The 71,585-nt window shown below is 41.2% G+C and overlaps 8 protein-coding genes across 13 annotated transcripts in view; 4 read left to right on the forward strand and 4 right to left on the reverse strand.

The window, feature by feature from the left end:
• Positions 1–8,534, reverse strand: part of RB195_026314 (uncharacterized protein) — a gene marked incomplete at both ends in the record, with an annotated part of 21,255 nt that extends 12,721 nt beyond the window's left edge. Inside the window, 4 exons of one of the 2 annotated variants that reach the window (XM_064214813.1) lie at positions 182–250; positions 900–1,071; positions 1,230–1,321; positions 8,447–8,534. In XM_064214813.1, the coding sequence (XP_064070694.1) occupies positions 182–250; positions 900–1,071; positions 1,230–1,321; positions 8,447–8,534 (421 nt within the window). The remainder of the gene's footprint in view (positions 1–181; positions 251–899; positions 1,072–1,229; positions 1,322–8,446) is intronic. The other variant, XM_064214812.1, reaches the window with a different exon arrangement.
• A 12,303-nt stretch (positions 8,535–20,837) lies between these two features.
• Positions 20,838–21,904, forward strand: RB195_026316 (uncharacterized protein; the record flags this gene model as incomplete). Its single annotated transcript, XM_064214815.1, has 3 exons — positions 20,838–20,927; positions 21,424–21,512; positions 21,868–21,904. 3 exons carry the CDS (start codon positions 20,838–20,840, stop codon positions 21,902–21,904), a joined length of 216 nt encoding a protein of 71 aa, XP_064070696.1.
• A 4,981-nt stretch (positions 21,905–26,885) lies between these two features.
• Positions 26,886–37,046, forward strand: RB195_026317 (uncharacterized protein; the record flags this gene model as incomplete). The annotated part of the gene is made up of 15 exons (XM_064214816.1): positions 26,886–26,934; positions 27,016–27,272; positions 29,329–29,407; positions 29,474–29,582; positions 29,641–29,775; positions 32,787–32,914; positions 32,971–33,134; positions 33,191–33,283; positions 34,606–34,800; positions 34,877–34,981; positions 35,940–36,097; positions 36,158–36,315; positions 36,373–36,418; positions 36,486–36,552; positions 36,984–37,046. 15 exons carry the CDS (start codon positions 26,886–26,888, stop codon positions 37,044–37,046), a joined length of 1,806 nt encoding a protein of 601 aa, XP_064070697.1.
• A 1,552-nt stretch (positions 37,047–38,598) lies between these two features.
• RB195_026318 (uncharacterized protein) lies at positions 38,599–39,430 on the reverse strand (the record flags this gene model as incomplete). The annotated part of the gene is made up of 2 exons (XM_064214817.1): positions 38,599–38,694; positions 39,317–39,430. The coding sequence occupies 2 exons, from the start codon at positions 39,428–39,430 to the stop codon at positions 38,599–38,601; spliced, it is 210 nt and encodes a 69-aa protein (XP_064070698.1).
• Positions 39,431–39,652: 222 nt separating this feature from the next.
• Positions 39,653–54,325, reverse strand: RB195_026319 (uncharacterized protein; the record flags this gene model as incomplete). Of its 3 annotated transcripts, XM_064214818.1 has the most annotated exons (15): positions 39,653–39,729; positions 42,834–42,892; positions 42,976–43,034; positions 43,136–43,214; positions 43,353–43,417; positions 43,596–43,676; positions 46,506–46,574; positions 46,764–46,841; positions 50,454–50,525; positions 50,759–50,791; positions 50,907–51,024; positions 51,084–51,161; positions 53,707–53,777; positions 54,058–54,102; positions 54,278–54,325. In XM_064214818.1, 15 exons carry the CDS (start codon positions 54,323–54,325, stop codon positions 39,653–39,655), a joined length of 1,032 nt encoding a protein of 343 aa, XP_064070699.1. The 3 variants fall into 3 exon arrangements, with proteins under 3 accessions (XP_064070699.1, XP_064070701.1, XP_064070700.1); XM_064214819.1 differs by lacking the exon at positions 50,759–50,791 and having other exon boundaries at positions 50,454–50,521; positions 50,903–51,024; positions 54,278–54,316; XM_064214820.1 differs by lacking the exons at positions 46,506–46,574; positions 46,764–46,841; positions 50,759–50,791 and having other exon boundaries at positions 50,454–50,521; positions 50,903–51,024; positions 54,278–54,316.
• Positions 54,326–58,305: 3,980 nt separating this feature from the next.
• RB195_026320 (uncharacterized protein) lies at positions 58,306–70,857 on the forward strand (the record flags this gene model as incomplete). Of its 3 annotated transcripts, none has more annotated exons than XM_064214823.1 (3): positions 58,306–58,435; positions 64,917–65,032; positions 67,813–70,857. In XM_064214823.1, 3 exons carry the CDS (start codon positions 58,306–58,308, stop codon positions 70,855–70,857), a joined length of 3,291 nt encoding a protein of 1,096 aa, XP_064070702.1. The 3 variants fall into 3 exon arrangements, with proteins under 3 accessions (XP_064070702.1, XP_064070703.1, XP_064070705.1); XM_064214821.1 differs by lacking the exon at positions 67,813–70,857 and adding an exon at positions 65,090–65,152; XM_064214822.1 differs by lacking the exons at positions 58,306–58,435; positions 64,917–65,032 and having other exon boundaries at positions 67,885–70,857.
• RB195_026321 (uncharacterized protein) lies at positions 60,419–61,656 on the reverse strand (the record flags this gene model as incomplete). Its single annotated transcript, XM_064214824.1, has 2 exons — positions 60,419–60,584; positions 61,547–61,656. 2 exons carry the CDS (start codon positions 61,654–61,656, stop codon positions 60,419–60,421), a joined length of 276 nt encoding a protein of 91 aa, XP_064070704.1.
• Positions 70,858–71,434: 577 nt separating the features above from the next.
• RB195_026322 (uncharacterized protein) overlaps positions 71,435–71,585 on the forward strand; it is a gene marked incomplete at both ends in the record, with an annotated part of 7,715 nt that continues 7,564 nt past the window's right edge. The window contains one exon of the mRNA XM_064214825.1: positions 71,435–71,461. Within this exon, the coding sequence (XP_064070706.1) occupies positions 71,435–71,461 (27 nt within the window). The remainder of the gene's footprint in view (positions 71,462–71,585) is intronic.

Below are 71,585 nucleotides of genomic sequence, written 5' to 3' on the forward strand. Positions count from 1 at the left end.
ATGTAAGATAATTATTCGATAGTATAAATAGAAAATAATTTCAAAAGCTCACTCGGAACTCATTTCCGAGAACTTCAGCATCTGCCTGTTGTTTAAGAATACTTCCATTGAGCCTCATTTACTAGAACTCAAGAAAAAATGTCCACTTGTAATTGGCGCACAAGAGAACGTGAAAACTGACTCGTGCAGTTCTGTGGGGCCGATCGAACGAGCGCTTTTGTTGGGCGACGTTGGGTGACACCAACAGCAGCTTATCGCGTGGGAATTATAAATGTTCTTCGAGGCATACGGTACACAAGACATGGTGTACGGTCGAAATGTGCGCGACAATCGATTCTTGCTTTTCCTTCTGATGTGCGCCCGCGAAAACATTTCTTTGGATTTCCTCTCTTCTACTAAGCTTAACTCTTAGGTATTTGTAAAACTGTTAACCGTGTGCGTTCAAATTATCACATCACATCAAAACATGAGTTTAAAGGACTGCAAGGTTAAGTTTCTGGAGATCATCAAAGGTCAAAAGCTCCATTGATTGTTTCATATAACATTGAGCGACAAATGGCAAATAAACACAATGCACAATTTACCAGTGCACAACATCGATTAGGGTCCTGCTTTGAACGTTCGATGCGACTCACGCTCCCATTCTCATCACAATGCTTGAGCATGGTAGAAATATACTTTTTTGTACGATGAAATGCTTTCTCTATCTTCCATTACATCACCTTCAGAAGGTTTCTAAAACTTCAGGACATTGGATATGCCTTCTTCATTTTTGTAGACGAGAGAACGATACAGGAGGGATATTGTTTTGGTTAAATTAACTTTGTAGTATCCAATGAATTGCAACTTCTTCCCAATGATCAGATCGTAAAATTATGAAGTTAGCAAGTTGAACCCACATTGCTGCGCAGTTTGCATTCTCATAATAGCATCTCGCGCTCGTTCATACAAAGTTGACATTCCGAGAACCGTCGCATCTGTTGACGCTGACGGAACTGATCGTGAAGCTCGAGGTGAAGTCGGTGGCGAGGCCGACGAACACACACCAGAGTCCGAGTCGCACATTAAAACCTAAACGAAAGCATTCAGATTCCTGCAACCTCAGCAGCATCTGATGAATGTCTTTTTAACGTCCTAAAAGCCCACTTTTACACTTCAAGCAAGATTTGTCAACGAGTTGTACGGATCAACTAAGTGTGCTTTCGACAACTCACTATACTGAAGCCTACCCTTTTTTCAATGAAATCCGCTGTGACTTCTCGTCGTTGTCTATCGCAGAACAGGCACTGTTCGTCAAGAACGAAATCAGATAGTCCCAAATCTGTAAGCAGAGATTTGCTATCTGGGTTGCTGATTGATTGGAAGCTTACTTTACATGAGATCAAAACAATATTTCTCATAAACTTTTGCTTTGCTCATACCTCACCGAGTTACCTCTAGAAGTCTCAATAAGGTTATGCTCGTGTAACATACTGCTGATATCCGCAGGATGTCATGAAATGCCATTTCAATCATAGCCTCGCAGCGGCATTGTCACATCTATGTGTACACTTTTACAATTTCGTTGTAGTTTATTATTACAGGGTTCAGCTAGCTTAGGTTTCAAAATTTAATTGGTAGAACACTCGAAACTACTAATGATTCATTAAAACGTTTACCTGTAGTACCACAATTTTCAACAATGTTCATTATATGAATAGTGGCCACACATACGGCCACTATTCATATAATGAACATTGTTGAAAAGATCTCATTTTAAAGTTTGTACATTGCAAATCGTTGTTCTGCACTATTTTAAACGGATGTTGCTTGTTTCTTTCATTTGCCGTTTTTCTAATGAAAAGAATAACTGAGGCTTGAACAATGTGTGCTCTTGGGAAAACACATATGTAGCTGTGTTTGTTGGTCATCGTCAACATTGTTCAGTCCTAGAAAAATGATTGTCCTCTATCCACTGCAAAAAGCAATGTAAAGATAGTAGAAAACTTGGTACCACCATATGTTATTTCGAAGTTTTAACTACTAAAGTAATTCTTTTAATCAACTTCTTTCGCTTACATAATTTTATGAATTTGAGAAAAAAAAAACCGCAGAATTAAAGAGCTACAAATGAATCTGAGTTGTGAGAAAATAACACACTTTCGTAATTCCGTCAAACTTTCCATATATTTTGGTGCCTTTTTTATGGGAGATTTGGCTTTATTAAGTTTCATTAACTGACTGCAATTTCATCTGCTTTAATTCAACCAACCTCTTATTTATTGACTGTAATCGACCTTTCATTTTAGTGTGAAAAGTTTTCCAAGTCTTTGATTGCGCTTACCGCTCCATTTTCTATCAAAATCAAAATGAAAATCAGTAAATTGAACTCGTTTGCGCATCAGAGGATAGTAGTCATTTCACTAATACCATTAGGGAAAAGTTTTATGAGATACGCAAAAGATAATAAGATTCATTGTGTTTTTGATTCTCACCTCCACATAATCGAAAGCCAACGGAGGTGCGCCCCATTTCAATAGTAGTGGTCGATGCACGCGTATGCGCCTCATACTTACAATGACTTGCGGAGGCAAACATCTGAACCACGTCAGAATTCTTCCCAGACCAATCTCGTACCAACTTCACGATCCTGGATAGATGAGAGGTACGGTTGGCTTTCGGCGTTGTCGAACTATTGACTGCTTATACGCAGTGGAATGCTTTATTACTCTATCACTGGTAGTTAAAATTAATGTTGAAAATAAACACAAAGTAGATGAATTTGCAGCAGCAAGCTTTTTTAAGCGGGTTGAAGATAACGCAAAGGAGAATCAGTTTTTTTCTTCTCGAGAATTTTTTCAACAGTTCCGATCGAGTGGAATCGAATTGAGAAGTTGAAGACGTCAGTAGAAGCAAGAGTATTTCCAATCTGTAATAAGCCCTTTTTCACAAACTGTGGAGCAACGCATAACTTACAAAAGTTTGCGATAACACCATCTTATTTTATGAGGGAATCTAACCGAAATATATGCGTAATCATCTTCATATGTTCTCCGCTGTCCACTTACATGTTCGTTACGTTTAGGATTTCTTAGTGCATCGCTCTACAAACGGTTTGGAGTACGTAGTAGTATAAACTAAAACGCGCAGGAAAACTCCTTCACCGCATGGTTTTATGAGAGAACGGAAAATAACGCATAGATGTTTTTAAATAATTTCGTATCGCCCATTCACATGCTTTATAAAAAAGGAGCTGACTTTTTATAGACTGAGCTCTTAATATACAGGTTTTCAAGGAGAGTTTATAGAAGATATTGGCGTTGGCATAAATGGAGGCATTTGCCGAACCCTCATCAGTTCTCAAACCTCAGTGTTTCCAATCTGAGGTATTCATTAAACGGAACTCAAACGCAACGCCCGCCTGTTGCATTGGTCGAGCCATCAAACACGTCCGATCCATATATGAGAATGACTCAACTAATTTGTTCGTGATTATAGTACTTTCGGCGTATCCAGATGTGATAATTAATTATATAACTAGAATTGTAAAAAAAGTGCGAAAAACTAGTCCTTTATGGATTAGTCCAATAATGATTGTTATGATATGAATAACAATGATTATTCGACGGATGACTGTTATTATTCGTACGTACGTCTCGTCGAAAAGGAGGTTCATCTCAGCCCTCTGCAGTTTACCTGATTTGTTAAGGCACAGTGACGATTCCGGACAAATCGATTCCCAAACTTCTTCGCCAATGAAGTAACTGACGATGTTTTCGATGCCTACAAAACCAAATTCGGCATCATTTTCATACACTATATGTCACAATATGCGTTATATTTCAAGAATATCATTCACTTAAGCTTTCTTTACTACGTTATTAGAAAACATGAACAACACTGCAGCTAAACGTATGATACAGAAGGAGGTATCCACCTCCTTTCCTTTTGTATTGATGCCACCATGAATCGCGGTGTCTCTGCATAATAATCATTAATTTTAATTGAGGCCCCTCGAAATCGTCGCGCTATCTTCCTGGGCCTCCATTTAATTAGCAGAAGCTAAGATAATTGCCCGAAATTGCCCACAAATACACACTTTTCGGGCGTCAAGAGCCATCTAGGAGATATACGTAATGAAGTATTAACATAGGTGGGAAAAATACAGGAAAGTGATCCAGCAATACTTTTTTAATCCACGCTACTATCGTTGAAAAATTTCATAACGATGCTAGAAATGCGGCCGTCCTCATTACAATTTCCACTGAGTTAAAAGCGGTAAATCTAAAACAGATTTCAATATTAGTTATGATAAACGAAGTTGACAGCATCAAAACGTTGCGCACTACAAAGGGTTTAGAATTATTTTGTAAGACTATTACCGCTTTTTATATTATGTTCAAAGTGCTACAATATGAGGAGCTGAGATGAAGCTCGTGGTGATTACACGCTTTACATATATGTAGGTAAAATAATGATCCATCTCGAAGGTATCCCAAGTCTGTTAATATTCAGATATCCATCTAAGATTCGGATGCTAATTTGAAGAGAGGCGCATAGTGGTGAATAATGGATGAAGGACAGCCTTCCTGCCGTGTTCTCCTTAATAAGGCTTCATCAAAATAGAGAATGTGATAGACTACATGTGAAGTTTAGACAATTATGAGAGTTCGAGATGTAGATACGGATCCCTATACCGTATTGACAATGTTCAATTCATGCCTGAGGGGCAAAGTAACACACCAACGTATGGGAGTAGAAATAAATGTCCCGAGGTTATATAGATGAAAGAAACGGGTTAAATTGTAATCCTTCAATTAGACCGAGCACCTGAAAATCCTCGGAGGGGATCAATCCCTCGAAGGAACACGAAAATGAGGGAGGCGTTGAGGGTAATTGGCTTAGGAAATTTCGTTTTCCTTCGCAAAGAGTACACTAAAAATGAGGAAGTAAGAAAGATTTTTGGGGAAAGGTTATGAGAAAAAAGAGAAGACAAGAGAAAAAAGAAAAGGGAAGAGAAAAAGGACACCCATCTTAACGGTAATCTGATGCAGAATCAGATTAAAAAGCTAGACCCAAACAAGAATAAGATACATTGAAGGGTCCATTTTGACAAGTATGTAATCTGTGGAATCTATATAAATGTTTTTGAAACTGTGGTATCCGACATTAAAATTCAGAAATGATGATACATTGATATTAGAAATAAAAGGAGTAGAGAATCCAAATGAAGAAGAAATTGAGCGTGAAATCATAATGTTGGGCAAGTTCAATCATTGGAGCAGAAGCAGAAAAACACCATCTTCATTCTAACCGCCAGGGCTGACCGTGTTCATGCGAATTATGGACGCCGTAGGCTCTAATTGTTCAAAAATCACTCAAAATTTGATAAAACATTAAACTGCTAGATTCGTTTAAATCCCTGAATACAGAAACGATTGTAAGTTTACCTAGATGATCTGAAAGCTTATCATAATTCTAAACATTTAATTGGTTACTTGACTTTTACTTACAAAAATAAGAAAGCCTATGCAAATCTGTTAACGAGTATGAATTTTGGATTGAATTTTGCGAAATGTCTACTAATGAATATTTTGAAATATTATGGAAGTGGAAGACCAAAAGAATAGTAACAGTAACAAACATAATATGTAAAGAGGATAAATAAAGAAGCAAAAATTAGTTGGATGGAGTTTAATTTTTGAAGGAGTGCAGTAATTGTGTAGGATGGTGCCGGTGAATAAATAGGCTAAATGCTTTTTTGTGAGCCGCTCTTTGCGCATTCACCTATGCTACTTCCGACCACTTCAAGACAGCGAATTCTCATAAGTTCCCGAAATAGTTACTATAAGGATTAGGTAGCAATCGATTCAACACTCTAAGTGGTTTCTACATGGTTGTTGGCACCGCGTACTCAATGGTTCGCTTCGACCATCTAAACGGAAGAAACAAGTTCACCTTCCACATATTTCTAATCTGCGCTGTTCTGCACACAATATTTTATATGTGGTGCTAAGTGTTCACAGAACTTTGCTAAATCATCCATGTAGTGCTGAGGAGGTCCTATTAATTTTACATGAGACATAAAAATGACTTTTAACAGTTGTCGTCATTAAATGACATGCGATAAGAATGTCGGTCCCCTCGTTCCGCCTTTTCATGCCACCCAATCAGCGCCGAATTCACTCTAACGTCCGAATCGTCGTTTCTGACCGGCCCGTATACCGTAGACCCATCGGTCTCCCCTGGCAACCGCCCGCACATACACACACTCGCCATGCTGCCACCATCGCTCGAAAACACAGTCCCTAACTCTTCGCACTCCACATTCCGACTCCTTAGTATGTCATGTGTGCCTATGCTATATATATATATATATATATATATAATGTATATAGCATTATATATAATGTAGATAACCAACGCACTTTGTACTAATCAGCAGAGATAGTAATCCAAATAAAGAATTACTTACATATTTAGTCCCGTACAGTCAGCGTTAAAGCAAACGTTGAGCAATCCGATTACGTCCTGCCTGTCAGCTGAGATGCGCAGTTGGCATGAGATCGTCTCAAAAACGTAAAGGGCAACGATACGCGGGAAAGGGCAGAGTGTGGTAGGGGAAGTAAACTGGCATTTCTTCGGATCAAAGCAACATTTTCGTTGTGAAAGGAGGACAAAAAAGTCGTTGTAAACTTTTTTGTCCAAAAAAGATGAAAGGGTGTAAATTCCCAGGCAAAGTTGTATCGGTTCGAGAGACCTCAACCGTTACTAAAATGAAAAGGCTGAAACGAGAAAATAAGAGCAACTGACAACAGTATCTGATCGACACCAGTTGTAGATACCAAACGTGGGAATAAACATCAACATTGGACCAAAGTGTTGTTGAATCTGTTTTTGAGTATGTAGATGCGAGGGTGTGCCATTATTTCGCAGGGTTATGGTAGTCGCACCCAATCATAACAGTGGAGGTGGACCCATTTGGTAAGTTTGCCCACCTATACAACATCGAACGTTGTGAATGAAAGAAATCACTTCATGGTCAAAGAGCTAGCATACATCATACTACTGAATTCTGAATATCTTATATTTGGTCAGGCGAACTCCGTTGGCTTGATTCTCTGTGAAAATGACAAGAACTGTCAGACGTTTTTTGCCATCAACGATTTAGATTAAAAGAAATGACATATTAACGTGAGGAAGTCTAACCTCGTTATATAGATTATGAAACCTCGTTAACTCTAGAAACTCCAAGGGATCAACCCATAATATGGAGATATACAAAGAAATAATGTGAAGTTTGAGCGGAAATATAACCAAGTTTATTACTTCTCTTCCTCATCCCCCGCCCTTTCAACTAGAGTGTATCGTAGTATCATAGGGAGAGCTGGAAGGAGGAGGAGAGCACCTGGCTGGACAAATTGGTCGCAACGCGCTCATTAGCGACAGATTACTGATATGGAATCGCGCAGGAAACCTTTCATTACAGGGCTGTGCAAATTAACTCTCGTTCACACACACCGAGTACTAGAGGGCACTTGGAAAGATGAGCATCAGCAAGGTGGACCTCAAATCAGGTGCAACGTTTACAATCATCCGTTCGCACGATTAGCACGGAACACTATTCAATAATAATCCTAATATAATGTGAGTGGTTGAAGATGAAACTACGCAATTTTGAAACGCTTGCATGTTAGAAAACCTAAATAAGTTTATTGGGGACATGCGTAAATGTACAAGGGGTAACAGGTTGAGTGCTTCGGCAGGAGCAATATGAGAATGACACATCTTCTTTTGCCTAATTGCGTGGATCTATCTCTTAGAACAATCGCTCGTGCTCCACACACGCACACATACACACTTATGCAGATCCACAAACATTGCAGCACCTAACACATTCCACACAAACGAAAGATATTTCCTACAGTCCTTCAGCAACTTTCAGAGGATTCGTTCAATTTTAAGTTCATAGTTTCCATAGAAGAAGCGCAAGCTTATTGGACGATAGTAAAGAATCTTTCACTCTTTCTTGTCGTGTACAATTCATTTGCATTAATAGAGGGAACTCGACGAATTTTCTTACAATCTTCCTGAGAGAATGTCAAATTTGAGGGCGATTGGGTGACGCTTTGGCAAAGAAGATTATTATCTAATTTCGATGAAAGGGAAAGATTTAGTATAACATTAGCGGATCTTGTAACTAGACTGACCAAATAAATATTAAAGCAGAAAGTTTCCTATAGGAAACAGCTATGTAGCGTTTAGTTAGAAATTTGGAATCCTCAATACATGTGACTGCTGCACGCCAATAACTATTCCCGTATGAAACACCTTTCGCCTAATAGTACTGAGCAACATTAAAATATTGCGAAATCACATGAGCTTAGCAAAATTAGCAGGAACAAGTGTTACTAGCTAGATATGTACTCATAGTTAAAAACTGCAATAAAGCGAATAAAACTCTCACCTGTGGCTAGCAAAGTTGATCGAGACCAACGTGCTAGATCTTTTCGTACGTTTCGTCGTTCGTAAAGGCACGCTAAGCCGCAACGCATCACAACGTAGACATTGCTGAACTGAGAGGAATAGCAAAAAGTAAACGAGCGGATAAATTGGTCTGAGGAGAAAACTACAGAGCGAAAAGAAAGGGCGGAGTCAATGAGTTGGAATTCTGAATAGAATTGGTTGTTGTGGCATCGCTTTCTGTGGTCTTAGAATGAGTCGCCTCTTAACACAACCACTACCTTGCCGTCTATAGGGTAATAACTGTTTTGCGTTAATAATTTTCGGTGATTGGGGTGCTTGATGAGGGTGAGTGTGAGTGTGAGCTGAGCGAGCGAGGTAGCGAGGGGACGGCCGTACGCTGAGGCTGCCTCCGCGGAGCGACCAAATCCTTCCGAATCACAGCCAGCCACCTAGCAAGCTAATAGCCAGCTTGCCAATTGGAATGCTCACACAGTATTGATACGCGATGTCCTGATAACAGGTAAGCTGCTGTAATACTCGGGATATCTTTGTTCATTTGACAAAAGGGAGAGCTAGAGCGGAAGGATTTGTGCGCATACAGGTGTCGAAGGTGACGTATACATGTGGGTCTGAGTCTTTCCAAGTCTGATCGCCGCATCGCAAGCGTGAAAGCTTTTGAATATTAAACATTTCTACGACAAAATGTAGATAATTGAGATAAACTCCATTGATCTCCACGCCACTATGCGCTGTGATTAGTACGAATATATATATATCGTTGTTGTTTCTCGTTTCAAAACCTTGCCTGACTGTAACCCATGTGAGTGATTTACTTTCCGGAAAAGAACAATCAAACAACGTACTACTCAGAATACTTTTGGGAAATTTCATTTGTTGCTCGTTATAAACAATGGCGCGCGCTGTTCCTACAATGCTCCAACAAGCCGAGAACTCCATAAAAACACTCGATACTGTTTTATATAATATTACAGAAAAACTGTACAGTGTTCAAGACATTTAAAGACATAAAGCAAGCTATATCTTATTCGCAATTTTTTGCACTGTGTTTGCACTTTAATGAGACAGCGAAGATGAGAAAAAAGGATTTTCGGGTCAGCGAAAAAGTAAGAAAGTCTCCTTTGCGATAGGAGGTCACTGAGGGCACACGTTTCGATGTAAAATCAGATGCTCAAAATGAGGTATACAAAGCTTATGAGTCTTGAGAAACTCGTTTAAAATTATAGTTATGAATGATAGTGAAACCCAAACCTCCCTCGATATCTCAAAATTGATCACCAAAGAATTATGGATTTTAACTAGGTTTAAAAATGGTATTATAGAAAGAACAATTTTTTTGACAACGAAGGGGAAGAAACTAGCGCATTCAAGTCGCAAGAGCCCGAGGCAAACCCTTTAACTTTGTATGAAACACTTATTTGTTTCCGAAAACCAACCATTCAATCGTTTTTCTATTTGCGTTGGAGAAATATAAAGAATAAAGTGAACAATTTTTACCTTCAGGGTTTCAACGAATTTGTTTGTTCTCATAGAAAGTGTACGAATGCAAGCGAATAGAGATGCAAACTTTTCAAAAACTTTCCAAGTGTTGTTTATTTCAGCGTTCAAGGTAAGCCTAACACATACTCCGACGGTGTTGCAAAAAACACCTAGAACTTTCCCGAACGTAAAACACATGAAATATCTCACACATAAGATCAATCACCAAGCGGTCGACTAGTATCAGTCTAGTTTATCTTATTCTTTCATATTAATGTACTCTTATTGCATTGACTATCCAGTGAACCCATAGCATTCTTGCATTGACAAACAGCGATAGTTCCGTTTCATCGAGAGGAACCTAATTTCCGAACTGGGTATTTGAATATCAAAACTCATCTTTACTTCTTTATAAAAAATCTTGGTACACATTCTGACAGTGACATAAACGTTTTCTGTGAAAGTGTGTTACTATTATACATCTCGCCGTTTCTAGCGATACGGTGCTATATGATAAATAGAAGGAGCAATGAGGTCGCCAAAAAGCCGAGCCGATAGCCGAGCGTAAAATGTTACAGATGATGTACGATGATAAGCACTAGACAATGCTCCGTTCCCAAAATATTAGCGAAGCAGCAGCAGAGCGGGAAAGAAGTGTAGTGAAAATGGATCGAGTCCATAGAACTGTACTAGAGACAGCCGCTTCGAAACTAAAATAAAACCAGAACTGATTATTCAAATCTAAGTGGTGAAGACTCTTCAACTCAAAGGAAATTTTTGACGTGTTTGTTGGTACACCTGTCCATGTTCTGAAGCTCTCACCATGTCATGAAACCGATTACCGAAGCATCCGACTATAAAGACATATGGAGGCATATTCTCACAAAGGAATTGAATTTGTAGCTGTAAATTTGTCGACAGTTGTGAAATACTACTTTAACCAGTCAATGGCCTGGCTGGCATATCATGTAGTTTTAGTTTGCTATGCTTGCTGATAGACGAAAAAAATCCTTTTTGCATAATGGCGGTAAAAAGGAAGGGTCTAGCTTTGTTTGCTGCCGAAACAACACTTTAAGACGGAGTCTCTCCTAACTTCAAAATTCTGAACAATAAGCAAGGAATAGTAACCATTTTCCTTGTTAAGAAACGTGAAAAACAGCACTAACAAATATTCTTGACTTAGTATGAAATCGATATGAGAAACAACATAAATTCAATGTTAACATATTCATGTCGAGTAGTCTAATTTTAAAAGTAGTTAAATAAAAAAACAAGAGCATTGCTGAGATGTATGGGAATGTTTTGAGATTAACAACGAAGTTTTTTTTTGCATTCGTTTTAGATTGTTCGTTCAAAACCTCACCAACATTAAAAACATGGAAAAGAGGATAAAATTGTGAACTAACAGCAAAGTAATGCAGTCGAAAGATCGCTTGGAAAGAATGCATAGCCTAATCATGAAAGCAGAGAGCTGTGGCAGCTTTCATAATGCCCAAGTTATTGGAAGCTGGTCCGCCCATAGAATACGGTGGATAATGGGCGGCCATCGGGACGGAGTCAGGAGGTACCCACAGAGACACATTCAAACTACAAAAGTGTCTCTGCTTTAAAGCTTTCCAAATCGTCTTCTAGAATGAAGGAGACACTATGCAAAGTAAAGTCGAATTCGAATTCTTCCAACGTGTTTTGAGAAGTATGAAGTCTTACGAAAATTGATTAGCAAGAACACCTCTGTTGTTTTGAGAATTTTCAGACCCGTTTTGAGAAAGATAACTTCAAAGTGAGTATTTCTATTGCAAAAGATATCTGAGACTGGCAGAAGCCAGCCACACTAACAAAGCCATAGTGGATTCAATCGGACTTTTAAAAAGAGTTAAAATAGATTTTAGAAATCCCTTGAAGGTGATACCTCTTGCAGTTGGAGAGAATGGAATCTCGAAGTCGAAGAGTTTAAGTACCGAGACTAACAGGTACAAATAAAGCTCCTTAGCGCTTCTTGTTTTGGAGCATTTGTCGTCGTATTATTGACTAGTAAATGAGAGACACACTCTATGAGGAAAGAAAAGCCCCAGTGAAGTCGTTCAGTTGGAAAGTCCAGAATCACATCTTTCTATGCTACTTCCCCAGAGCTCCTTACTTTGGAACACTTTTAACGTATATTTTTGCTCTCAGAGTTTGGATATCTATATGGAAAATCAACCCTATTATTCAATTTATTTTGTCTAAATATTTTCAGTTGGAAATAGATAATATTTCTTTTGAAATTCACCGAAGTATTTATAAAATAGCTTGGTCTCTTGCTAATTTATAACGAATAAAATTGAGGATTATGCAGTCTTTTATTTTATTTGATCAATGGGCGCTAATTCACCAAATGAGAAGTGCAAAACTACATCTACGTATTTTCGAAATATATAAAGGCAAAACTAAAGAAAGGTTGCACAACGACGGGGATAATATCTAAATCAAAAGGTAGAAAGACACCTCCTTTGCGATGTGCGCACAAGCAGAAATTCTTTCGAGTTCCAGTATTCTGCTTCATGGTCCAAGATTATGGAGAGAAGGCTGATTCCGTCCGTTTCTTCCTAATTGCTGTAAAAAAACGGCCCGGAAGATGAGGCGCATGCACAAAGCTGGCACGCTCCAATCGAACTCCTTGTAGAAAATAGCGCGCCAAAACGCTCCAAGTCGTATCTTCCAGGCCGTTTTTTACGACAATTTGGAAGAAATGGACCGAATCACCCTCCTCTCCATAATCTATCCGTATAGGCATAACCCACCTGAAACCCGCACCACCCCAGATTCGTGGGGTGATGCCTTTAACAGCTATGAAGTGTGCACTACATCCACAGTTACCAGAAACGTTTCCAAAGTTACCTTTCACTAGTTAGCCTGCTACTCTTCTTTTCTTTAACATGTGATGTTTCGTCAAACTGAAATTTATTAGTTTACAACTTGTGGAGATAAAAAAAAACGAAAACGCTGAAAACATTGAAGTGCTCTAGCAAACGCAGTTATAGTTAATGTCTCATTTTTAAGAATATTCTTACAGAAATTCTTCATTTCAAACTAGTTTACTGGCTCTACCAAGCATCACTTAACTTTTGTACTTGATGGAATGACATATTATCTGTTTGTACTTATTTCGCTATTAAAGAAGAATACAGAAGATACAGTCCAACTTCATTGTTTTCAATATGTTTTCGATGAAAGAATAAAAAAAAGAATTATTCACCTCAATTCTGGACACGTAGCTGTTGGAGACAACACAAATGAAATCCATCGGAATGCTGCTAATTTCACCATGCCAATTTTTCCCTAGCAATTCTCATCGATCCCAAAACCAAAAACAATGAAAATTTTTCCACGAGACAAATTCTACTAATATTCCACAGTGCTGCTTCTTCTTTAGAGAGAAGATCTCGGAAATATGTTGTTTGTTGCTGTTGTTTTATTACAAATCATCCCATCAAGTTTTAAGAAGCAATTCTTTTCCGAAAACAGAAGAATGTAAAAGAAATTCAGCTCGTAATGGTAAGACCTCAATAACATCTTCTTATCTACAATTTGAAGGATAAACTGGTTGTCGTTGATCAATTCCTCCAGGATGCGCCATCATGTTCGACTTCAATTTAGAATCCTTCGGTTTATGAGTACGTTGAATCTGCAAATTACCTTCTAAAAGGTGCGAACAAAATTTGCTATCTAAAACAAAAGAGCTGCACAGCATTATTCCCATTGCTTTGAAGATCATTATGCATTTATAAAAAGGTGCATATGTATACTAAAGAATAAGGAACTTTTAGGGATAGCAGTTATGATAGCTACATCATACTGGTAAAGATCTTTTCAAGATAGTTGGAGAAATTCTACACCTACATCCATCTGTAATAATAATTTGGGAAGATTTGATAACAAGAGTTTAAGACACTCGAGTAAATAAAAAAAGTCAGGAAAAAAGATTTTGTGCATAGAGGGATAAAAGTAGCAACAAACACACCAAGCGTTCAAGAGATCTGCGATGAATGGAGAAAGTTACTACTGTTTAGAAGCAATTGCTAACAACATCTTACGGGGAAGTCCAGAAGTTAGTGCGGAGACATAACTAATACGATTTCTCCGAGCCTTCTATCTCCTACACTTCGCAAGGTTAAAAGAATGTGTGAAACGTGTTGAACCCGGCAAGCACTGGGGTGAGGTCAAAATCATATTAATCATTTTTTCAGTCATAAAAAGGCCATATTGGTAACAAGACTGCCAGTTTTGTTTATTTACATATCGCTGTTACTTGCCCGAGCAGGCAAACTTACAGCAGAAATAGAGCTGTATCGTCTGCTGCAACTTATGGGAAATGCTGTTAGTTGTTACTGCTCACCTCTTTCCGCTGTACTCTGATTTTTTTCTTGCGTCCTTACTCTCAAAACCTAGGACCTCAGTTAGCGTGAAATTCACACTGTACGCTGCATTCCAACGACGTAGACAGTGTGGTTCCGCGCCTTCCAGAACTTCTCCTGTGTCTTTCCCTGCATCTGTAATCACATTAACTCGAGACGTTTTTCTCATCAATCATTGTAATCCTTCTAAAACATCTAGGATATTCATATCTACACGTTGCATACAAAACGAGTGGTCTTAACAAATTTTGGGATCTCACACTGGTTCGTGTACTTCGTAGCCCAAACACCAATTACTGAATGGTCGAAATTGTGTTTTGTGAAGGTACGTTCCAACAAAGAAGGGTAAAATCGTCAGTAAAAAAATTGGAGAACATGCCAGATGGAGTGAACTTAGTGAAACAGAAATTTTGACCCAGCCGTTTTCATACTTTGTCGCAAGACGGCGTATGATAAAATATGGGAAACTATATCAAACTCTCTGATGTGGTGACAATCAGGTGATACTTCTTCCGCTTTAATAACAGTCTCTGAAACCATGTTCCATTTTTGTCGTGGTTATTTATAATAGAACTTGTATTATTTTTTATCATCAGGAATATTAGAAGGCATTTATGATTCATACGAGTGTAAACCTTCAAAGCTATTACTTAGCTTGTGAAAAGATAGAAATGTGCGCCACCCATACGCCTCCATGTGTGTTTCGCACATTTCTATCTTTTCACAAGCTTCGGAACGAAAACGTCGCATACTTATTTGTACCCAGAATACACAGAGATTTTGATTTGTTAACGTGCTGTATGCAACGATCGTCGGCGAAAAAGATTAGCTGATCTTTTATTGCTAGTCCCTTTAATTCCTATTGAAATTCTTTAATTTTGACAAACTGCATGGAAACTGCAGCATCAGTGCTCACGTGTGGATAATGAACCGTTTATTCCACTTTGTAATATCTTATGTTGATTTGCTGCTTCGATTGCAGTTGAATGTGTACAGTGTTTGGATGTTGTACTCTTGCGTAATTGATCATATAACGTTATTTCACGCTGTTTAGCCTGACTTGTTGTTATCATAAAATCCACAACCACATTGGGGCATTTTGAACCATCCACCTTCTTCTTTTTAAGCTTACTAATTATTCCTAGTGTTGCTCAACCCGACACATTTGTATTGCATACATGGTATAACTACTACTCATTTCTGAAGGCTCTTTGTTCTTTTTTTTTGTTGCACGTTGTTTGTCTTGTTTTATAGGGATGCAGGAGGTACATTTTAAAATCTTGTTGGCACTAAAATCATAACTGCAATCTGGTAGTAGCATAAGTCTTTTATAAGTTTCGCGGGGCACTCAGAGGAAATTAGTGGTTTTTTTCTGTGAAGTTTCCCAGTCTTCTGAGGAGAAAGTTTCACTACTTTGTGAAGTCTAAAACCAACAACCAGCAGACCTGTAACCTTACCTTGGTTTTGTTTATTTCACTGAAATCTACATGTTTTAAGACAGACTGTTCCTCGGTCGCAACATGTGTATTGTGGTCAATACGTTTGTACCAACCCTGTGATGTAATGTCGCTCTAACCCATCTCTTGTTCCACTTTTTGATAAGGTATAGAGAAGCTGTGCCAAGTGCGAGATCAGTGCGAGAAACGGTTGAGGGAAATAAGGTTGCTGCTGTGTCATTTTGCGAGCGATGAGTGAAGGTAGCCACCATCAGTGGTCCGGCCGCATACATACCAAACGCATCAATTTTGATAACGCGCCTGTTGGGACGGAAAAAACATTAGGAATTGCTTTAACATAGCGGAAATAAAGACTCTTAGACCCTACTCATATAACCTAATTCTGTGTTGAGCTCAATGTTCTTTCCGTCCGAACTTCTTCGACGACAGAGAAAGCAGCGTTCGCGATACTTTTCAAAGGTGGATTCTCTCTAATTTTAGATAGAGATTACGAGTTCAGTGTTTTATAAGGAATTTTCGATCACTATGTACATCCGCTAGTAGCGGAAGTTCATCGCGTAATTTTCAGTTATCACAGCGAAAACGTGAAATATTTTCTATGTGGGCGGCAAATAGGTGAGGATCAGCCAATAAACCAAACCATCCAACAATGCAACTTTTATCTTCACTGCTATGACGACCTCAAATTGCATAAATTGGATTAGAGGAGAAATCACGCGATTTGCTTCTCATGAGGGCTGAAGTCTACTGCTGGGGTTCCATTTCGTTAGCCTCACGTTGTAAAGAGTTGTTTCGTCGGATTATTAAGTATGATATGACTGTTCTTTGCGTTTTCTGGATCCATATTTCTGAAGGTGCTTTGCTTTCATGTCGTAAACCTTACAGACTCCGCAACAATTATCAATTTTTGGTGAGGAGAATCCAACATCAAAAATTTCCACTTTCAGGGTTATACTATAAGTTTTTTTCTTTCTCGATACGACCACCAACACTGGAGCAAGTTTTGTAACGTAGTCGCTTTTACAAGCTGACCTACACACGCTTTTGAGGCAAGAGTTGACATTAGCCACTTAAAAGTCCTTTAATTAAAAGTAATTCATCTTCCCAACCAACAAGTATGTACCGTTGTTCCCACGCTGAAATAGTAGGCTGAACCGTTCACTGTAGTTAACAGTCGTAGCATATACATTCCGATAAAAATCACATCGATTGTGGAGAATTTTACTAAGCGGTTTCGCTTGTGGAGGCCCTTTCCCATATTCAGTCCCACTACAGGATTGAGCGATGGTCCCATCATCCCATTTCTAGCGTGAAGTTTTACGCTACAGCCCTACAAGTCAGGTCACCTAAGACTAATTATACGTTAACAATGAGGAAATATATACTTTTTGGGTTAAACAGACAGAACTTGTAATGTTATTGGCGCGTTTTGTGCTTAGAATTGTCTTAATTCATTTGTCTTTTCAGCTTGTTTTCGCTCCTGTAACTCTTTCATTCAAGTCTAGGAAATACTAGGAAATTTATCCTTTTATCTACAGAACTTTCTCTTCGCATTCCTCAGTTGTTTTACTAATTAAATTTCTCAATAATGTTCAGAAGGTGGAATTTTATTTATTTACCAGTCTGAACGTCCGGCTAAAGCCGGACTTCAGACTTTTTGTAGTGTTCAACGTCCGGCTAAAGCCGGACTTCAGGCTTTTTGTAGTGCTCGCTTCACTCGCCTTCACCGATCAGTACGAAATAACAGTAGTGACTTCTTTGTGGAATTATAATTGTTTTTTTTCTTCTATCAACACTTTTTTTCATTTTTTTACACAGAAATTTAGGCATAGATGAGAGATTTCATGATTTTGTTCCCAAACACGGCAGTACTATATTTGGAGAGCAGTCAAAGTGAATTTTACATCTATGTTTCTCTGATACCTCCACAATGAGGAAACATTATTCGAAGTATGAGTTGCCTCCGATGTCACCATCGTAGTGATGAAGATAAAACTCTGCGTGAGACCGCGTGAACGTGTGTTAACAAATGTTGTATGTCCTTTTTTATGTGTGTTTCCACTTTTTGAAGAAAGGATGTTAGCAACATCAGGGAAATATGCTTGGAAATAGATATGCGAACGAGTTGTAGAAACCCATTCTATTGTTAGGGCTCCCGCACACTGATCCGGCGCCATGGTGTATGATCAGGTGCAGGATGATGGTTCGACACCCCACCGACGCAGAGTTTCGCATCATTATGGAGTATTTTCGTGACACACACACACACCACACCACTCCATACCACACCACCCCACACCATACCACACTACACCACACCATCCCGCACCATACCACACCATACCACACCACACCACCCCACACCATACCACACCACACCACCCCACACCATACCACACCACACCACCCCACACTATACCACACCACACCACACCACCCCACACCATACCACACCACACCACCCCACACCATACCACACCACACCACACCACACACACAAACACACACAAATACGGCTCGATTATTACTGCTGAGACACTGCAACCGAGAAATAGCAGTTGAGGTGGGAATCGATGATGAACCACGCAATTACTGGGGCAGTGATCCGCTCTGTTGTCACGACGACAGCTTTTCAGTGACAGTTAATAAGGTTTGTAAAGCAAACACTAGTCTTAAAAATGGGAAGTAACGGACACCAAGGTGAAGAAGTTCTATTCCCGACAATTTTAAATGGTGATTTCAATGCTTACGTTCAATTTTGCTGAAGGTTTGTGCGTTTGTCTTCTCTGCATGGGCCGTCCAGCACTGGCAAAAGAAATTAGTGAACATGTTATAGCTTCCTCAAATGTAAGGTAGTATTACTCCTTTTAGAGAGCAGTTTATAAGTGTGAAGACATGTTTGACATAATCATTAATCTCAAAAAAATCTCTAAATCTAAAAATTGAAGAAGGACCCATACAGTCCCTGTCAGTGTGTGTCAACAACTGCACATAGCTAATCTATTCACTTATTGCTTCTCATAAAACTTGGAAATATTAAACGAGACGTGGCACCTAGTGTAGCGCAGACGATAAAATATGAAGCCGAAGGCGCAGACGCATCCCCATACAGATTCATCAACGCCATGCCCTTTATCCTTTATGTGACACTACATTATTTTCTAGCGCTCCTCATATCCTACGTACGTATCATCTAACATGAATAGTTTTATTAACAGTGGTGTCTTTAAAACTCTTCCAACCTTAGGAATCTTTCGTTTTCTCAGTCTGTTATTTGTACAATTTAAGCCAGATTCCTTCATTCACAATGCAGTCAGAATTAATGTGTTACTAATCCCTGCGATCTACTGAGAGCATACGTGACCGCAGTTTGTGACTTTTTCTTAAACATTATGAGCGGCACAACATATGAACTTTTCTAAAATTATGTTTTCTTACTCGTCTACCTTCCTTCAATTCTCGCCTTGTTGTCAAAACTTGAAGCAAGACGTCTACGCTCAAAACTATCCAGATTTTTGTGTCCACGATTAAGACGTTATGGTATTGTTTAGCTCATATCATGATAATTTTCGAGCGTCTACGAATGTAAGTTCATCACCGTTTATCTAAAGAAAAAGAAGATACTCAGGTGTTGAGAGATGTTTTATATCACAACGAAGGGGAACGATTTTTCAATAATAAGCTTTCTATACCTCTACAGAATAATAAACAGCATTTATTTTTGTTACTCCAGCCATTTTCATCATTAAACTTTTCGCAAAACTGGCACATTGTGAGAGGGAACGCATACATTTTTCGTCTTTCTTCTTTTTTCACTAACATGCTCGGCTTTGAATTTCTCAGAAATATGCTTCTGTGTTGCAAACAGAAATCCCTCTGTTCGATAATCTTTGCAGACATTAAAGAATATACATCGCACTTGTAGAAATTAAAACAAAAACTCCTCAACGAAAAAAGGTAAAGCAAAACTGAAAGCGTTCGGTAAAACGTGATTCTTTGTTGGAAATATCTCCTCCGCGAATGCCTTTTCAAAACTCACTTCAAAGATGAATGGTAAAGTGCATGGGGATAATCGATTACTCTGGGATTCGCAGTTCAAAATAGTTTAAGGTTTAAAGAAGGTGTATGCGGATTACAATGAATTGCGGGGGCCAGCAGATGGGCGAAGTCATTGCTTTCATCCTTTTGGATAAGTCTGATACCAACCTATCAGCTTCAGAGGAATGAAAGACTTTGTTGCACAGCAAAACTGTCCACCTCACAGGCACCTATAACAACTTCGTTACATTCTTCGCTAGAACTCATTTATATCATCATTATTCAAGAATCCATTTCGAACTTCGGGGATAAGTTATTAAAAAGAAAAATTCGTAGTGGAAATTATTGCGAACACTGCTTCTCCTCCTGGAAGTTCCTCGTTGTTTCCACTACCAACTAGGTCTTATCGCATCGCCTCATTTTTCAAAACTGAGGTTACTATAAAAGAAGGCAGTGGAAATGCATAGACACTATCTCGTTGTTCAAATGTACACAAGTTCAGCTCCAAAGCAAAGCATATTCAAAGCATATTCGTCCGTCAACCTTAGATACAGGAAAGTAGTCGCTTGCCTCTCATCTTGTTTGTAACTTCATTTGCTTGACTTATTTCCACAACACCGTGTCGGCCACTACTGCAGGTCTCTGCACGGTGGACCACTTGTTCTACCAACAATAGTGATCCGTCTGATCTAACTATGTACATCTTTAGTCTTTCCTTTGGTATGTCTGATTACGGAAATGGGAGACGTACACCTGTTATATCACCGTTGTTGTTGTTTTTTTTTGCTTCAAAGTAATACACCATAAGAACCAAGTCGTGTGGGAGTGACGGAGCTCTCTTCACCTTCGTTCCAGACTAAACTACGCAATGATGCTGATTCTATCTATCGACCTTGCGCACGCTACACAGATGGAATCAACGTCGATCTAACGCTGGATTCTAATCTTCATGCTATTTCGCGAACGCGCATCGATCGATCGCCAAACATGTGCAGTATATCTCAGAATGACTCCCACGTTATGTTTTCATCAGCGATCGTGTTCATGCTGTAACGTTTCCATTCACACCGATTTCGTTGCAGTCATATTTGACGAGGTGAGCGAATTTAATGGAAACTCTCGCATGGGAATTTCCAGACAATCTGACTCCCGTACAAATAGCATTGATCACACAGTGCCCAGCGCAGCAAACGCTCATACGCACATGGTGAACTGTTTCATTTTGCTTCACGTAGAAATATACGTCAAACAAATGTAAAACAGAACTTTTGAATCTACCGGGAGGAGGGAATGCTTAATTTAGCTTTTTGTTGTTATGGAATGAGTAATTACGTAATGAAGATGGGTAGGTTATCATTGATTTTACTGAACTTTGTCGTTTACCACCAAGGATTTGGTCCAGGTTTCTGATGTTTTTGGTGATTGATTAGTTTGTACTGAAAAGCCAGACTAGTCTAACACTGTGTAGATAGAAACTGTTCTAATGAAATTGACTCTCCCACCGTAAGAAAATCCTCACCTATGCGTCTTAGTTAATCCTAACTTTGTGAAAAAAAAAACAGAAAATATGCGGGACGACACCGACTATTTAGCTCTACACGACGCGTTACATCGTCGATAGCTTCATCAACAGAACCGAGGCCTACGTGGATGTAGCGAGCAACGCAACCACATGTCTCTCGTTCAGTTTAATTCCTTGTTCAAACTTCGTGTTATTAGAATTAAAAGGTTGCATCTCAAAGAATTTGTATCTGTTTTTTCTCGTTCAACATCACTTTGAAGAGTATCGTTGAACCTTTGTCACCTTACACATCTCTTCAGAAACATTTAAAAATGAAATGATGTTGATATTTTCTTCACTTCGTACATTTTCCCTTCCGTGAAGAGCTTCCATCTTCAACACCTTCTTAAAAATTTGTTGTTCAGAACGATGCCCATTCCTGATCCATGCTTCTTCTAACTAAACCTTTTTTCTTGTCTTTTTTTAGTCTAAGTAATATTTCAAAGGATCTTCCTGTACATCAATACTTTTGCAGAGCCACCTTCTCTGAACCAACTCACGGCGGCGTTTAAGGATAAAAGTTAGTGAAAGAACTGCGTGAGTCGTAGTATCACCGCTAATCGCTTCGTGATCCCTGGACTTTGTAAACTGCTCTTGTGTATACAAATGATAAAGTTTGCATAAGTGTGCCGTCCTGACAATTTCTAGGGTAAGTTCTACAATGCTCAACAAACACCATTCGTGATCCTTGCGTCTGATCTGTCCTTGGCTTGTTGAGCGTTAATGTGACTGAAACGAGGTCAAAAAGACTAACCTTTGCTCGCAAACACACAAGTCTCGTAAGAAACTGCTTATTGGGTGACTAGTAAACGTGCATAGCGGTTGTCTGGAATGGGAATCCAATCTATGCACATAGAATAATTAATAAACATAGGCGGCACATCCACACCAAAAACCCGAGAAAGGAATTTCTTCCCCATTCTCTTCATAGTATCGAAATCGTAGTTTACGCTTGTCCATGTCTCGTATGCGTTTCGCTTACACCGTTCAATACGCTGTTTTGCTCACAAATTATTCATGGTCCTGTCAGTGATTATCTGCTATTCTACTCCTCATATTTTTGCATCAGAATGTTCGTTCGTGAGTAAATGTTCTTGAGCAAAATATTTCTGATGAACTTCAGAATATTGTTAAATTGATCCGACTCTCTGCTGTAATTTTTAAATATCTGGAGGAATTCGTCTAATAGTTTGAATGGTTAGGGTTAAAGGCATCACCCCACGAATCTGGAGTGGTACGGATTTTCGGTGGAGTATTCGTATACGGAGTCGTAGATTATGGGGAGGAGGGTGATTCCGTCCATTTCTTCCTAATTGCCGTAAAAAACGGCCCGGAAGATACGGTTTCATTCGTTTTGGCGCACCATTTTGTACAAGAGGTTAGGTTGGAGCGCGCCAGTCTTGTGCGGCGCCACATCTTCCGGGCCGTTTTTTACGGCAATTAGCAAGAAATGGACGGAATCACCTCCCTCTCCGTAGTCTCCCATCCCGTATACGAATACTCCACCTGAAATCTGCACCACCTCAGATTCGTGAGGTGATGCCTTTAACAAAGTTGACAAAGTAAACTTCATGCGGTTTTCTCTCATTACATATCTTCACTTCGGAACTGCTTTCACGAAAAAAATTTTGCAAAACCATTGATGAGGTCTGCTTCTCATTCATTTATTGTTCGCAAAATTCCTATATTCTCCTATAGGCATATAGTGTTCATGGAACTATACACTGTATTGATCCTGTTTAATAGACTAGAAATCACTCTGTATTGTTAGTTGTTTTTCATTCATTCTAAACATTGTAGTGATGTTGTCGAACATTTGGGATCTTCTCATCCTACACAAGAATCTGTACAATATCACTGAGTGTGTTTATCTGTAAATCGATTCCGCTGGGAACAGGTTTGAGCGTTCTAGAGGACCTTGGGAGAATACTCATGTGTGGTTGTGTGCCTGCCTCAGTGCACACATGTCATGTTTATAATCCTGCCATTTTCGTTGAAGAGAATAAAGTGCTATCCAAATAAGCTGGTTAAACTCCTTTTGGGGGCCCTAATCGAGACATCCTGTGATAGGAAGAAAGCGGCTACAGTTCGCGCTCTTGGCGTATGACAAGATTTCCTGGGGAACACATGTCACTGCGTTAACTAAAACTTGTTGCGAAACTGAGGCAAAATCTGGAGAAATCACACTTTCAAGGTGTCTGCAAGTGGATGTTTTTTGTTGCAATATTACACTGATCAGTGTCAATGCTTTCGATCCTTCTCTACCGTCGGTGGCCCATCACTTCTGCACTTGGGATGTCAGCCTTTTCTAATTGATCAAACTAGGATTCAGATCTTTTCAATTCAATTTCCGGACTTGAAAGAGTCTTACTATCTCCTTTCTTCTCAACCACTCATAACTTTGGTCCATTTCCAATTATGCCGAAGAAACATCTTTTCCGCTCAAGAGCACTTTATGAAATTTGACGTTTGGATGTCACATTTCTTTTTTGATAGTGAGAAGGTCAGAACCCTTAAAGAAGAAGATATTGATAGTCGCGAACTTCATTAGCAGTTGGGTTGCTCCGAATCAACATAATATGCTACTTTTATTGGTCACTTGGTATTATTACTATTAGGCAATGAGTACGCATGACAGTGTCGTCCCACTTCATACCTTCCTTAGTAAAACCACTGAAATAGACATATCCTGAACAGCAAGAAAATTAGCTAAACTTCTTTTTTTTACAGGACCGGTTCTAGGGACTAGAACTAGAGCGATGTATTGGAGTCGCTGGAACTTCACCCTACTCCTTGGTTCCTCTCTCAGATAGATGCTGTGATTATTCTATTGTCGATTACCTCGTTCCCCATTTTCTTCTCTACATGCGTGTTTGCTTCTGATTGCTATGTAGAGGAGCATATCTTGGCACTGCGTCGTCTTCATTTTAGTAGCTGATCTAATCAATGACTTTTCCCACTATTCGTTGTCATCCCCCGCCTTAGTCCCTTCAAAGGTCTCGGATCATTTTTCTCATTCCACTGCAAAACCAGTTTTAAGTGTGGTAAGCAACCGGGTCATTTCACCCCTATGTCTGCAGCCACTATAGTTGTGAGCCTTATTCATCATGAGAAGAATTTCGCTTGTCATATATATATATATATATATATATATATATATATATATATATATATATATATATGTATATATATATATATATGCATACATATGCAGCATATATGCATACATGCTCTCTTTGTTTTCTTCCTCTCATACTTTCTCTTTCGGACGTTATAATCAGAATAATTAACTCTGGTATTAATTCTTTTACAGCCCACCTTCTATTCGGATTCCTGCGCGTTTGCTTTAGTGAGAGCAACTACTCATTTCCAACATAATTCAAACTTTCTGATTCCCTTCTTACATGACCATTAGCTGCTATTTCATTGTTTAATGCTTTGGTACTAATACCGGATACAAAAGTCCAAAGATTTTGGTTATTTGAATGGAGATGATTACGAATCTGTGCCGGTTCATTTTGAAGGATTTTCTTATTGATCACTCTCCACTATATTTAATTAAAAAGAGGTCGTTGTCGCTACACTTAAAACCAACATTGGAGAATTTTAATGTTCAACTTTCTCTAGCCGTAAATGCTGTTCGCGACGTGGTTTGCAATCATCACAACGAACAGGAGAAAAATGCTTTATGAATCCAGAAAACAGACAGCTTAGGAGCAGTAGGCTAACCAGTTTTACTTGACGAAACAACCCGCTACGCCCATAGGATTGACGAGATAAAACCGCTTACAACGGGTTGAATTAAGATGAATCGTAAGGAGTTAAGAGTTCTCCTAGCGCATAATTTCACCTCAAATCTTTCACACACTTTTTTCAGCCGATGAATGATGTGGATGTAATTGATCGAGTCGTAGCTGTTTTCCACATTCGCTGCGTAAGTTAGTCAATTCGCTGCTCTTCCGCTTCTTTTTTCATGTTTTGGCTGTAACACTTCCTAACTACGCTCTGGAAACCTACTTGGTGGACAGAACCCAACATCGGCAAATTAAGCATACGAAAATACCTCTAACTAATCAATATTTACAGACGTTGTTTGTGATAAACGATTTCTTGAGCTGCAACAAACATGCTGAGCTGGGTGTAGCACGGTCGGCGAGAGGTTCAGCTGCGACTGTACAGTCGATGGTTCGAAACTGCCTCGGAGCCAAACAAGACATCATTTCTTCCGATACATTAGCATCAGGCTTGTCTGAACGATAAAAATACTGACGTGACCTGTCGACTAGTCTCCGCAAATCTTTTTATGAGCTGCACATGTGTTCATAAACCTTGAACAATTCTGAATTGAAGTTGATCGCGTTCCCAAAAGGAGTGATAAACGCAGTTCACTTTATCTTCTATACTAGCCATGATCACTTATTGAGGAATCTTAGCAGCGACTCGGAAAATTGTGTTATTGCAAGTAGATTGTCAATGCATGTAATATTTGCAATATCTTTACCTGTCTTCATACTGCAGCTCGACCTGCTGCCTTTTCCTTAATTCCGTTTGGAATCCTTACTATCCCCTTTCTCCACTTTTACACCAGATATACAAGACTTATTCAATATTGCAATTCTTGCTAGGTTACCTATTTTGCTATCCAACATAGAACTTAACGGTGATGAACTTCAAGTTGTCTTTATAAATCCGTTGGATATAGCCGCCTCTGAAAAGTTCTCAACTCAAAAGTTTATTCTCTGAAGTGTCCTGAGGGCTCCTTGAACCCAATCATTGATGTTGATCACTTCTGACATCTTCAGCGGCAATATTTACCGACCAATTTCCTTTTTTATTTCCTTCAAACTTACACACGTACTCAAAGGCGCTCCTATTCTTTTGAATAGTAGAGTCAAATTGAGTCATGAATTCAAATAAACTCCTATCTTCACTTTATTTTCTATTTCTAGTGATTTTTTGGCACACAAATATGCAAAGTGTGCGCAGTTTCATCCCGAGTCGACATCCCTAATTAATGCTCACAGTTCTTAGTGGTATTTGAAGCGATCACCTTCCAAACGCTTTTCTCTCTGCTTCTGAGAACGGAGCTCACTTTTGGCAGGCAGAAAGAACTCTACTAAGCTCCCTTAGTAGCCAAATTTTCCTCTGATTTCTGCGATTCTCGCAATACCTTTCTGAACGGACAATTTGGTTGTAATTCCTCTTGTCACCGTGAAATGTGTTCTCTGAGCGGTTCATCCGTTTGCTACACTCATTTGTGGTCAGGTAGCTTGGCTGACCTGCTAGTCGCGTCTGCGTCGCCGCATTGGGTCAACGCCTCCTCCCTCGTCTCTCTTCGACCACTGCCTCCCTTTGTACTCTGTCTGACGCGCGTGCGCTCTACATGTGCGTCATACCCTCCTTTGGTGATCATTGGCAGTCGTTTCTGCTCACGTTTTGCTTTTTTATTCGTTAGATTCAGGATGGTTTTTCTTATATTGGTAATTTCAGACTATGGAGTCACTAATAGTATTGCTGGTATTAAGGGTCGGCCTGGGTTCAGGTGAGGTGACAAAATTTCTCGAAAGTAAAATTATGAGAAGGGTTAGTAAAGCATTTTGGAGGAACTAAGACTACCTTCCAGGTCAAATGATGCAGCAAACGCTCGGAGCTCAAGTGAAAATCACAGGCATGCCCTTCGCCGTCTCAAACGCCCAACAGCTCAATCAAATTGTTTGGACAATGCTTGGAACCACAACCAAGGAGACTATCTACTGCGTATCAGAAGCTCCAGTCAGCCAGTTGCGATTTGTCTGCATCGACTGCTTAGAAAGGAACATCACCGATATGGCTAATGTTCTCAATTCGGCGCAGGACCACACACGAAGCGCAGGTTTCCCGGTTCGTTCACGTCACATTTATTATTTTCTCACAGTATTTCCTTCACTTCCACGCCTAGCATTCGATGCACTTTTATATCATGCCATTTTTTAAACTAACAAAAGTACGATTAACGATACGTTTCGAGGTGGTTATTGTTGTCACTATGCTGTCTAATTACTCATATATTAACAAGCAAAAGAGGCGGTAAAGAACACCTGCTTTTAGCATCATTCACTGAAACTTCATGAAATTGATGCGAGCGGTTCGAACTGTTGACATCAATCTCAAGGATTCAGCTACAGCACTGACAGTACACTAAGAAAACATCGAAATAGGAGAGAGTCACTATTTGGGTGCAAATTCAAGGTCTAAAGAGATTCCCCTTTATATTCAATTATTTGATAAATCATCCTGCTCATCACGAATGACCACCTTGAAACCTTTACTACCACAATTGTGAGCGACTAAGGTGACCCAATTCTGGCAGTTATGAGAGATGTCAATGAGGTGAATTGAGGCAGGCTGAGCATGCGGGGGTTTGCTGTGCTCTCCGATTGTCCTACTTGTTTAGGTAGACACAACCGAAGGGTCAAGGCTGGACGACTATCTAAGATCCGAACACTAAGCGTCTATAAGGGATTGCAATTCGCTTGTGCATTAATAGTCGTTCATTAATCGATCGTTCGGAGCTTGTTCGCTGGTGGAGAAGGGTAGTATTTTCAAATGTTGAGTCTGCAACAGAAATGTCGAATGGCAAGTGAGAAAGGAATGAAGGATTCTGGTTGACCGTTTCTTCACTTATTCTACCTTGCACATAGAAAATTGCTGCAGAGACAGAGAAAAATCCTTTACGGACCTAACCTTGCAGAAATTTTCGTTTAGACTCTTGTGTTCATCTAAACGCCAGCTTCGCTGAAAAAAGTTATATCAGTTATGTTAGGGGGGTATCATTCTCAATAAGCAGTGTTTCCGTGGAAGAAAAACGACATACTAAATACCAGGTTTTACGGGAATGTTCACGAGTTATTTTCCATTTCTCATTGCAGTGCATTCGGCACTGCTCTGTCCACTGTTTTCAATATGCTTATTGGAAGTGGTTGGGCACAATTCTTCCCACTGCTCGAAGGACGCATTCAAGTGTAGCACAGTGATGAGAGTCACCACACCGTCTGCATGGTCGATGGTTGGATACTGCAGAAGCGCGAACATTTCATCTTCTAAGGTTCCCTAACTTATGGTATCAATTCTGTCTGGGAGGACTAGGGCATTGATACGTCTTTTCATCATACGACCCCAATCATCATTACGTATTACGTAAGCTGCATGCGGGTCTATTTTTATTTGAATTGAAGCCAGGCGTGTTGGTGTTGGTGCACTCTAAAGGGATTGAATAACGCCATGGGCTTTATCCCTTCTCCTCTTTATTTCTCACTCCACCTCTGCATCACCACTACACTCCTTTTTCCTCAAGGTAGTCGTTCATGCCTTAAGACCGCGGTCTCAACGCTCACATACTAACAGAAGGAATTGTTCAACGCTAACCACTTCATCTTTTTATACTTCTCACAGAAAACACATGTAATCTGTCGAGCAACTTCAACTACTTCCATTGTTTTCGTCTCTAATTTCCACTAACATATAGGCTTTTTTTGCAGCAATATTTGTAACAGTTCATAAGTATCTCAAGCACACGGCATTAGAATATTGTGGAGCTCCGTTAATGCGCTTACTTTCGTGTTGAATAACAATTCTGAGCATCTTTTCTTCTGAGCAATTGTGTTGACTGCTCTCTATGAGGATATAAGGAGCTTATCGTGCCCTACACACAGCTGCTTACTATTTGACGGTATAATATTACGTATATCTCCTAACATCGCAATTTCGTGCTATTTTTTTTCCGCGTGTCGTTTACAATTTGTTCTAAAATAGTACGTGTCTGATCAAGGAATACATGAATGATTATGAGTAAAAAACAGCGTTAGCGGAAACTTTCGGTGTTGTGCTCTTACCACTGGTACGTAGGGTTCCTGACGCAGTCTTCAAGTATGACAAAATAATTTTTTTTTAATTTCAGACTGTTGCTTTGAGCAACGTGGCTGTCAACACTAACTGGACTGGAGCAACGATCATGTGTCAGGCAGCTCTTAATGGAGGCTTGTACTTGAAAAATGCTGGAATTGTGAAAAGGAATGTCTAACTTCGTAATAACACCCTTGTAGGTACCGTAGATTCTCAACCAGCTACAGTTGACGTTCGTTACCTGCGCCAGCCTCACGTAGTTGATGCAAGTGGACAAGGTCCCGTTTTAATTTCAAGTCAGGGCTATCGGTAAGCGTCATTTCCTCTTTCATATATATTATTGGGGATAGCAGGCTTCGATGTGCAGATTTTACGTGGAATGTGCTCGTGGAACTGATGGACTCTGTCAACAAAGCGGACGCCGGAAGACACTTCGTTGCGCTGTTCAGTCCCATCCACCTGCCACAGTATTTCGGTGGTTAAAAAATGGAGTGGTGACTAGGTAAGTGATTATGTAATGTGAATTACTCCAGGGAGGTGCTAGCAGAATAAGTGTTCTAAGGCTGAATATAAGAAAACTTTGTTTTCACATGTAATGTTCGGAATTGGATACTTCACTGTAACGTGGTGTTGACATCTTCACTGAGTTCTTTTGATATTGTGCAGATATGTTACCCCATTTTGGAAGATCAAACAAGCCATTCAAAAGGTCTGGTCTTATTCTGAGCCAGATTTTATTCAAACGAATTTCGTGCTCTGAAGATGTGGTGATAATAAACTCTCTTGCAGATGCATGACCATCTAAAAATTCTGTGTTTCTTTCTTATCCTTGCTTCTAGAACCTTTATCGCGAACAGTTGTTACATTACACGTGACCAAATTCGCAAAAGTGTTTGCCGTATTTTTTGCTCCGTGAAGTCCAAGAAACGTTTTGCGTCCCTTGCATAGTCGGATCAAAACAACCTTACATACAGAATATCATGAAATTTTCCATGTGTGGATCTTTCGTTGAGAATACAGAACTCGGGGTATAGACTACGAGTAGGAGCTTGTCCACGCTCAATTTCCTCTAGCTGTCTTGAGAAGCAGCGTTTATTCCTAGGAGTTAGGTTAGAACATGTTACTTTTGTACGTGTGTCCACTAGCGAGCAGTCAGAAATCAATGTGATCTCCTCAGCAGCCTGTTAAGTAAAACCGATGAATAGGCCACGGGGGAGTCGGAATGTGTATTAGGACGTACTAGCGTACCTTATAGGAACTATCGCTGTTTCTCATGCCAATTTTCAGGACGATTGCGGGAAACTGAGCGTGATCACGCCCCTACTCGTGATCCCTAACTAAATTCTATGTTCCCCGGCGACAGTACCGATTATCAAAAACTTCATGATACGCTGTTTTTAGACGTGGTGTAATTGCACTAGCGGCGCGGTGAACCAAAGCAGTTGCGATCGGGAGGCTATCGCTATCTTCGTGTCGATCGCAACCGATTGCTTTACCGCATCACTTGAAGCGCAACTGCGTAACTGCACTAGTGTTCAGGTCGTTTTGGTTCGACTATACATGCAGTAAAGTCGTCAATCCTGTGCAACTAACTGACAATGAAGTCCATGGTACCCGCTTTTATTTCCAATCTAGATTGAAGAGAAGTTTTCCGACGAGAAACATTTTGAATAATCTTGCTTGTCCGACATATTTGTTTAGGTGAAGCCCTAGCCACAGTGAAGTTGTGGAAGTAGAAGACACTGGACCTAAAATCCCTCATTGTTAGTCTAGCTACCAAACTTGCTATGAAAATAAGCCTTCATCGACAGAGTTTTAGTTGATTGATATTTCTTATGTATTTGTGTGCATTGCACATTTGTCAAAACTAAATTTTTGAAGTGTATTCGAAATTTGCTCATTTGCTTTCGAATGGTATTTTCAAAATTTAATTTTGCAAAGTCTCAGGAATCCGAACGTCTTTCGATGAATTAATCGGCGACGGATTTTGGGACAGAAGTCAGTAGTGCTGTTGTATAGTTGGGCCAAAACGGCGGAGGCACGGACAGTAGTGTAAGCGGCTCTGTGGAGCGTAGCGGTTGGGATCGTGTAAGGATCGTCACTGCTGCCACCCATCTCTGCAGTTCTCCATGGAGCCACCTCCATTCCAACCGCTGTTTCTACCGCGTCGCTTTGAGCGCAGCCGCTTACTGTCCCTGCTTAATGTAGTTTTGACCCGACTATATGTGATGGTTGAAGTCGCAGTCTAACCTAACACCCTCTCACACGCCTGACGAATCGAGAGAGAGAGATCAAACGGATGAGGATACTAGAGAGTTTCTATTAGTTTTTCCGACGAAGCAACTCTTCTTTACATCCGTAGTGAGGTGCAAGTTTGTACGGAGGACTTCTTTACTCGTGCTTGATCGGAAGAACTGATCAGTCTAGACGCCTTCCCCTCTCCATCTAATCTGTGTGTGTGTTTGTTAGGTTGGAAATGCAGAGAAAAAAAAAAAACAGGAAGTATTCCTAAAATGTTATATATCATTCGATAGAGAACTTCTTTCTCTATTAGAAAATTCCGTTCTGATTTTTTCTCCAAATTCTAATGATCCTTATTTTTTCGAGCCTTTGAAATGGAGTATCAAATTGACAAAACGGAGCGTTTTTTCACACGCATTCAGTTTTTTGCGATTAATCGAGGTTATACGGCTTGGAAGCTGCTTATGAGTGCATGAAGTGCATGGAAAGAAGCATAAAAATTAGAAAAGACGTGGGAAAACATGAGCTAAGAGGGAAAGCCACTGAGTAAAGCGAAGTGAAGGGAGGTGTGCTTTTGATGTATTGCAGCGGTTTTTTTTTTGTTTCCAGGAAAGGGTGAAGGTGGATAAAATGCCTGATTTTTCGACGGGTGCTATTTTCAAACATTGCTCCTTTTCAATACACAACAACAATCTCAGCTTCGGGGACCCTACCATCTCGATTAACAGCACATAACTGAGGGTGTCGAAAATGCTCCGTTCTGTCAAAGTGGCATTTCCTTTTAAAGATTTGAAAAAAAGGAATCAGTAAAATTAAAAAAAACGGAACAGGACTTTCTCGTAGAGTGTTAAATTCATTACATTTCATTCATTCTGACATTTTTTACTGAAGAAAACAAAACAAAAGAACACAACATCAAAACTCTGCGAACCGATGCCTTTAATGCATGAGACTTGTCAAAAAGACTTCTACAGTGTCTCCGCCTGAGTTTTACGTGTACGTTTTATTTCCTAAACCATATTTCTGTTTAGTGAATAATTGTTTATTGTAGACACGACTCTTGATTTTGCGAAGACATGTTAATCTAGGATTCTCCGTAGAAAGGTTTTCGAGATGTAAAAATTTCCTCTCTGATGAGCGCTAAAATAGACTATGATAGAAGTGGACATTATTACAAATACTTTTAAGATTTTTTACACTTAGGATCCTATCATCTCTACCTCATCATAAAAGATTTCTCCATTTTCTATGAACAAATAAGCCATTGTTTAGTGGAAATGGAGCAGAAATCACTATCGGAACGGAAATGATCGGCCAAAGTATCCAGTGCCAAGCTAATAATGGTCTTTACTCGGATAGCGAAATGGCGACCAGCCAGGCAGTCCAAATTGACCCTTATTGTACTTCTGAACATTTCTGTTGTTTTATTTTTAGTCAATAGTCTTTTTTTTTGCAGCGTCCGCACGTCTGGTCCAGGATAACTTCGCCACTCTTCAGTCCGCAGCCCCATTTCAGGCAGGTAATCGTTTGGAGATGAATCAACAAATTAATCTCGGCTGCCAAGTCGAGGGTAACCCGCGTCCAGTTGTTTTCTGGAAACTGAGGAAATCGAATGGACAGGTGTGTTCCTTTTCGTTGGTAAGGATAGAGGTAATTTGAAGTCAGTCGTGTTCTAGGTCGCTGATGCTCCTTGTGCTCAAGGATTTGACGGACAATATCAAGAGGTCAACGAATCGCCGCGCGATCGACCTATCCCGCCGAATGTTGTGGTATGCTAATATGTAGTTTGTGTCCACCTGCGCGTGTATTGGAAGTACTCGAGCGAATACCTATGGTCGGGTCAAAACGAACATGAGGCACGTACGTAATTGCGTATGCGGCTTCTCTCGAGGCGCTTCGGTGGAGCGTAGTGGCTAGGAGAGTGGTGAAATCCTCGGTGGCACCACCCATCAATGCAGATTGCAACAGTCCCAACTCGGTTACAACTGGTGCCTCAACCGCACCGTTTCAAGCGCGTACGCAAATGCACTGCAACTACACATGTGATTCATGTCGTTTTGACCCAACTATAGATAGATCCGAGCAGAAAAATCTTGCAGTTATAGTTAAGACGTTAGCGATATAGAGTTAAAAAAGACTCTGCGGAATTGAAGGCGAATGTTTTCTGTGGTCCTTGTGCAGCACTCTGCACGACCTTGGCATTATCGTTTTATGAGGATGTTTTATGAGGAACATCTCACAGGACTGGATTAGAATGTCGGAAGTACTCAAGCGTTACACTTAAAAACATTGTCAGAAAGAAAAGTCAAAGAAAAGGTATTCTTGGCCGGTATGGTTCTGCTCATTCTGTAAATTTCTGAGTGCAATCACATAAACGTAGTATTTTTTCTTAGCAATTTAATAGTCATTCTGAAGCATAAAGCAGTTTTCTTTTTGTTTTCAGGAAAGGATAAAAACATAAATTGTCTGACGTTAATCAATCCGCTTGGGATGCTCCACCACATTCACTTCAATTCAGAATCGTTTGAGGTTTGCGAACGTGTAACTAGCCTATACAGTTTCGGAGCATAGCCAATGTGTCACGTCAGTGTTTTTATCCTCCTGGACAAATATGGTACCAATTTATCGACCCTGGAGGGATGAAAGGCTTGGTGAGGACCAGGCTGGATTCGAACCTTCTATCTATCGTGTAGACAACGGAACCTCTTACCACCTGCGCTACACCCGCCCATGGGAGAACTGAGTTGTGGAAAATATAGATGTTTTACTTACAGTTACCAATACCCTTTGTTAGACTAACAACACTCCGATAACATTGATTATTCGTTGATGTACATCTCCCAAAATATAACTAATTTTGCAGAACTCATTTAAAATCTTTGAATTACGCTAGTAGAGCGTGCACGTCGTTCCATAGTCATTTTAGGGGCGAGTGTAGCGCAATCGGTAAGAGGTTCCACTGCTTACACGATCGATCGAAACGAAATGAAACGGGTCTGAATTGAAGTAAACGTGGTGGAGCATCCCAGGCGGATTGAGTAACGTCATTCACTTCATCTCTTATCCTTTAAGAGTTATCCCGTATATTTAGCGTCTTAACGCCATTTGTTCCTTCCGCGTATCGAACTACTCCTTATCTGGACAATATTGGTGCTCTGCTTGCTCTTATGTCAGCCAAGGTGCCCCAGAATGTTCGCCATCTCTTGAGAGTCCTGGAGCTAGCACCCTTAGCATCCAAGTTACTGGGCCACCTATGCATTCTGATGCTGCGTCCACTATAGAGCAGGTAGGATACCTATGCGAAATTGAAGTGCGAATTTCTCATCAATTTGTTGTTATAGACCTAACTGATCTTTTTTCAGTCTCCTAGCACCAATAACGCAGTAGTTACTGTTCACTACTGTGCTGAACCAATGCCACGACCACCACGAGAAGTCATATTCACTATTGACAAAAATGATCTGCAGGTTGGGAACACAAGTATTTACGCCTTGTTGGGAAGCGATTGTTCATTTCATTGGTCTGTTTACGTATAGATTTGTTTATCTATCTGTTTATCATCTAGAGATGATCTGACTATACACCAAGCCTCTTTTTTCTTACTTTTTAGAGGAGGAAAATTCTCTTGCGAGATACGTTTCTTAACGCGTAACGCTTTGTAAAACGCCATAAAATCCATGATTAGCGTTCATTATAGCCATAACCATAATAAAATACCAAAATCCGCCTTAGTAGAAGACTAGCTGTGCACGGGTACACCAAAAGTGGGTATAAATGCAATCCCTGCAAACTGATGTGCTTAACAGATGCCTTACAGTCAGAAGGAAATATTAGACAAGCGAAAAGGGTTTTCTTGGTATCTATACGAGTGTAAAGGATACTATTCGTGTTCAGTTACACATAGCAATACGACAGGGATTAAGTCCCTACCACTACCAACTGATAACTTGGAGAAGTTCTAGAAGCAAAACAAAATATAAAACTAGTGTAAAATTAAACTGCGAAGACTACATTGTTATGCAGAATAATAGTTAAAGGGTAGATGGAAAAAGACCTGGAGGCTTTTCGCGTATTGTAGAGAAGGCTCGGTGCACACCAACAATTGCAGTGGCGAAGAAGCTGCACGGTAAAGGAAAAAGGAGGGAAACGTGACGTTTGAGAAAGCGGCAGTCAAACTGATCCCAGAAACATTAGCATTATCTTTTCTTTCATTTAGATGTTTCATACATGAGGCTCATTTTACTGGATCTTTTGGGTTCTTTGACAAAAATCGCTCAGAAAAAAAGCTACAGCAATTGAACACTTTGTGACAAAAATCGCTCAGAAGAAAAGCTACAACAATTGAACACTTTGTTTTATACCTCATTTTTAGACATTTTCCCTCTGCAACTTTTTAAACAAAGCTCATCTTGATTTTTTTTACAGATTGGTCAGTCATGGGAAAACTTCCGCTTCGAAAGTACTACACAAAACAATACAGTACCTAACTGCTATCTCGCCAGATTGAACATAGCTCCAGTCAGAGAGGAGGACCAGTACCGAGTCATTGAATTACGGTTGCAAAATCAGTATGGCAGTAAACAGTAGGTGTTTCAAGTGTCATATTCCTGTGAACATTTACATGTGAAAAAAGGAAATTGCAGAATCCCTGTCTCTCTGGAAGCGTTGCTTGGAGGAGGAGCCGCTAGTGTTTCACGCATTTCTGGCTGGTGGATCGCTTTCCTAGTTTTGATAGCTACTTGTTTGGCGCTCATCTGTTGTGTAGCTTTTTGCGTGAGACGAGGTGTACTATGTTTCAACAGTGAGTGCCCTACTACTTTAGAAGAGAATAGATTTTGTAGCTTCTAAAGTGTTGCAGGAGTGAAGGAGCAGTCTGAATACAATGTACCTAAAGCTAAAGCAAAGTAGGTTTTGATTCTATGGACTCCTGGAGCAATTATCCCAGTAAGACTACTCAGTCTCCTTTTTTAGTCTTAATCTTCGTGAGAACTTCTACGATGCTGATGCTCCACGATTATACACGCCACAATCAGTCGAGGTATGCGAACCAGCCATGGGCGTCTATCTGAGCCGTGAAGCTGTCGTCTGAGACAAACAACGGCCCCATCCACTTCTCACCAAAATCTCAGTTCCTTTAATGCCACTTTCGTCCTTGCCAATGAATGTCCCTCGTTCCACTCAGATGTGCTGGTCTCCTTCGAAGCATCCGCCCACGTATTTTCACTTTGTCCACTGATCATAGAAACTAGCATGAATCTACTCCGTAAAAGAAAGTCAAGCCTCCTCTATTGTCACTAATCACCTCATCCTTTTTACTTAATTGCCCATACGAGGAGTCAAAGGTGACTGAAGTACGAGTGCGACGTGTCGACCACTGTCGTCGTCCGTTAATCTACACCTGCTTTTATATTATTTGTTTACTCGCACTGAACTCAGCAACTCATACACTTGTGATCTCATCGTTTTTAGAATAGCCCGTACGACCTAGCCGTGCAAGCCGCCTACTGCGACTCCCGCATGTCTTCTGTATAATGTGAGCCTTGGTTTGCCTCTCTGGTATCTATCTCACCTTTCACATCCTAACAACGTCACAATGCCGTTTCCTGATCATCACTCCACCATTGTTCGGTGATAACATGGAAGAAAAAAGGAGAGTTTTTTCTATTAAGACCAACCGTTGTACTCCTTCCTAAAACTGGAACGACGGTCTCTTTCACATGAAAATTACTTACTTCCGCGTGAGATCTGGTGTGCATATATAATACCACCTCGCTCCCACTCAAATCCGAACATTCTGAAATTTAAAATCTAGAATCGCTGCACATGCGGATGAATATGTCTATCCCCAAATTCGTGTTTCTTAATCATCTAGAAATGAAAAACGTTTTGCTGTCTACATCTGCCAAATAAGGTGATCCACTATAATTATCCTAAACGCTTTCTTGTGGAATTTGGTAGGTCTAAATAGAGCAATATATGTTGCTAGTATATCTTCACGGGAACAAAATCACTTCTTGGATGTCAGAAATTTGTCATTTATGTAGGTGCAATTACATCAGCTTCATTGTTACAGTTACTACTCTTCACTTTTAATCACATTGTATTTGGATTAGTAATCACTGAGTTCTCAAAGAATTAGTCCTTCCCATGAAAAGCTATTCTAGGGATACCAGACCCCTGGATCTTTTCACTTTATTCTAACCAGGAGACAAACTGGCCTTAAAAATGTTAGGTTCATAGAATGACGTCTACATTCGCAATATCTGTTTATAACTTAGACGGGTGTCGGATTTTCGAAAGATGAAGCATGCTAAAGTAGGTTTGCTGGTATGGATAAGGTTTAGTTTATTCCCATCAAAGGTAGCCTTCGAGGAATTCTTCGATGTTGGGTTCTTTCTAGTAATAAGTACGTAGTTGCAAGTACCACAGCGAAATACGCAATTACCCTCCGCAAATCTATAAATCGAATGAATAAGGAGGACCTCAAGGCAGTTCTTGTTACTCGTACGGGGCATAGATCATCACACTAGACGCTTTTCTTTTCATAACTGGAGGTGCTTCTTGGGCTGCGGCGTGACACTACATGACTAACCTTATCTGATACTGGAGAGAACATGGCATCAAATTTTTCAATCCTGTCTGTAACTAGAAGAATGAGGTCCCGTGCAGCATTCACTCGTAAACGGCATTGTGGCTTTTTAGTATGTAGTTAGTCGAGCTTTTCATGTTGCTTTGTGTTTAGAATGCAGGCAGCTACCGCGAAGGTATCAACTATGCTGAACTGCATCTGGTTGGTCGATCTATGATGTCCCAGTCCACGTTATCACATCCTAATTCGCTCATTCCACAAGCATACACGTCGTCTGTTCAGTCCGTGGTCTGACGTCATCGTCGTTTATAGATATTAAAAATTTCCTGTGACGAGTCCCGTCCGAGTCCACGTGGATTTCGTTTCAGCGGCACTGCCAGGGACCATGCAGGTCTAACGCACCCTTGTAGAAGTTTTTTACGGGTCTCATTATACGTGGTGAAAAAGTCGATATACTGTTTACAAACAATCGGCTAGCTAATTCATTATCACTTCTTATCGCTCTTTTTCCGAGCCAAACTCTCGGATAAGCGGCGATGTGGACGAATTTGACGGCTGGATAATCGTGACTGAGGTATCCGCTTCATCATACTGAACACTGAGAATCATGACCCATTGTGCCTTCGTGCCCTCGTAGCCCAAAATTCTTTTTATTCGTGTCCTTTTATTTCATTTTTTTTGCTGCATATATTGCTTCCGCAAGACGGTGTTGCTGCCGTGTATTTACCGTTTTACTCAATAATTAATGCTGTCATATGTATGCGTGCGATGGCTTGATCTCAAGCTTAGGAAGTAGAAAGGAACAATGAATGTATTATGTTCAACCTTGATTGTAAGGTCGCGCTATGAATACAACAATTTAATTCATATCAGTATCCTTAACTGCTATCACATTCGGGTTAGGGTGACCAAAATCGCCGCCGTGCATTCATCACTCGTTGTACTCATATGTCTTCTGATCTTTGGATTTTGGCTACATTACTTGTAATTCAGATGCTCGTGAGCTGCCTTTGTTTCCATTTTCTTACCTTTCATTTAGACCACAAAAATTGGTTCACTGAATTGTGTAAAGTGTACTCTTTGGCCCAAATATGACATTGCATATGATTCCCCATTTTTCGCGATGTTGTTCACCAATAAAAAGTCTTGTCTCAGTTTACTTTGTTGTTATTTGCACTTACTTCCGTTGCATCAGTAAAAAATAAATATTTACCAAAATATTCTGTGACATATGAGTTGAAAAGAATGTAAATAATGTACGATTGATACCTTTTTGATTGAACAATAGACACATTAATTTGTTTGGCTGTCCTACGATCAACGCCATGCACTTTGCTCACTTTATCGTATGAAACTCAGAATCACTGAGCTCTTGAGAAATATCGTAACATGTTATTATCTTGCAGAGCTTATTTAGTTATTTTTTCGGCGATATCTAATCGATGAGAAGCAAACAAATATTTGATAAACGTGACGATGGATTGATGAACAACGCAAACGTTAAGGTTGCTAAAGCTAGAGAAATGTTATACTGCTATCGCTTTACAATCTAGACATAAGCAACATCATTGTCGTAAGCTGCCATCTCCTTCGATTTCTTCATTTGATGAGCACAGCGGTACATCACTGCAATAGAAAAAATTCGAAGTGTTCATTGCATCACTAACAGTTCTCACTTTGGGATTTTGGCTTCGGCAGTCTTGTGGTTAATAACTAAATAAAGGCTCTGATTTTCTTCCTACGCAAGGAGAATGTTCTAGACTATTGGTATCTATGAAGTTTGAAATAACTCTCAGTGAGATCTTCTGGTCAGTTGGAGTTTTGTATGATTTTTAAACCTCTGAATGACTTTTCTCGCACAAATAATCGGGTCATCCTAGCACTCTGTTTTAACTCTTTTCTTGTTGTGACGGATATCCGCAAGTTGCGTAAAGGCATCACTCCACGAATCTGGGGTGGTAAGGTTTTCAGCCGGGTAAGGCCTATGCGGGGTCGCATATTGTGGGAAAGAGGATGATTCCGTTCATCGCACCTTGTATCAGTGTAAGCGGACGAACCCGCAACGCTGTTTCTTACGACGGCTTCTGTTGCAATGCGCAACCATTGTCCCCGTCGTCGGAATGGGTTTCGACCAATCGCGGGCGGGACGGGGGACAACGGTTGCGCATTGCAGCAGAAGCCGTCGTAAGAAACAGCGTTCTGAGGTCGTCCATTTATACTGATACAAGGAGAGATGAACGGAATTACCATCCTCTCCACAATCCACAACCCCGTATAGGCATTACCCGGCTGAATTCCGTACCACCCCAGATTCATGGGGTGATGCCTTTAAGCTTGCCAGAAATTGTCCTCGTGGAGATTTCGACATTTCCTGCCGTGAGTCCTTCTAGATACCCTTCTTTCAATGAAATCTGCTACCTTCTGTTTCATTCGATTTTGATTCCTCCAATGGGAGAACTGGATAAAGACAAAGGATAAAGTGTCTGGCTTTACTCAATCCGCTTGGGATGTTCCACCACGTTCACTTCAATTCAGAATCATTTGAGGTTTACGAACGCAAGTCTGGCCTACAAAATGACTTGCGGAGGATAGCCGATGGTGAGGACTAGCGCAGAATCCAACCTCTGATTGATTGCCCGGACAGCAATCGGAGGTTCGAATCGGAACCTCTAATCAACTGCATTGCACCCGCCCATAGGAGAACTGGGTTGCGAAAAATGTAACTGTTTTACTTACAGCTACCAATACCCTTTGTTAGACTAACAACACTCCGATAGCGCTGATTATTCGTTGATGTATATCTCCCAAAACATAACTAATTTTGCAGAATTCAACTAAAATATTTGAATTACGCTAGTAGACCGTGCGAGTGACAAACCGGTTACTAGATGATGTCACAGATTTTGAAGGCGTTGACTTCTGATTGAGATTAATTCAACCTTTCACCTCTGCGAGGTACCAGATTTGCCTGCGCGGATAAGGAAATTGACCTCACACAGGGACTGGCAAGTTATCGTTGAGGTCGCACATGCAGGAGCCTCTACGATTCGAAAGCGAAGTCGAACACGCTTCACAGTAGGTTTGATGAACGGCAAGTACTTTATTCCTTATTCTCCATGAAAAAACTCGAAATCTCGAGAATAAAACATTTACAGCAATGCTCTTGAACAACCTTTTGAACATATCGTAGGAAACGACTTGCCCTCATATGTTCAGATGACAAATATATAAATGGGATCTGCAGACATTCGTTAATCGGAAACACTTAAAGGTAGCGTGTCACAAAACTGACGATTTTGTGGTCTTTGTGAGCAAATATAGAGTTCTGAGTGTAGATTACGAATATGAGCGTGGTCCCCAAAATTCCTCCTAACTGTGTTGAAAAACGGCGTGGGAAACGCCTTTCACTCCTACGAACTAAGTGAAAACGCACCGCCCTTGTGGACGCATCCACTTCTCGCTGTACGAGAATCGAGATACGAGTTCTCCTCAATTATTTATTCAACCATTATACCATTTTATTTCAAAGACAAGTATCGAAGATGACCCTTTCCGAGCCTCTCTTGCTCCCTCCCCCTTCCTATGAGCCCTTTGTTGCAAAAACCCCAACATACGCTCGACCCCGTTCACGCGTTTGAAAATACATAACGGTTACAACTTGTCGATACTCCAATTTAAGCAACAGCCAAGATTGTTAACAAGCTTTATTACGGTTAGCGTCGGCGTATGGCGTCGTCGCCTTCGTCAGAGCCTGGAAAGTCAGATCATTTGTGATATATCCTCTCAAATGCCTCATCCAGAACAAGCCATCATTCCCTAAGATGCTACATCCAAAATCGAAACCAAAAGAGCCTAAATCGCTGTGCTTGCCTCAGTAGCCGCGTTGCCGTGATGTTAGCGGATATCCGCGTGGTGCAATCACTCCGTGAATACTAATTAGGATGCGACCCGCATATGACCCCGTAGATCAAACTCGCAAAGGTCTTGATACAGAGCCAGCTCGTTGGTCACTGCTAAGCACTCTTCCTTTCTATTCATTTTTGGACCTTTGTATTTGTCCAAAACGCTTCTAAAGTTCTGCGAGCTATAATTTCGGGTTCGTACCATAGGACTGTGACAGCTATGCAGAAAGGAACATTTTCATGACATTGTCTGCGGTGAGCTCCGAGGGGAGTTGCTGCATTCGATTGTTTCATCCCCTTTAGATGTTCTTTAATGCGAACACAAAGGGGTCGCCCTGTTTCGCCAATGTATTGGTCCCCACATGTTTTGCACGAAATTAGATAGACTACACCAGAGACCATGCAGTCCCCTTCCTTCCCGAATGGGCATATTACACAGTTTTGAGTGGGCAAATACACAGTAAGACAGAAGCGAGCGTACATTCTATTTCGAACTAGTTGCTTTTTGAGATTTGCTGGAAACATTTCCACAATTCTCACTTGGTCATCGAGACCACACCTAACCAGACTGGCCCTTATCGCCTCAGTTCGTCGGTTACGAAAGGTAAGCAGAAATTGATCTTTTTGGAGTTATCCACCTTGGCATAATCTCGTTTTGAGTCAGGCAAAAAGCTACAATTTCGGGTTCGTACGATGTTTATGACGTTTCTGTTTGTTTTTGTTTCTGACCATAATACGTATCTGGGCCACAAAAAAGTGCTGAATTATGCAGAAGTAGATATACTGTTTTCAAAATTACGTGATGGGATAGCTTTTATGAAAACTCACTTGCACATTGTTCTTCGGTGAAGTTCATTAGTGGTATGCGGTGGGTGGGCTTGGAGCAGCTGAAAAAGGTACAAAGAACTCTGAAATTGAAGGATAGAAATCGGGGAAAAGTGTGGTATGGTACCTGGGAGTTAAAACATACCGCTTAAGAATAACGGCAGCTAAAACGATAAAGCAAAGTGCGTAGCCGTAAAGTCCTATCTGAAATTTCTACGGTTACCGTGATGCGACAATGAATCGTTCCTCTCTTAGTGTAAAAACACTTTTTCTATTCAAACTTCTTCAAAAGTTATGGAACTAACGTAACGGAAAGTGTTGCAAACTGATGTATGAGAGGAAGTCGTCTGGGAGTCATCGTCTTCATCGAAGTCATCCAGAGTACTTCAATGTAGTACACAAATTCATTATTTCGGTGAAAATTGAGATATCAGTCAAGTAAAAGTGAGATGAACGAAAGTAGGTAAATAAGTGCATGGTAACAGTAACAAAGTGGAAAGCCTCTTCGACAAAAACACTCACGCAGTTTTTCTAACTGCTATGGCGACAATGTTCACACGTCCAGTGTTTGTATTTAGCAGCTCTTCCTAGGAAGTCATAAAAAGATCAGCTTAAGTAAATATGGAACGTTAATGGACAGAAGTACAGATGTTCAAAAGAATTGAAGTGAAAACTAGGTTCTCAATCAACGATGGGGCATCACTGAATGCGGCAGTGGCGTTTGAGGATCAAAAAACGCGATAATCGGTGACTAAAAGTACTAACATCACTGTCATCCTCCTGATCGATTCTGGCCTCGTTTATATCCACTGCGCGTACACCATCTTGCGCAATTTCTTTCTCAATCTGTAAAGAAAAAAGAGAAAGTTCCATGATGAAAAGAAAGCACTCCTATGTTCTCTGCCAAAACATTTACCGTCCCTGATTTCCACCACATGGGACTGACGAGCAGGGACAAGCGTTTCATGGGTCTTTCTCATGGAGATCGTGAAAGGAGAGAATTCTAAGGCAAAAATGTCGTAAGGGAGCGGGCAGTGATGAATGGAGCATAACATGATAATCAGGACAGAAAATTATGTAGTATTAAATATCCGCATACTTTACAAAAAATTATATGATGTTTTAGGCGAAGGACAATAACATGGAATCATCAACATTGGGCCACGTTTTTGCAAAAGAGATAGAAACTTGAAATTACGCTGAAAGTTGAAAGTTTCAATTATGCATAGTTTTCAGCAGGTTAAACGTGGATGTAGTAGAGTTCCAATCAGACCAGCTACACTCCCGTTGATCACCCAACTTGTCGAACGGGTGTCAGTAATCAGTTCGTCAGTTTTTCCTGGAAAATCGGATTATCGGATCGGCGATCTTCCTGTAGTGCATTTTTTAATCACATAGAGCTCAATCGCCCACAGCTCTGGTCCAGCAGTTATCGTTAAAATGCATAACGCATCACACGTCCGGCACACCTTATTTTGCTTTCCTTGGCAATTGCGGCGGCATCATCAATCTTCGATCGAGAGTAGGATAGAACTTCGAGTCCCGTTCCTCATACTGCGAAGCGAGATACTCCTAGCACCAGTCTCGATGGTGCTTTCAACGACGCTGACTGCATTTTTTTTTCCTGCCTTCGAAGTGCCCAGGTTTCTGATGCCTACATCAAATGCGGAAGAGCGGTGGTGTTAAAGAGGTGGGCACGGAGCCAGGAGTTCCTAATCTTGTTCACTATATCTTCAATTCTCTTATACGCTTCCCAAGCCTCTCGTTTCCTCCTGCTCAGCTCGGTGATCGCATCGTTCCTCATCCTCATTTCCCGACACGGATGAACATAACTGGTGCATCGGATATGTTCGTTTCGTTGAGCCTAAGTAGGGCATCCGAAACCCAACCGCATGTACACCCTCTCCCGTAGAATCGGCTGAAGACCTATCTTTTTGCACGTTCCATCAAATTTTACTACCATTCTGGGTGATGATTGATGTTACCAGATGTTGCATTGGTTTGTATTCAATTCGGTATATTGTTGTATTTCAGCAGATAACGAGTAAAGAGGCTTGCTGAGTACTGATAAAGAATGGAAGTACTTTTTCAGGTGTCCATTATGCTGTCGGGCCTTTTAGTGACGATGATGTGGTCAATTTCATTAGAATTATCTCTACCGAGTGACTCCCACGTAAAAGAAGGCTTCTGAAATTGTGAATTTCCAAGGATGCTCTTAGTCGTTTTTTAAAATTAGGAACGCCTCTTCCCCTGTTCATTCCCCTGTGGGTCTTGGGTCCTAATGTGAAGTTCCTCAGGCTTTCTTCTAAGGCCAAAGGCGAAGAAATTGACAGCAAGGACTTTGTTGGAGGTATGATCTTCTCTGTGGAACTTCTCTAGGTCCATATAGAAAGCTTCCACTTTTCCTTCCTCGTAGTTAGATTTTGGAGCGTAAGAGACGGAGATATTAGAAGCTCACGTTGAACCACACCTTTTCATCCGTAGACGTCCGGTCCGATTCGTAATTTGTTTCAAAGAGTCGGCTATCTTTGCCATACTTATGTTGACGAAGACACCAACTCCACCCACTCTTCTACTGTCACATCTTCTTAAGAAAGGCTCTTCTCCAGTATCACATACGACATTTAATGGTTGGCGTCGTCACGTCTCGATCACTGTTCCGTGATGAGCTCCCTGTCCGACACTTGAGAACGGGCCGTCGCAACTGATCGACTGTGATTCCCTCAGTGAAGGTGATAAGTGGAAATTGATAATAGAATTTAATAGCCAAAAAGTTAAGATTCCTCGCACATGCTAGGTCGGAAGATTGTCTGAGGTTTTTCGTTTCCTCCTATTTTTTTGCTGAAATATAGGTGGGACAGAGATGGGAAATCTAATATTTTCCATCTTCGTTAAATCTGATATTCGGAAAGATAGCAAAACCCTGGGAAGAGCAGGATGTAGCAGTTGACAGATAAATAATACAATACTATATAATACTGCCGTATAATACTGGAAGACGGTTTTCTTATCAATAAGTTGCTCCGAGTTATTAGTATTCATTCAAGATCATACACTTTTCGCCGCTCCAGCAAAAATCGGGATTTTAGCAAGTTTTGCAGGAAAACGGAGCGGGGTTTTCAAAAATTACGCACTCAAAGATCCTCAAAAAGTCGAGAACTTTTAATTTTTGTCCCATATAAATTCCACAGAAATTATAAGGTGCCAAATAATAATAATAATAATAAGCAATATATTTTGTAGAGCAAATTTTCTTCTATGAGAAGCCACCTGAAGTATTTCTTGGGGTGTTTTTATCTCCAAGTTCTTTGCGACCTAACAATGTGCATAGGATCTGAACCTTTTTGGCCATTAAATTCTACTCAGTCCACCATTAAATTGCTGAAAACTACCTATAATTGAACTCTCCATCTTTTAAAAGTAGTTTCAAAGTTCTAACATTGTTGCAAAAATTCGACTCAGCAGGCTGTCGAACCTGCGTCGCCCCATCATCACACTGTCGAAGCTAAATATTTATTGATTTTTTTCGAAACACGAAATTTCCAATATATTGATTTGGTAGTAACCGAGAACTGTCGCACTAACGGTGGAGAGCGTCGTGTTCGAGACTTGTGTCCCATAACCACGCTTTCTCCTGCTGACGAGCTTTTCGAAAATATTGTTGTTAATGATTACCTCCCCTTTAAGTACAGGTTTTCCGTCACTCAGAAATTCATCACCAGAAATCGGAGCGAAGTCATGCATCTGAATTTTGTTCAGGGTATTAAAAGACTTTTAAAACACTAAAAACTACACTTTAAAAAAATCATAAAGTCTTTTGAATCTAACAAAAGTTCATAGTTTATTGATTTGTCTTCCTCGGATGAACTGTTATCCGAAGACGATTTACAGCTAACTTAGTTTTTTTTTTCGATACACGAAATTTTCATATACCTGAGGGTTGATATCGTCATTGTTGTGACTGTCTTCGAAAATCTTCAAACTCGGCAGTTGATACTTATCTATAATCTCCTTAAAGAGTCCACATTAACTCGGTCGGGAAAGTGTAACAGCTCAACGATTAAAAGCAGCATACCACGAGTCTGACGTGGTGAAGGAATCCGCGGGAAAATCCAGAGTTAGGGTTGTAGATTGCGGGATCCGGCGTGGTTCCGCTCGTGTCTCCCTGATCGTCGTAAGAAACGGCTTTATTTAAAGAGGATTTCGGTTGCAACGCGCCACCTTCGTGCTCGCGCTGCATCCAAGTCCGATCGGTCGAAGATCAGCGATGTCTTCTCACCAGCCTATTTATGTAAAAACCAATGAATAGGCTGCTAAGGGGATCGGAACGTGTGCACATGAAAGCGCTCTAACGTACCTCGTTATAGCCAAAGTGGTTACTGTGCCGTTTCTTACGACGATCCGGGAGCTATGAACAAACCAACCTTTAATCCCGCAATCTGCAACCTCTTCTCTAGCTCTTTCCACGGAATCACTTACTATGAGAGATTCGTGGTATGCTGCCTCTAAGTCATACTGGTCACAAAGAACAAAGGATCACCCATAACTCTTTCGCTTTGTTGGTATGTAGTCATGCAATAGATTTCAACACATGCACAAATTATTCTTATTTGAAGTAGCACTTAAGTAGCTGTTGCTGAATTCGTCCAAAACTCTTAGTTTCCACTAATTTCGCCGAGCATTGACCAGGGAAATTCTGTTCGTAGTGAGAACAACATCGATTCCGTATGAGTGGTGAGGAAGGGGTTAACCATGCGATACAGAATTCGCTCCATTTTACGAACATTATGACGTGATAAACGTGTTATAATTAATCACCCATCGCATCTTAAGTTTTTGAATCCTCCCATTCCTTTCCAAACTTCTATTTACCTCAGTTGTCTCTATCGTATTAAACCTTTAACCTCAAATACGACTTATGAGTAGAAATCCATATGAATTATGGAGCGATTACCTTCCGGTTTTGTAACTAAGTCTGCAGTTGTGATGAGCCGCAGGTGCACTGTAGAAAAGATCATGCTGCTCCCTGCTGAATGGATCGTAGATGTTTGAGAGCTGCAGCACTAGAGAGTTTCCCCCTTCAGTCTCGCATATTTAACAACGTGAGTACTGTTGTAATAACCATTAGGTAAGGAATACCAGAAAATGATCCACTTCCTTTTATGTGTTGCCGGCAAGTTAACATGTCATGAAGTCATCTTGGAGAAGGTTTGAAGGGGAATTATCGGGTTTCATACCACGCCAAATCCATCCGGTGAGTATCAAATTCGATTGAGACCTCTGCGTCGACATAAGTAAACCGAGGATTGAACACTATCACAAAATTTCTCTTCTACAAAAAGAGGACAAACGGTCAGTTCAGCTCTACAAGTTTTATATCTACAGTAAGCGCAAGCATCAGGAGTTGATTCCTGAGAGCGTTTCGAGAGTCGTTAAGGAGTCATCTTTCCCTACCTCGGTTTCAAGAATACCTTTTTCTAACGCTTGATAGATAGGACTGCCAATATTACTTATTACTAGACAGAAAACTACTGCTTAAAGGCATCACCTCACGAATCTGGGGTGGTATGGACTTCCGACGGCCAAAGACTATACGGGTCGTAGATTGCAGAAACAGGTGGGATCCCTCTCACTTCTTCCTAACCGGCTCTTCCTAAAAAAAACGGCCCAGAAGATGCAGCGAGTGCAGAAGAGTAACGCGCTTTAATATAAACTCGAGCGTTCCGTGACGTTGTTTTCTACAATGAGTTCTATTGAAGCGTGCCACCCTTCTGCATGCGCCGCATCCTCCAGGCCGTTTTTTTTACGGCGGTTAGGAAGTAATGAGCGGGATCCCACCCGTTTCTGCAATCTACCACCCTGTATAGTCTTTCACCATCGAAAATTCGTACCACCCCAGATTCGTGGAGTGATGCCTTTAAAGGCATCACCTCACGAATCTGAGGTGGTGCAGATTTCAGGTGGAGTATTCGTATACGGGATTGGAGACTACGGAGAGGGAGGTGATTCCGTCCATTTCTTGCTAATTGCCGTAAAAAACGGCCCGGAAGATGCGGCGCCGCACAAGATTGGCGCGCTCCAATCGAACCTCTTGTACAAAATGTTGCGCCAAAACGAATGAAGCCGTATCTTCTGGGCCGTTTTTTTACGGCATTTAAGAAGAAATGGACGGAATCACCCCCCTCTCCATAGTCTCCCATCCCGTATACGAATACTCCACCTGAAATCCGTACCACCTCAGATTCGTGGAGTGATGCCTTTAAGATGGAAACTCAACTGATTCTTGAATATTAGTTACTTTTTAAGACGAATGGTTCCCAATCAAGTGAGCTGATGAGGCGAAATGATAGCATCAAAAAAAGCGGGAAATGGTATTGATAAAAGCCAGTAAAGGAAAAATGTGACAAAGGGCAAAAGATTTTCCCTTCGAAAACAGTCAAAGGGTTGTTCAATAATGCAAATGAGGGCTGAACTTTACGCAATGTCAAAGCGGTGTTTATTATCCATGCGGCACACTAGTTCAACAGGACAAGTTTATACGGTGATCGTCAAACCTTCTCGGATTTATTTTATCTTCCGTGTCTTTAGGGCTACTACTATGCACAGTTCATTTCTAATGTACTTTCAAGGTTCAGTACGTCTACCGTGTGTACTGTTACAAGCATAAGTCGAAAAGATCGCCGGAAAATAAGGTTTTCAATTGGGAACTCTTTTCTAACCCATAAGAAGGGTTATCAGATCACTCTCCGCTCAGTGTTCTTGTCTGCTTCTTAGGAAGGGTTGTACTTTACTACCTTCGTTACCTATGTACATCTTTCGTTTGCGCGGAAAAACTGCTTTCACACACATTAAAAGGGCTAAGATATGTTCAAATTTGTCTTCCACGATAGATTCACGAAAAACCTTACATAGCCTAACATTACACGCCTGCAGTCGAATTAATATTTCGTTAAGACATATCTCACTAAGAAGGTGGTTAATTAGTCTAACGTTTATATCTGACCTATTCTCAACTATCAGTCCCTACTACAACTGTGAGCAGGTTTAGAAATTAAAGAAAGTAGTCGAAAACACGACCGAAAAAAGGAATTAGACAATTTCAATGCAGCCTTTTCCAGAATCAACAACTTTCGCGAACGATTTTCAATAGATCACTATGTAATTCAACTGGAATAGTGACTACACCTATCACCATATTAATGTTGCATCTATGACGAAATATGAATTTAAAATATTGATAAAATAGGCAACTACAAGACAGAATGTCCTACTGAATGCATTAAAGACAAAACGAATAAATGAAATGTTTCTCTTCTAGCACAACGACACAAAAATTGTGATATCATTGATTTTTTTAAGCAAAAAAAAAGCAGAACTTCAAGAAAGGGGTTGCATGCAGCGAAGAAGGGAATTGACGTGAGTGTAGCAACTAAACTGAAAATAAGCTTAAATGTCAGAAAATGTGAAAATAGCAGCGGATATGGAGTTAAATGGTAGGCAAATCCCCATCCAAAACCCAGGAATTTCAAGGGAATAATTCAGAGGGAATTCAAGGGAAGGATGGACGCTTTACTATCCCCTCCTCAGATCAATCGTCGCCTTTGAGATGTAAATGTTTCGTACCTCGTCGTAGTCAACGTCGCTTGGGAGCGGTGGAAGACGTTGCATGTCCAGACGTTCAGCAGTTTCGACTACCTTAAATCATCTCTTCTGAATCAGTTTTATTCATTATCTCTCTCCAGGAACATGTCTCCAAGTTACGAAAATTCCTGAAGTACCAGGAACAAAATATTTTTGCTTCTTCTTTCAAATATTTCCCAATTAATCATTCCAACGGATGAAAGTAAAATCCAGAGTATAGGTATTCTAAAGCCAAATCCAAGCAGCAAACTATTTTCAATCTCCGTGATAAGGGCGCTATTTTTCACCTCAAATACGACGGTGTGTCGCATTCCTCCTAACTGCAGTACTTCTGCATTAACGTTTTTTTCTTGTTTGGGGGTTGAAATCGCACACTTATATCGAGCAACTAAACACTAAATTCCATGTTTTATTCCTTTTTTTCCTCCAACTTGCCTCTTCACTGAACTTCTTTTCCTCTTCTTCCAAGATTTTCTTCACTGCTCGCATCCCGAATTCACGCTTGAATTTCTTTCCATTGAATATCACACGATTTTTTCCAATGCATTTCCGACTACAAGTAATATGTATTGAGTCAAAAAAATGTAAGGTGAATACATTTGATGTTATTACTAGAAGTCCGAATTCTTTACAGGTGTTTTTGATCCACACCAACCACAGATGGCATCCTTGAACAGGGAACACGATTCTCTAGAAACGGAGTCATGTAGTGAAAAATTCTTCAAAAAAAACTGCATTTTCCTCACTGCTACTGCTGCTTGAAGGAGTCAATAACACCAAATGGATTTAATTCAATGGAAAAACAATTGATTCAGGTTATTAAGAATAACCTCAAGTTTAGCATCCACAACGCAGCGGAGATCGCAGAATTTAAAGGCGGCCGTAGTTTTCCCTGCCAGAAAATCCCGATATGCGTTTATTATTAAAATCCCGATATGCGTTTATTTACTACGTAATTGCAGCAATCAGCCTATGTATGCATGGATCGATGCCTTCTGCCTAATACAAAATAACAGATATAGAAAGTACACTCCAACTGCAGATGATCAATTATGGGCAGATTTGAAAACACTAAGAAACGATGCACTGCACTGTTTTTCTTTGAGAACCACGACAATACCGATCAATATATCCTTGAAGGGAACATTTATAATTTTAAAAAAGTTCTTTTTTCTGACTTATGCACAGTTCCAGTTGCATAATCGAATGAAATAAAACTGAATCGAACCAGATCTCGAAGCTACTCCACTAATTCACTTCGAAAGTCTTCTTCATTTTCCCCACCTTGTTCATTTGCGCTAGTCAGCTCCGAGCCCTCGCTCTAGGGCAGAAGCTGAATGTAAGTTTTTGTAGCGATGCTAGTTGTATCTCTGGATATTCCAGGTTATCAATTTTGGGCGAAAGCGGCATTTGTACAAAACAAGCAGCTGAATTCGCCCCCATCTCGCACTGACGACTATATATCAAACACACATACAACAAATGCTCTAAAAAACACCTAAATTCCAAATCACAAAGGAAGTGCGCAGGTTATCCTAGAAAGTACGAACGTTTCTTGCCCTATGTAGGAACTGCGAATGTATTGGATCATTGTGTAGTGTATGTCAGTGCACGAGTGTATGTAATCACTGTAAAACTTTAAAAACTTTGTCTCGTTCCTCATGTCCACTGTTGCACATGTTGCTCCTTCAAAGTTGCCTTGCAAATGTAGTCGCAAACTCTACCTCGAAACTGCATCTGTGCCATGTACGTTGCAAGATAGTGATAGGCTGTGTGCTGCACCTTGGAAATCCTATGCAATCGGTCACTTCAGTTAGCTAAGTTTGAAGTCCTTTTGATCCTACAGTTCGGAGATTTCTGCCGAAAAGACAATTTTGCGCTTAGTTTTATAGTAGGTACTCCTCATCACAAAAACCACTTTTTTGCCATGTTTCATAGGAGTTTTGTGGGATGCTGAACGTTGACGTTTCCACAAGTGCTTCATGAAATTTCTCTGCATACTGTAAAAAAAATGAATGTGAAACATGAATGGTGCACCAGTTATCAGCTAATCATCACTGGTTCGGACGTATCGATAGCTGGTGATCTCCTTTTCGACTCTCAGTTTTGGACCATTAATCGTCAATTTTTATTTGAAACTGCAGGCGAATAACATGAGTGAATTACCTGTTACTTCTGGAACTTACGTTGACCGTTGACGAATCTGAGGTGATGCGAATTTCAGGTTGAGTATCCGTATACGGGATCGTAGATTAAGGAGAAGGGGGGGAGGGGGGTGAGTCCGTCTATTTCTCCCTAACTGCCGTAAAAAACGGCCCGGAAGGTACGGCTTTGAGCGTTCCGGCGCGCTATTTTCTACAACGAGTTCTACTTGGAGCGCGCCAGCCATGTGAATACGCCGCATCTTCCGGGTCGTTTTTTACGGCAATTAGGAAGAAATGGACGGAATCACCTCCCTCTCCGTAGTCTCCCGCCCCGCATACGAATACTCCAACTGAAATCCGTACCACCTCAGATTCGTGGGGTGATGCGTTTAAATGTTTACATAGGATAATATGTGCGCGCTATCCAGTAATACGAGTTGGCGCAATAAAGAAAAAAGGATTCAACTAGTTATACTCCTCGTATTCTCCCTTTCATCAACAACCGTTGCACATTAAGATACACAGGATTCAATTTTGGATGTGCTGGGACCTCTCGCAGTGAAGTTTCGGCACCCTTAACTGATTCCTACCAAGTTTTCCAGGCTTCAGTGCAAATATATCGACTCAACATTACAACCGTTCTATTTCGAAGTGTCTATACTAGTATTTTATATACATTATCCTCAGGGCCCAATGAAATCTTGACGGTAGAGCTTTATCTACACTGTGATTGCGATCATTTAGGTATTAGATTGAACTGGAGGAAAAATAAAAGAATTGTAAAAGCACATCAGACTACGGGAAAGAGAAAGACAAGATGGACAGCTTGTCAAGCTTGCCGTTGCTGTAATTGAGTGGATTCGTTGGTTTTCCTGCCAAAAATAAGTAGCGTAGCGAAAAAAATTAACCCTGTTAAGTAAAAGTAAAGTAAGTTAACCCGAAAAATTACATCTAATAATTGATGGTCTCACAAAATGTTCGTCTAGAAGTACTTTTCATTGACGTAGTAATACGTGCAAAGGATGCATTCCTCCTTTTCCGTACAATCGGAAAAGAGAACTTCAACTAAATGAAAATCATTGACAACGCACCTCTCGTAGAGAAGATCACGGCATTCTGTACAGGGTTCACAGGTTTGTCCTTTTTCCTTGAAAAACTCTCCCTGAAGATAACATTTCCTCCCTGATTTATTCTAGTTTGCAGCAGATACTAACGCCAAATAGGTGACTTCTTCGAAAGAAATGAAAAACACTCGTTATCAAAGGCATAAAGTTCATGTTGACAACCCTATGTAACAGAAGACAAGAATTGATTAGCTATAAGGTATTCAGTGTGTATCATGACTTTGAAGGCCTGCTACAAAAGGATTGCTGATAGCTACAAAAACCACATTTCGTTCCAGAACGACTACAGAGAGACTGGTGGTATTCCAAAAACCACACCTCACGGCAGAATCGTAAAGGACCGTCGATGTCACCGGCACTGATCTGAATCATCGATGATGAGTACAACAAAAACTTCAGCAGAAGAGTGATTTTATAACGACAGTACTATGCAGTTCTATATAATGCATATAGTTATATCTCTAGAATAACTTCCAATGAATTTCAAATCCAATAAAAAAATTAGCGAAATCAACACACCAGAAGTGTAACAGCTCACCAAATCAGCTGTAGCAGACGCAACGAACAGTATCGTCATGGCCCACATCGTCACCAACTTGCAGGCTTCAGAAACGTCAATTACTCCCCGTGCAATCTTATTTATATAAGACTATTGCTGATATCACACAATTCGGTGCCTGATAACACCGCCGACCATACGTCCGATGTAACGGCTATGGCGGCAGCAGCAAGTGTCGAATCATCAAAGAAAAAACACGAAATAGCCGAACAGCTAATCGCATGGTCATCGAAGCGTAGCACTGAATAACTGCAAACACTAGCTACCGTATGCTATCACTGAAATATGTTGGTTTTAACCAAGGGTGCGGTAAACAGTCGGGAACGTCACAACCACAGTTAGAGCCTACCATCTGGAAAGGAACTCTTTCCAGTGTGAAAACTCTACTGCAGGATCACACGTAATATGAACTTATACGGAACTGGAACGTACACAAAGAAAAAAGGACAGAGCAGAGAAAAAATGAAGAGAATATGGAAAAATTCGCTATACACTCGAAAGTCTTTATGCACAACATTTCAATGACCAGATAGCTTCTATTGATGCTGCAACAGCAGTGAAGCAAAAATGGGACCAACAGATCGCTTCTTCTCCTCAAAAAAGGATTTGTGGGCCAGGCTCACAAATATCGCACTAAAAACGCGTAACTCTGCCGCAAAACTAGGGGTTGGAAAGATCAAAAGCACTCAGAGCCATCAGTCCGCTCTAAACCCATGAGAACACAACAGTAGAATGACCACACTACTTCATAAATTAGGAAAAATTTCCATGATCGCTTCCATTAGAGCACGTTGCCAACATATTATCGGAGAGTTCTATTGCTCTTACACGAAAAACTCTTCATTATTGGAGGGTGCTCAAGTCATTCTGTTTCAAATGTTTTCGCAGAACCCGTGCGGACTAAAGACTCAGAGTGGTTCTGCTGTCTCAAGTTCCTGTTTCTGAGGTGCGTTGAGCGTTTTCACCGGGATACTATGAAGTATGCCCGGCCCTACTTACTGGTAGACAGATCCTAGCCTCAAAATCTTTCATGCTGCCTTTGGGGAAACACAGGACCCACGGCGCCGACCCAATAACTCTGTTCCATCAATTAACTACTTTGCGGTCTCAAACATCTTTCCGTCCGTTTCGTCATACATGCATATAGTGTTTGGTTTCTGAAGAACAATCCAGTCATTCTTGAAAATAATCTTAAAAGAGGTTTTCTGTACCAGAACGCCAGTTTGTTATTAGCATAAACAACTTGGAATATCAGACTTACAATGAGAATGAATAAAACTGAGCCTATAACTTTCGCACAGTGGACTGAGTTATTCGTTAAAAAAACCACTATAATCTCTTCGTGAAATTCAAACCGCTGTAACGTACTACTGAATTTCGATGATCGTGGTATCCGTTTGGGTGTACGCTCATATGTACGTATACACATCTACACGCATCTATCACGTTCCTACTCGTGAACTACACCTTTAACCCCATACATTCGTGGACAGATTCCAGCATCGTCTATTTCATGATACATCGTCGTTAAACGCGTTCGGCGGCGGCTGCATCCACATAAATTGCCAGTTAGTAAGAAATAACACATAGAACAACAACATCAATAGCAGAGTTATAAAAAACCAGCCTGAACGTCCGGCTAAAGCTGGACTTCAGGCTTTTTTTGGTGTTCACTTCGCTCGCCTTCACCGATCAATAAGAAGTAAGAGTAGCGACATTTTTTCTGTAAAAATAGAGTTGTTTTTTTTCTACCAACTCTTCCTTCAATTTTTTTACCCGAAAATTTAAGCATAGATGAAAGATTATGTTAAAACACTCAGTTCTATATTTGGAGAATATATTTCTCTCAAACTTCCACAATTTGGAAACATCATTCGAAGTATGAGTTTCCTCCGTTCTCAGCTCTTAGCAAAGAATGATGTGCTAACATGAAATGACGTGAATATCACCATCGTAGTGATAAAAATAACCCTCTACGTCAGATCGCGTAGACTGTTGGCTACTATGTATTGTATTTAAGCAGCCGTTCGCAAGTGTGTTTCCTCTTTTCGAAGAAAAGATTTTGGCAGCATCAGGGAGGCATGCTGTTAAACAGATAAGCGAAGGAACCACGGAAATCCATTCTTCCGCTTTGTGGATCTCGTGCACCAATCCAACGCAGTGGAACCCGTCTCACCCCATTTTACAGCTATCTTACTCTGGGCACGAATTCAACGCCGTAGGACCCGTCTCACCCAATTTTAACTCGAAGAATAGGTGTTCCTCCTGTTCCCCCTCTCCTCCCCAGCAGTTATCACAGAATGATGTTTTAACATAATACGATGTGAACGACATCATCGCACTGATAAAGATAACGTTCCTTGTCAGATCATATAAACAGCTGGCTACTTTTTAAAGGCATCACCCCACGAATCTGGAGTGATACGGATTTCCGGTGGAGAATTCGTATGCGGGGTCGTAGATTATGGGGAGGAGGGTGATTTCCTCCTAATTGCCGTAGAAAACGGGCCGGAAGATACGGCTTCGAGCGTTCCGGCGCACTATTTTCTACAAGGAGTTCGATTGGAGCGCGCCACCTCTGTGCGGTGCCACATCTTCCGGGCCGTTTTTTACGGCAATTAATAAGAAATGGACGGAACCACACCTCTCTCCATAATCTACGATCCCGTATACGAATACTCCACCTGAAATCCGTACCACCTCAGATTCGTGGGGTGTTTCCTTTAAAGCAAATAAGGGAGCATAATAGTTACAGTCGTGGCGAAATGAGCGCGGAGGGCGGCGTGAGCGAGGCAAGACAAAGTGAAAAGGAGCTACGATGCTACTGCGGCGGTAATAACGCTGTCAGGAACTGCACAACGCAATCATCGACGCTTACTAATCCTCTGGATTGGCGGCAGCACATCGTATGAGTACCTTTTGAACGCCTTGTGGATCGAAAGTAGCCGCGATCGATCCTCCATAATGGAAATACCAATCATCCCCTATTCGCTCACATTAATATCGATCGCATCTTACGAAAATCGACAATGCTAACCAGAAGTTTTGTAGCTTAGATAGTTGGGTGCACTCAACAGTGCTCTAATCAAACTGTATTTTAACAGCCCGAAAAAGGGGCCTGGAGTACAAGGTAGTTTCAGTGACCATTAAATGGAAGAATAATCAGGACCAAAAAGTCCGTCAGTAACTATCAATTGCAGCCTGCAGGGAAGCCCTCCCTCAGGCCATTTTCAGTTCTTTTTCTCCTTTAAAGGTACTGAATGATATGACTTAGCTACTCACTTTCAATGAGCATGTTCGGAGAGTATTTTGTGTGCAGAGATCCTTGGAATCTTGACCCGTATCGAGCCAATGAATTGGTGGTTTAGTTCGATGTTTGCTCCCTCAGAGAGACGTCCACACGCTAGCAAAGAAAGCGAAGTTATGTCTGTTCATACCAAACAAGAGTTACAACAAAATGGGGGGAATGTCGTTGGGGCACTCAGTGGCGCCCTTATTTCTCGAAGTAAATAATCAAATCAGTCGGTGCCCTAAGGCATAAGCATTAATCTTAGAGGATCTATGACATGTAAACTTAAGTTACTAAGAGACAAAAATTAGGTTAGGCTTAGAAAAGTAAGTTAGAGCCTCGGGAATAAGGGCGCCACTGAATGCCCCCCTCCAACTTTAGCCTTTAGCAACCTTAGCCCACATGCCACGGTTCCTCCAGAATTAATGCTTACTTTTAGGACCCAGAATTACTTAGCTACTCACTTTCAGTACCATTTAATGGTAATTCAATAAACACACAGGATTATTTTCCACGTTTCAATTGCGCGCCTTTGCCTGTGGTAACCGCGACGCGTCGCACCGCAGCGCGCGCGATTGGACGCTGGTTTTGTTGACTTCGTTTTCGAGTTAGTAAAATTTGAAGGAGCAGCTGATGTTCCGCTATGCGTTAAAATGCGTTTTCTGCCTCCTATCAAGGAGTTGGTCGAACATACACATTTTCTGCTAAAAATCTTAGAATGCTTCCTTACGAAGAGCTAGTCGTCGCTTTCCTATTCGTATTAGTTGTCATGATAGTGATCTGTGCTTTTCGAAAGTTACTGGAAGAGCGGAAACTCAAATCTATCAACAATTCGACTTCGATGAAAGGTTTGTTGCTGTGAGCATTCATTTTTTTTTAGGATTGTATGTTTTTGGGTCCATTTTTTTGGGTTTATATGTTCACCAGTGTGGTTGGTATCTTTCTCAAACCGCTCTTAGTAGATTTCTGTATAACTTTCTAGAATGTTGAGCTAATGCTTCATTTCATATTCTAGTTTTACGTAACGTAAGGCAGAAATACAGTTTTAAACTACGGTACACTCCTTTGTAGTCTTTTTACTTCAAGAGTTGTTTTGTCCATCTAACGATTCTAGCATATGATATTTATAATAGGTCAAAACGACATGAAGCACGATGCAGTTGCGTAAGCGGCTGCACTTGAAGTAGTGCAGTGGAGCGTAGCGGTTAGGATCGAGTGAGGACCCTTGCCTACCACAGTTCATGGCTGCATTTCGCGATGGTCCCAACTCGATTCTAACCGCTACGCTCCACTGCACCGCTTCAAGCACAAGCGCATACGCAAGTGCACCGTCCTTCATGTAGTTCTGACTCGACTATAGGAGGACTCCTTCTTTGTCTTCCATTTGTCCATCAAAATTCACAACTGTAACTATCACTTGGGAGAATTAGATCCGTATTAGCTTTATTAAAATGTGGTAAATTACAGTTTCAGAGTTGTTTTGTCGGCACGAATTACTTGGTTTCACACTTTTTTTGCATTTTCCATTCCATGTTTTCATTACAGGCTATTGAGTAATCAGATAAGGAAACAGATAAAGCTGCTAAGGTAGTTGGGGGTACCATGCCGCGCTAGGATCGACCTGTGCTCGCGTAGACGCGTTGTACATCTGCTGATACAAAGTGACCATAAAGCACGGAAACTGTTCTTCTCGTTAAACCTTTTTATTCGCGTTCTGCAACTGATTTGCTGACTCTTGGCGTCTTCACTCTTGTTACTACGTAGCTGGAGCTTGCATCAAAGTCCAAGGAGGGATTTGATGAGTGGGTCGCTGATCGTAGCTCGCTGTGGAAGCAGTGATCTTGCTCCGACTGTGAAAATTCCCACTGTGGATCTGTGGAAATAAAGTCACGAATCAGACGAATGTGAACAGCCTTCATGAATGATAACACAGTGGACTTCTTTAGGCGCACCAGCTTGCGAATACAAATGAAAAATGTGTCAATAAAAGTTGTTGCATACGTGCTTGGTGATAGTGGATTGGTATGGGATCCATTTTCGGTTCTTTTTTTTTCTTTGGAAGATAGATATGATTTAGCTATTCACTTCTAATAAGCTTGTTCCGAAGCTTTGGTAAAGTTAAAACAATAGCAGTTTCAGCTCTGTCTTCCTTTTTTCCTAGTAGATTTAGCCGGGCGAAATGTAGTTGGCAAGGCCACCCTGGCGCACCCAAATCGAACCGTATCTGGAGTGACCATTTGAAGAGAATCGTGGCGGGAACTTCGACTGTGCCAGTACTGCACATGCACCCAGAGCGCGACAAAGGTCAGGGAGCACAATTGAGTAGCTGAGTCAGTGGGGACCCTAAGACCTAAGCAACAGTCTTAGATCCACGACATGTAGGTTGAATCTACTAAATGAAAAGGAAGACAGAACTGGAACTACTACTGTTTTAACTTTACCAAATCTTCTAAACAAGGGAAAAATATAGTTGTGGGGACCACTCAGTGGCGCCCTTACTTCTGTACGATGTCTTACTTTTTTCTCTTAGTAACTTTAGCTTAAATGTCATAGATGCTCTAAGACTAATGCTTGGATCTTAGGGCCCCGACTGATTTAGTTATTTACTTCCAGAAACAAGGAAGTTATTGAGTGGGCATACCCAATTATGTTTTACTCCGAACAAGCTTACGAGAAATAAATAAGTCACATCATGTGTTACTTCCAAAGAAAAAAAAAGAACCAAAAATGAATTTCAAAGCAGTACACGATCAAGCATGCATGGAATAACTTTTATTCACACATTTTCGATTTGTATTCGCAAGTTGGTGGCCCTAAGGAAGGCCGTTAGGTTAACCCTTATGAAGGCTGTTCATATGCGTCTGCTTCGCGACTTCAACTGGATTTCCGCAGTTGGGGCAAAGTCGCTCCTTCCACCGCAGTCCACGATCAGCGAGCCATTCGCCGAATTCCTCCTTCGACTTTGATGTAAGCTCCGGCCAAGTGGTAATCAGTAATCTGAATGAAGTCACGAAGAGTCAGCAAGTTAGAGTCAGCATCATTTAAGCAAATGGAATGATTTAACGACGAGAACGGTTAACGTGTTCTATGGACGTCTTTGCGCCTGTTAAGCTCCATTGCCTTTTTCGCGTTCTGGGTGCAGGTACAGCACTGGCACAGTCAAGTGCAAGTTCTAGCCACGACCCTCTTCAAACCGCCCCTCCGAATACAGTAGGAAAGCAGTTCGATTTGGGTGCGTTAGAGTGCCCCCCTCCCCCAGCTACACTTTACCCCTCGTTAGCCTACATGTCGTACATCTTCTAAGATTGACACTTAGGTCTTAGGGCCCGACTCTTTCAGCTATTCTTTTCCAGTAATGATCTGTCGATTGATGAACTATAACCTTCTGAGATGGTTTTCAAACGGGGAAGCCATTCGCCACTTAAGAATGATTTTTTACTCTATGGTCATTTTGGATGCCGTAGAAGCACAGCGCGTCCAAGCAAGCACAGGTCGATCCTAGCACAGCAGAGTGACCCATCTCAACTACCTCAGCAACCAGGTGAACAAGTTCACGCACTCTCCAACCCTACTCTTCGTTTGTTTACAGACAAAAACTGATTATTTGGTTAAAATTAATTATTATGAGGAAACAGTATTGTAAGAAATGGTGGAAAGTAGCATTACTACACCTAAGTTATATACATTGGTAGCTTTCAACCATAGATGCGATATTCGGAGCCTGTGCTCTGACCCCCTTCACCCTTGAACAGTTGGTGAAGTTACCCCCTTCACTTTTGAACGGTTGTCGAAGGACCACATTCACTTGAACTGCACTCCATGGGCTAAACTCCCTTCACTTGAAGAGGGTCCTTCTTCTCCCTATCGCACCTATGCTTTCAACTTTCCACAGTTATCCTTTGTCTTTTTCCTGTGCAGATAAACTCAGGTCAAACAGACATAAAGCACGGTGCACTTACGTAAGCGGTCGCGCTCGAAGCGGCGTGGCGTAGACAACCGTTGGAATCGGGGTGGGAATATCGAGAACTGCAGCGAAGAGTGGTGCCAGTAAATGTTTCACCACGATCATAGCCGCTACGCTCCACTGCAGCGCTTCGAGTGCATTTGCTTACGCGACAGCATCGTTCTTCATGTCATTTTGACCGTACTATATGTAAATGCCAGCTTTCTTGGAGTTAGCGAAAATTATGGATTTGAAACGGTGGGTGTTGAGACTCGTATGTAAACACACCCGGCTGCGGGAGCCTCCACCACTTCGACCAATGCTAGGCCTCACCCAAATCTACTTAAACGACTGCGCGGGCGGTCGCGCGGCAGCCGCTCTAGTAGGTTTTGAGCGCGCTGGGTCGTGGCCAGTTTTACCGCGTTTCCGGCTCTTTAGCGGACTTGGAGCTCCGCTAAGGTATGTGTACGAATTCGTTTTGATTTGAATGAATAGAATTTAGAACTTGAAAAGTGAATAAGGGAGCATGACCAATTCTGTTGTTTGTTGTTAAATAGCACAGCATCGTTATGTTGTTGTTTCTAGTACTTCTTCCACCGTGAGCAAAGATAGCATATGTGTACTCGATAGCTAGTAACGTTCATCTAATAGTTTGCACACTGCATTGTAGGTTACTGAAATGTGTGTGTAGCTGACAATGTTGGTTAGAACATGACGTTATGACATGTGCTGGCATTGAGTTTGGCAGGGACTTAGGCAATTCTTACTTCCGCAACTTTTAGCATATCTTTTTGCTACATCTAAAAGTTGTTTGCTTGCAGCTAGCTCTAATCTCGCTTTTAGAAGTATTTTTTCTTAGATTTCTTTTTCATGTATTTTTTCAAAAACATGTGGACTTGAATTGTGCAGACGTCTGGAAGATGTTTGCTGAATGGCTATCTATGATATGCTTTTATGGACAAACATGTCTCTTGCGTTCTATAATGATTCGAGGGTGAACTATCTAAAACAAATGAGGAAACGATGGTGGACATTAACACAAATATAAAGCAAAGCTTATTTAAAGTGGTCATCAGATAGTATCTGAAAAACATAGAGAAATGAATTGGTATTATGATTTCAACGTTAAACACCAGTCTATTCTTACGCTCTGTGAAGATTCACAAAAATTAATCATGAGAATTTAGATACATGAGAACAGGCAGCAGAGATGAAGGCTCTCAGAGATTCTCGAGCTTATCCCTGGTTTTTAGCATCGATATCCTTTTTTCAACGTTTTCCGTGAACAAACATAACATGACATGAGCAAGTATTGGTAATTTCTATGCTCTTATGCTAGCATACTAGCTTTCATTTTTAAATGTAGAGATCTGCTCTCTTGTCGAACTCACAAGTAGTAGAAGGATTCCTTCCGTTGCTTTGATAGAAGGTAGAAGTCTTCTATCTTCGAGGCGAGTTCACGACGAATTCTCGCAATCACATGCTCTCACGAATGTGATGCAGCCGCAGACACATAAGAGCCAGCAGCGAGCCAGCCTGCCGCTACGCGACCGTCCGCGCAGCCGTTTAAGTAGATTTGGATGGGCCCCAATGCTAACGCGCCGCGAAATTCAAACGGTACAGTGAGTAAGTAATTCCTCTGCTGCATCAGAAGATTAACCTTGGAAAAAGCTAGAAGACGAGTGTATTACGGTAGTTTACGAATTCGTACCATAAAACACGAAAAGAATATCACAGTAAACTTTAATTCAAAGGATGAAAATAGAATTTGGGGTTTCTGATCCCTATCTTGCAGCTAGAGACGATTACTTCAGTGAATTCCATAGCTAACATCTTTTACTCTTACTCTGTCCAGTTTTTTTCAAGTTTTTCCATTTGCTCTTGCATTGCTTTCTTTATTTAATTTGTATTTTCATCTCCTTTCATCATTTGCATCACCTGTTCTTACTTGTCTTGTTTCTCCGTCCTACTTTTATTGTTTCTCTGTCTTATTGTTTTATGTTAATTCATTGTTTTGCTTTTTATGATTATTCTGTCTTGTTTTTCCGTCTTTCAAAGTTGTATTTTTGTGCTTTTTCTAGATTTTATTCTTTTTGCCTCCTCAGAAAGATTTTCGCTTCCAGCTTCTTTGTTTTTATTTATGCAGCACGTTTTATCCCCTGTACCACACGCTTACTTCATTCATGTTTGTTTCATTTTCGAGTGTCTCAGTGTTCCTGAATCCTTTCTTTTTTGTTTCTGCTTTTTCACTCTTTTTCTTAACCTTACTTTCCTTTTTTCACTCTGCCTTTACTTCCCAGCATGCAATTGTGTTTTGCAATCAAATTCGTACTGTAATCGGCACTTACATCACGTTAATATATGACAAGAACATTGAAGCTAAAGGGACACAATTCGCATAGACAAAATAGTGGAGGTTTACTCAAATGAAAGTAAAGACTTCTTCAGTGTCTCTTTCTAGTTGGGGAAGATACTTTTTCTACAAAACATCTTGGATTATACTGATCTAGCATTGGTACAAAATATTGAGAAAAGCACGAAGGTAAGCCAGTGCGATACATGACAAAACTAGATAGGGTTTTCAGACTTTACTTGAAGTTTCAACTCGTAAATATTTTCAATCGACTTTGTTTTAGTTTCTTTAGATTCGCTTTCAAGGCTACTATTTAGCCGATTTTGGAGACAGAAATTGAAATCAAACTCTCTTCATATTCAAAATTAGGTCTAGCGCTTTCCACAGGAAGTAAACTTACGAAATTTGCCGACATTGAATACTTTTCTGAATATTGAATCTTAAAATTTGATTTAATTCCCGTCTTTCGTCTGTGCAAAAGCATGACCACTCGTGTTACCGAATTTTACCACTTTCAAACCTCAAATCTCTGCTCAACAAAAAAAAAAACTTAGGAGATCAATGCATAAACAAGTGGAACAACGAGAAGAAAACTGGACAGAGGAAGAAAAAAGGTAGGCTACGTAGTTACCTGAAGTGATCTTTCTCAGCTGCAAGGTGAGGATAAAAAACCCAAATTCTAGTCTCATCCCTTACTCAGTTTGAAATTCAGAGATCATACTTCCTTCCTTTCTTCGATTATGGTTTATTGTGATATTCTCCTTGTTCGTTTTATGGTAGGAGTACGTGAACCACCGTAAATCAGTCATCTCCTACATTTCTCTAACCTTATTCCTCTAAAACAGCGGAGGAAGTTGTTACTCGCTGTAGTATTCTGAATTTCGTGGCGCGCTAGCATTGGTCCAAGGGGCGGAGCCTCCCGCAGCCGGCTGTAAGTTCAGATACTAGTGAGAGTTGAGTTCCTCTGCATCTTCTAAATTCCTGAATGTAGAAATGCAGGATTATTTTAAGTTCATTTTGAACGTGATTTTAGCTGGACACTTCTGGACACGAGTTAACTTCGTTGATCGTGGGTTTTACTGTGCCTCATGTAGGATACACTTATTCTCTGGCTATGAATGTGATTACTGCACTTTGAAGGTGGATAAGGTATGTTCCCAGTTCTTTTTCTTTCTGACTTTTCTTTTTTTACGTGGGGTTTTGCAGTATTCCATAAAAATGCATGGGTGCAAGAAAATTTGCATATTCATAACCATTCATTTTGGTTAGCTCCTTGAAAGATTGGCAGGTCTTTGCTACTCCGTGGCGGGAGCCAGTTAAATACTCTTCCCACCTTCCGAAGAATGTCTGTCCTATGTTTTATGTTCCGTCCGAAAATGTGTCAAAAAGAGGAAGGATTCATGCCAAGTCTAATCGATCTGTGGATAGGTGCTGTAGGGTCGAGCCGGACCCTCCTCAGGTAGAGGGGGTTTAGCTCATGAGGTGCAGCTCAGGTGAAGGAGGTCCCTTTCGCCAGCCGTCCAAAAGTGAAGTTGTAATTTCGCCAACCGTATAAAAGTGAAGGAGGTCCTTTCCCCCCACCATTCAAAAGTGAAGGGGGTCAGAGCACCGGCGCCGACAATCGCATCTATGGATCTGTGTGAATGGTGAGATGAGTATAAAGTTGGCAATGACCGCCATATCATATCTTTTAACTGTAACTATATTCTTTTGCGAACAAGCCATCAAAACACAGGTGGAACGCAACTTTTGTTTCGGCGATTGCGTCCCGGCGCAACGTTAGAGCGAGGCATCTCCTCAGGGATGGAATGGCTTGTGGAGCTGTATATTGTTAACTTCCTTGAAATGTTGTGGATATCATCGTTTCATCATTTCCTGACCAAATATGTTATATTGAACACATTTTAATCACTTTACTGTTCCATTGACTGCATACTAGACGGAAGCACCTCATTTCAGAGCTTTTTATCTGGGAATGTTTGTGAGTATTGCTCCAATACACACTAACACGTTAACACTCACAGTCCATATGACAAGCAGAAGGGGAAATTCTGAGCATAGAGTAGGGACATCTGTTTCCATTTCTTCACCAAAAATTTCTGAAGTTTATGTATTTTTTAATGGCACCTCAATAAGTGGATGAAGGATTGAAGTAGCGCTAGCGGATCCTGTTTGGACATTCATTACTGTTACTGGTTCAATCATGGTTGTAGTGTCTTACTCTTGTTTAAGTGTCTGGTCATCTTCAACATGGGAAAGTAATTTATAAGATTCTGGCGACCACAGATTCATCATCTTGGGTTTGATGATCTCCTACTACCAACATAATGAGTCCGTTCTCAAGCGTTTGAGAATAGATTCACTGTGTTTATACAAGAAACAAACAAGCGAAACCAGACGTTCTGATCAGATATGTCATAATGGGCAGGTTTTAAACACCTTACTGTTTCGCTGACTGCTTACGAAACTTATGCACCTCGTTTCAGAGCTCTCTATCGTGGAACATTTGTGAGTATTGCTCCAGTACAATTTTTACTGTTATTTGCAAGCTCCTTCTTAAAAATCGCTAACTTCTGTAGCCCATATGAAGGGGAAAACCTCAGCTTAGAGCAGGGACATCTGTTTCCATTTCCTTACTAAAGAATTTTTGGAGTTTATTATTTTTTGTTAGCATCTCAGTAAGTGGATCATGGACTGAAGTAGCGTTAGTGGACGCTGTTCGAATATTTATTAATGGATCAATCACGATAGTAGTGTTTTAGTCTTGTTTAAAGGTATCACGCCACGAATCTGGGGTGGTGCGCGTTTCAGGTGGGTTATGCCTATACGGAGTCGTAGATTATAGAGAGAAGAGTGATTCCGTCTATTTCTACCTAATTGCCGTGAAAAAAACGGCCCGGAAGATACGACTTCGAGCGTTCCGGCGCGCTATTTTCCACAACGAGTTCGACTGGAGCGCGCCAGCCTTGTGCATGCGCCGCATCTTCCGGGCCGTTTTTTTACGGCAATTATGAAGCAATGGACGGAATTACCCTCCTCTCCATAATCTACGACCCCGTATAGGAACTCTCCACGTGAAATCCGCACCACCCCAAATTCGTGGGGTGATGCCTTTTAAGTGTTTGGTCATCTTCAACATGGAAATGTAATTTATAGAATTCTGGCGGAAACGAACAAACGAAAGCAGATGTTTCCCTTCACTTCATTTGTGGCTGCGAAATGAGTTCTTTCTCATTGACAAAAACAGATCAGATATTCTAAAACTCGTCTTCATTGGATTAAAGGATTTGCGTGGATTTTAAACACTGCTTTTTCCAGCAAAAAAAAATCACGAGATATATAGAATCATTTTCATTGCACGATCGTATAGCAAGGTCAAAACGACATGAATCACGTACGCAATTGCGGCTTCTCTCTAGGAGCTGGTGGAGCATAGCGGCTAGGAGCGTGGTGAAATCTCTGCTGGCACCACCCATCGCTGCAGTTTGCGACGTTTGCAGCTCGGTTCCAACTACTGCCTCCACAGCGCCGTGAACTAAAACAATTTCGAGTCTTAATTATCTCCTCCTCTATCACATCTTTTCCGGAGCATCTATGTTTCGACGTTTTGAATAAACTACTGACACACATCGGTAACTTCTTTCAAACGCAATTGAAATTTCTTCATTCATCTCGTCACTTTTTTCTCAACATGCACTGGCATTTTTTGGATCAGATTCTGTTTAATTTTATATTTCACAAACATGCAAATCCTACCTCACGCCTCAAAGCGGCGCAGCGGTGGCCCTGGCCGTCGGGCAGCTATGGTGGCGAGACTTCGTCTCGGCAGGTTCAACCATGCCACAAAGGTGTCCGGCTAGTAGCCCGGTCCTTGGGCCAAGGCTACAGGCTAGCTAAGTGAGGAGGTAGTACGACGATTCCGGTGCCAGGCTGCTAGCTTGCTAGTGCGACAAGCCAACCGAGGACAACACCCCCGTCGCGTCATACTGCTAATGTCTACTATGTGTTCTTCAGAAGCTAGGGCGTACCCCAGAAGCGACGCGCATTGTCCTCGCCCGGGCAATGTGGCAAATATGCGAGGGCTACCGGCTAGAGGACGAAGCCGGCCAAAGAAGTTAGTCCGCCATCGCCAGCAACATCCAGTGCGCTTGGCAACACTTAACGTTGGGACGCTTACTGGAAGAAGTCGTGAACTGGCAGACAGTCTCAGAAAACGCCGTGTTGACATATGTTGTGTACAGGAGACTCGCTGGAAAGGCTCCAAGGCAAGGGAATTAGGCGATGACTACAAGCTGATCTACCACGGCACATCAAATCGCAACGGCGTTGGTATCATATTGAACGAGTCGTTTAGAAATAGCGTCACAGCGGTGGATCGACTATCGGATCGCTTGATGGCTGTAAAAGTAGATACAGGAGAAGTGGAATTGCGAGTCGTCTCTGCTTATGCGCCACAGATGGGCTGTAGTGAAGAAGAGAAGGCGTGCTTTTGGGAAGATCTGGAGCAGTACGTCCAATCCCTGGAAAGCGAAGAAGTACTTTTAATCGGAGGAGACTTCAACGGACATGTCGGTTCCCAGAAAGACGGATTCGAGAGTTGTCATGGTGGATACGGCTATGGAGCTCGTAACGACGACGGGTTGCGAATCCTGGAGTATGCGGTTGCAAGTGACTTGATCATTGCTAACACGCAGTATCGGAAAAGAAAATCGCATTTGATCATGTACACCAGCGGCGGTCGTGAAACACAAATAGATTTCTGGATGTTACGCCGACGAGGTCGCCGACTTCTGCAGGATTCAAAAGTCATCCCTACAGGTCATGTCGCTGCCCAACACCATCTGCTCGTTATGGACTTGAAAATCTCCCGTCCAAGGAAGAGACATCCAAGGACTGAAACACAGCGCATCAAATGGTGGAATCTGAAGGATCGAAAGGAGGTATTTTTCGCGTCCGTGGCTCCATCTACACTTCCCCACCCTACTCGTAGTGCGGAGGAAATGTGGTTGTCTACTTCCAGCGTTATACGCTTGACCGCGGAAAACACTCTTGGAAAGACGACTCTAGGTAAGCCAAAGGTACAAAAGGCTACGTGGTTTTGGAACGAGGAAGTTGAGGCGGCAATTCGTGAGAAGAAGTCCAAGTATAAGCTCTGGTGGAGGACGCGTCAGCCTGAAGATCGGGGTGCTTACCTAGCGGCGAAGAGGGAGGCTAAGAAGGCAGTCTCCAAGGCGAAGTCGGACCGCTACAAGGCTGTGTACGACATGCTTGATACCAGAGAAGGCGAGCGGGCAGTGTATCGTTTAGTCAGAGCACGTCATCGCTCAACGTTGGATATGGAGCACACCAAGATCGTTAAAGGAGCTGATGGAGCCGTTCTGCGCCGCTCTGGTCAGATCCTGGAGAGGTGGCGAGAGTACTACAATCACTTGTGTAACGAAGAGTTCTGTCATCCTCCCATCCCAACCGTTCCTAGCGTCGAGGGTCCTGTTCTACCAATTACTGCCGTCGAAGTCAGTGCTGCCCTCGCAAAAATGAAGTCGAACAAGGCAACCGGTCCTGATGACATACCTGTTGATATCTGGAAGCTGCTAGGAGATCGAGGGTCCATGTGGCTCGCAACTCTACTTAACAAGATCGTTGCAGAAGGACGGACTCCAGACGTTTGGCAAACTTCCGTGACCGTGCCTGTCTGGAAAGGGAAAGGAGACATTGCTGACTGCACCTCGTACAGGCCTATACGACTGCTCTGCCATACGATGAAGATTTTTGAGCGTGTCCTGGAAGCTCGTCTGAGGAAAATTGTTAGCGTTTCACTCAACCAGTGCGGTTTTGTGAAGGACTGCAGCACTATAGATGCTATCCATGCTGTCCGAATCCTCCTGGAGAAACATCGAGAGAAGAACCGCAGTGTGCATCTTGCTTTTCTCGATCTCGAGAAAGCTTTCGACCGTGTCCCACATGAGCTGTTATGGATGTCTATGAGGTCGCATAGAGTACCAGAAGAATATGTGAGGTGGACGAAGCTGCTTTATGCGAAGCCTACCAGCGTTGTACGATGTGCTGTTGGAACAAGCAGGCCATTCCCTGTACGAGTAGGGGTTCATCAGGGTTCATCCCTCTCACCTCTGCTGTTCATACTGTGCATGGACACGATAACGAAGGAAATCCAGAAGCAGTATCCGTGGACTCTACTCTTTGCCGACGATGTCATGCTCGCGTCGGAGTCTCGAGATGATCTTCAGAAACAAGTGCAGTCTTGGAAGGATCAGCTGCAGCAATATGGATTGTGCCTCAACACATCGAAAACTGAGTACATGGAGTGCGGACCAAGGATAGAGGATGGTTCAATTCGTGTTGATGGCACCGAATTAAACAAGGTGAACTGCTTCAAGTACCTTGGATCCAAAGTGACTTCCACAGGCGACATTGATCAAGAAGGTCGAGCACGTGTTAATGCTGCATGGATGAAATGGAAAATGGCAACAGGGGTACTGTGCGACAAGAAAGTCCCTGTTCGACTGAAGTCGAAGATCTACAGGACGGTTGTGCGTCCTGTTGCCCTTTACGGATGCGAGTGCTGGCCGACAACGAAAGCCTTGGAAAGAGTGCTGCACGCTATGGAAATGCGGATGTTGAGGTGGACGATAGGTGTGACGCTAAAAGAGAAAGTATCCAACGACACTGTGCGCTCCATCTTCAGTGTCGTCCCGATAACTGAGAAGATGAAGGAGGCGCGACTGAGATGGTTTGGTCACGTATTGCGGCGGGAGGAAGATTCTGTTGCCAAAACCGCTCTGAAGCTCGACGTTTCAGGAGTGAGGCCGCGCGGGAGGCCAAAGATTCGTTGGTTAGACCGTGTGAAGCTGGATATGATAGATGCACGTTTGTGTACGGCTGATGCAATGGATAGAACCAAATGGAAGACAAGAAGCAGAAAAGCGGACCCTGCAACAACGCCGGACAAACGCTAGGAAGAAGAAGAAGAAGAAGATCAAAACATGTCCAGTCGTTACATCTGTCGTCCTCCAGTTATCAAAATAAAGCACGTAGGATATGAAGTACAGTCATGAAACCGAACTAGGATATGAGGCTGCACATGATTGATAATTCAGTATTAAATGAAGAAACTGGTCTAAATCTAGCAAAGTATACCCTGCACCATGGTCCCTATCGGCTTGCACACAAAAAGCAGATATGAATGCGATGCTGTTTGCCTGCCCATTCATTATATCATGGCTCCCTTAAATTATTAATTGCGACATAAAAGCATCAAACAGGCTCCTTTCATGAAGACTCTAGTTACAAGAATTCTTTGTTCTTCATGAAAGTACTCAAAGCGATTCGTGGAGGACAACTCATTTTAAACCTTCACTCTTGAATATCCGTGCTCAAGAATTGAAGTTCTGAGCCAATCTATTTTCAGATCAGTACTGCAGGAAGTCACTTTGCTGTACTTCCACATTTTATATTGCATTGGACAACGATTAGACTCTGAAATAACTACGCTATGTGAAAAGCAAAAGCATTGCATGATACGGTCTCATAATAATGAATAGAAAGCAATGGGAGCCTGAGGTTAGTGTGCTCCAACGTGGCGCGCCGCGTCGCAACCGTCGACACAAAATTGGCATCCTTCCTGTGTTTTAGTGGCTTGTCTTTTGCGAAGAGAACCTAACAACTAGTAGTTAATGTTACTTAG

The sequence above is a fragment of the Necator americanus genome, chromosome X (genome assembly GCF_031761385.1).
Source record: "Necator americanus strain Aroian chromosome X, whole genome shotgun sequence".
NCBI classification, from domain to species: domain Eukaryota; kingdom Metazoa; phylum Nematoda; class Chromadorea; order Rhabditida; family Ancylostomatidae; genus Necator; species Necator americanus.